At 42.6% G+C, this 71,142-nt stretch overlaps 3 protein-coding genes across 3 annotated transcripts; 1 reads left to right on the top strand and 2 right to left on the bottom strand.

The window, feature by feature from the left end:
- Nucleotides 1-20,413: 20,413 nt before the first annotated feature.
- Nucleotides 20,414-25,132, bottom strand: LOC144219700 (regakine-1-like). The gene is made up of 3 exons (XM_077749792.1): nt 25,007-25,132; nt 21,193-21,310; nt 20,414-20,780 (listed from the first exon to the last, which is right to left on the bottom strand). The coding sequence occupies exons 1-3, from the start codon at nt 25,077-25,079 to the stop codon at nt 20,666-20,668; spliced, it is 306 nt and encodes a 101-aa protein (XP_077605918.1). The 5' UTR covers nt 25,080-25,132; the 3' UTR covers nt 20,414-20,665.
- A 24,106-nt stretch (nt 25,133-49,238) lies between these two features.
- LOC144219642 (C-C motif chemokine 3-like) lies at nt 49,239-50,607 on the top strand. The gene is made up of 3 exons (XM_077749692.1): nt 49,239-49,400; nt 50,000-50,114; nt 50,517-50,607. The coding sequence occupies exons 1-3, from the start codon at nt 49,325-49,327 to the stop codon at nt 50,605-50,607; spliced, it is 282 nt and encodes a 93-aa protein (XP_077605818.1). The 5' UTR covers nt 49,239-49,324.
- Nucleotides 50,608-65,275: 14,668 nt separating this feature from the next.
- On the bottom strand, nt 65,276-67,072 carry LOC144219609 (C-C motif chemokine 3). The gene is made up of 3 exons (XM_077749643.1): nt 66,900-67,072; nt 66,150-66,264; nt 65,276-65,751 (listed from the first exon to the last, which is right to left on the bottom strand). Exons 1-3 carry the CDS (start codon nt 66,973-66,975, stop codon nt 65,661-65,663), a joined length of 282 nt encoding a protein of 93 aa, XP_077605769.1. The 5' UTR covers nt 66,976-67,072; the 3' UTR covers nt 65,276-65,660.
- Nucleotides 67,073-71,142: the final 4,070 nt, after the last annotated feature.

Raw genomic sequence — 71,142 nt, 5'->3', positions numbered from 1 at the left:
ACACTTTGGTGAGCTCACCAAATAGACTCACTGATAGGCTGTGAAGAATGGGTTCGGGGTGAACAAACCAGTGACAAAGCCATTGCTGTCACAGTCCTCCAGTTGAAAATGATGAGGGCTGGGCTCAGTTGCATCCATGGGAAAAGACAGCACAGGGCACTGGGTCTCTTAAAGATGGGGGAGACTGGCTGGGACCCCCAGCTCATGGCCAAAGTCGGGTGGGGGGTGGAGACCAGATGCTTCGTATGCAATGAGGTCTGGAGGAGGAGCTGTTCCACATTCCCAGAGAGGCAAGATCTATGTCTCCCTTCCTTCAGAGCTCATCACACAGATACCCGATGGGAACAGCCACCCTCAGCTGCGGCTTTGTACTCCACAAATCAAAGTGCCTTTTCTCCCTCCTGTGACTCTGCTGTCCCTTGTCCCTGGTGGGCCAGGTGGCAACGGGCTGTCTGTAGGATTACAAGTCTCAGGTTTCTATTAGTGTCACTGACTGTCTTCCTGCCTTCCCAAGCCTATTTCCTGTTTGGCCCTGCAACATCAGACCTTTAGCTGTGCCCAAGAGCTCACTGCCCCATTCTCCCCTGTCCTCCCTTCTATCTTTCCTGGAAAGCTTGGGTGACCCCAGATCCCAGAAACCACCAGCTGTTCCCCACCTCATGTCTGATTCTTCATTTTGGTTTTGGCTATTCAAAACCTGTTAAAGCCTAGGTTAGTCATTCACACTTTAGTGTGAAAAGAGACCCTGAGAGCTGATTTTAGGATGGCACCTGAGGAGAATACAATTGAGGACACTGAGCAACTGGGTCTGTGGGGATGCCCAAAGAGGCATAAAGGGGGCAGCTGAGGGACAAGGAGACAGATTCTACTGGTTTCCAGATTTTCCCCTTTACCGTTTGCCAACTTCCCTCTTCTTTCCAAAAGATATGTGAAAAAAATATGGTAAATACCACTCATATGGACATGATATCACCTTGATACAGATTCATGAAGAAGTTTCATTGTAATTTTTTAACCCCTGAACTCATTTTAAAAGTATCAAAGGTGGAAAGGGGTGGAAGAAGATTTCAGAGAGGCTGTGTGGTACTGCAGTAAATTCTATTTCTCACAGGGCATGTTGCAGATTTTTTTTTCTTTACAACTAACGTTGGAAAGAGGGGCTTCAGCCAGATGAAGCAGCAGTTTGGGGGGTACAGTGTACAGTTGTCTGATTCAGGTCTAGAAAATCTGAAGGGAGAGAGATAATCTGGCCAGCTGCTTTGAGGGTGGTATAAAGGGAGAGTTGTTGCATTGGATGGTTTGCTCAGGGCAAAGAGTGTGTGTTTCCCACAGACCAGACATTAACCTTGAGCCAGAGGAAGGGCCAGTGTGGGGTCATCTGAGGTCCTGTACAAGGGCACCACCTGGAAGGAACAACAGCCCTCTGCAGAGAGAAGGAGATAACACTGTATTTTTCAGGTCTGACAGGTCCCAGCCATAGGCGGGTGGGTGGTGGGAATTGTAAGAGAAAGGGTCAGCTTCAAATTTCTGCCAAGCCCAGAAATCCAGTGGTTTTTATATATTCACAAGGTTGTGAATCCATCACCACCATCTAATTCCTGGACATTTTACTTATTTATTTATTTTTAATATTTTATTTATTTCTGAGAGAGAGACAGAGACAGCATGTGCAGGGGAGGGTAAGAGAGAGAGGGAGACACAGAATCTGAAACAGGCTCCAGGTTCTGAGCTAGCTGTCAGCACAAAGCCTGACAGGGGGCTCGAACCCACAAACTGTGAGATCATGACCTGAGCCGAAGTCGGACGCTTAACCCACTGAGCCACCCAGGTGCCCCTAATTCCTGGACATTTTAATCGCCCCTGTTGCGAATAAAAACTTGTCTTCTACCAACTTAGGTCTGGTTATCAGGAGCCTGCGAATCAATTGACAAAAGACAGATTAACAGGGGAAAAAGCTTATTACACCCATGTGAGTGCTATATCTAGAGAGAAGCTCCTTCACACAGCTGGGGGTAAACATTTATGTGTCAGCTGAAGGGGGAGGAGGAGGCTAGACCTTCTAGGGATGGAGGGTTCTGATGAGGCTCATTTAAGCACGTTTTTAATTTTTTTATTAAAATTTTTTTTCTTAAAGAGTTTATTGTCAAGTTGGTTTCCATATAACACCCAGTGCTCATCCCCACAAGTGCCTTCCTCCATGCCCATCAGCCTTCAGCATTCAAGAATCTCTCATGGTTTGCCTCCCTCCCTCTCCCCAACTATCTTTCCCTTTCTTCTCTCTCATGTTCCTCCGTTAAGTTCCTCCTAATCCACCTGTACTGCAAACATATGGTATCTGTCCTTCTCTGCCTGACTTATTTCACTCAGCATAACACCCTCAAGTTCCATCCATGTTGCTACACATGGCCAGATTTTATTCTTTCTCATTGCCATGTAGTATTCTGTTGTAAAAATATACCACATCTTCTTGATCCATTCATCAGTTGATGGGCACTTAGGCTCTTTCCATGTTTTGGCTATTGTTGAGAGTGCTGCTATGATCATTGGGGCACATGTGCTCCTATGCATCAGCACTCCTGTATCCCTTGGGTAAATTCCTAGCAACGCTATTGCTGGGTTATAGAAGAGTCCTATTGTTAATTTTTTGAGGAACCTCCACACTGTTTTCCAGAGGGGCTGCACCAGCTTACATTCCCACCAACAGTGTAGGAGGGTGCCCATTTCTCCACATCCTCTCCAGCATCTAGAGTCTCCTGATTTGTTCATTTTAGCCACTCTGACAGGCGTGAGGTGGTATCTCCGTGTGGTTTTGATTTGTATTTCCCTGATGATAAGGGACACTGAGCATTGTTTCATGTGTCTGTTGGCCATCAGGATGTCCTTTTTGGAGAAGTGTCTCTTCATGTCTTCTGCCCATTTCTTCACTGGATTATTAGTTTTTCGGGTGTGGAGTTTGGTCTACATCCTGAGGCTATGGAATTCACTTTCTTCTCAAGTGCGCATGGCACGCTCTCCAAGATAGATCACATACTGGGACATAAAGCAGCTCTCAATAAATATAAAAGAATTGAGATCATACCATGCACACTTTCAGATCACAATGCTATGAAACTTGAAATCAATCACAGGAAGAAGTCTGGAAAACCTCCAAAAACATGGAGGTTAAAGAACACCCTACTAAAGAACTAATTGGCCAATCAGGCAATTAGAGAAGAAATTTAAAAATATATGGAACCAAATGAAAATGAAAATACAAAAATCCAAACTCTATGGGATGCAGCAAAGGCAGTTCTAAGAGGAAAGTACATTGCACTCCAGGCCTATTTCAAGAAATTAGAAAAAGTGCAAGTACAAAATTATTTTAAAAAATTAAAGTTTATTTATTCTTGAGAGAGCAAGCGAGTGGGGGAGGGGTGGAGACAGAGAGAGAGAGAGAGAGAGAGTCCCAAGCAGGTTCTGAGCTGTCAGTGCAGAGCCCAATATGGGGCTTGAACTCACATGGGGAGATCATGACCTGACCCAAAACCAAGAGTTGGATGCATAATGGACTGAGCCACCCAGGTGCCCTCTGAAGCATTTGTTTGTTTGTTTTTTATGGCCCTGGAGGTGAGATTGGTGGCAGCTGACTGATAAAGCTCCACTTAATCAGTAAGGGACGTTCAGGTAAGATTTCTTCCTGCATCTGTTGTAGCTCATATGTTTTCACTTTGAAATAATCTTTATTCCATTTCTGGTGGGTTCCTTTGCTCCCCAAATAAACCCTGTACCCATTAGCACTCAGCTTCATTTCCCCCTCCTTGCAGTTCTTGGCAACCACTCATCTACTCTGTCTCCATAGATTTACCTGTTCTGGGCATCTGATATAAATGGGGCCACACAAAGCCTCACCTTTTTTCTATCTTCCAGCAGGGGAAGTACAAGAGCTGGGTGGGGAAGGTCCTCCAGCCTGGACTATAGACTTTCCATCTGCAAGGTGCTCAAGGGTGTCATTGAGGTGAGACTGATGTGGAACCTTCTTTCACATGGGATTGTAAATTTTATTCATTTATTATATTGACATTGTGTTTTATGACTTAAGAGACTGCAGAATGGTTGGTATTTGAGAGCAACTAGGAAAATCATGGGGACTGCCGTGAGTTCTATCCAGGAGGTGAGGACAGACTAGTCCTTGGAATTCAACACCAAGCAGGAGACTGCTTTGTAGTTTGCTCCCCAAAGTTGTCCCCATTCAAGGCATCTGTGACACATGCACAGGGGCTCTGATCTATGTATATCATGGGACATCTATCTCTTCCTGAGAGAGAGACTGATGCCAAATGCTTCCCAGTGGTTTGCAGGTTCCTCCTCGTGGGCTGCTCCTGGGAAGCCCCTTCAAGGTCCCTGAGACCCTTCTTTGGGGTCACTTGGGTCTCAGCACCACCTAAACACCCACAAGCAGACCTGTCCACGTCCCACCAACATTCCCTTAATGCCCTTCCCTTACCCCATATTTGCAACAGCATTCCTGTCTTTGGATCCCTGGAGGCTCAAAGAGGAACAGGAGTCCCAGACTCACCAGACCCATCCCTGACTGGGAATTCGTTTACCCTGACATTTTGGTAATCATGTCTTTCCAGTTAAAGGTAATAAACTTCAAGATATGTGGTCGGATTATCACGTCTGCTTTTTTTGCAAAGCTGTAGAGTAAAAGCCAAACCTCAGGGTCTAGAGAGGATGAGATTGAATCTTAGGATCTGGGCCTTTTCCCTTGGCAAGGCAGGATTCACAGGGGGAGGAGGATTCTGTTATAGAATAGACCCCGCTGCCTCCCAATCTGGAAAGAAAGTAGTGACTGTTTGGATACACAGAGGGCAATACTGCACAGTCCCTGTGCCTGGTTTAACTTTAGCTGGGGTTGGGATTTACTAAATTTCCTTGAATACCACATTGGCAGTGAGGGACAGATGACAAGGGAATAGCATCCCTCCAGAATGTTGATTCAAAAGCTCAAAACTAACATTACTAACTCGTTTTGCTACAGGTGTCATTGAACCTCTCTGAATGAGCTTCCACACCTGTAAAAATTGGAGCTTGATGATTTCTCTCTGATCTGGTAGTTGTATCTTGTTGAAATGAATGTATTGGCCCAAGATGGGGTCGTTCCTGCCCACTGTGCCATGTCTGCAAATCAACTAGCCTGTTCCTGTAAATGTCCTGCTAATGCAGAATTCCCAGTAAGTCAGTCCCATGCTGAGCCAACTGCGGTAAGATGACATACACTGAGCCTTTCCCTGTACTTCCTCCAGAGCCTCTCTCCCTGACCATCGGGAGAACAGCCAGAGAACAAGCCTTTCCCTTGCCTTATTCACAGGAGCCTTTCTCTGCTGATGGTGCTTCTTAGCCCTGTCTCAGCCCTTTTGAACCTCACATAAGGAGCAGAGGAGCTGTCAGATGTAAAAGAACAATTCTGTGACTCCAACCACTGATTCTGGAGACCATAACACAGTTTAAGTTATAGTAGTGATGAGATAAATAATTTTTTCAGGGCACAAAGAATCTCCCTTATTTCAACTTTTTATTTTATGTGTTTATTTTTAAAGTTTATTTTGAAAGAGACAGAGACAGTGTGAGTGGAGGAAGGGAGAGAGAGAGAGAGGAGAGAGAGAATCTCCAATGTGAGCTCAAACCCAGAAACTGTGAGATCATGACCTGAGCCAAAGTGAAACCAAGAGCTGGATGCTCAACTGACTGAATCACCCAGGGACCTCTATTTTATTTTTTTAAAAATGCTTATTTATTTATTTATTTATTTATTTAGAGAGGGAGAGTGAGGGAAGTCAAAGGGAGAGGGAGAGAGAATTTCAAGCAGGTTCTGAGCTGTCAGCACAGAGCCCGACATGGGGCTCTGTCTCACCAACTAAGAGATCATGACCTGAGCCAAAATCAAGAGTTGTGCACCTAATCAACTGAAGCACTAAGTGCCCCTTAACTTTTTTATTAAAATTTTTTATAATGTTTATTTATTTTTTATTTTTTTTATTGATTCTGTATTTATTTATGGGCACAGTGTCTGGCCCAAAAATAGAAGCAGTAAATATTTGTGAAAGAAAAAGCATAAATGATAACAATATTCTTTCTACCAAACTGAGGTTTTTTGAGCCATAAATTTTTAATAAGTAGATAAAATAGTTTTGAGACAGAGACAGAGTGTGAGTGGGGGAGGGGCAGAGAGAGAAAGAGACCTAGAATCTGAAACAGGCTCCAGGCTCTGAGTTGTCAGCACAGAACTCTATATGGGGCTTGAACCCATGAACTGTGAGATCATGATCTGAGTCAAAGTTGGATGCTTAACCAACTGAGCCACTCAGGGGCCCCAGGAAGTTTAATTTTTCATTTTAAAATTAATTTAGACTCACATAGAAATGACAAAAACTCTATAGAGAGTTCCTGTGCAACCTTCCCCCAGTTTCGTTCAGTGACGTCTTACCAAGCTTCAGTACAACCACCAGAACTAGGAGATTGATGGTAGAATGGTATTATTAACTAAAGAGGTTTTATGAACATGTCACCACTTCTTTTTTTTTAAAGTAATGTTATAAATTTAATTTCCCTCAAAGTACTTCTAAGGATTCCAATTGTATAGGGATATACTTAACTTGTCTAAGGTATCTTTATTTTTATCAAATACACAGAGTAAATATGATACAGATATCCCACTCAAACAGTATTTTGAGAAAAACTCTAAATTTGTACAAATAAAAAGAGAGTTTTTAATTTCTCTCAAATATTTGTATTTTTAAAATGCTGATTTCAAAAAAAATAAATCATACTCCTTTGTTTCAATACCATGGGGGAGAAGAAGGGAGTAAATAGTGGGGGAGAGGGAGAGAGGCAAACCATGGGAGATTCTTGAATCCTGAGAACAAACTGAGGACTGACGGGTGTGGGGGGGGAGGGGGGAGATGGGGATGGAGGAGGGCACTTATGAACATGTCACCACTTCTTACATGCACTCGTGTTTTTTTCTTGGTGTGTACATCTATAAATTTTGTCACATGGATAGATTCATACAAGCACCACCACATTAGGGATACAGCCCCATCATGCCCTCACCCACCCCTAACCCCTGGGTGATCTGTTCTCCATCACTGGAATTTGTCCCCTCGAGATAAATAAATGGATTCATAGGTATGTAACCTCTGATACTGGCTTCCCCACCCACCCCCTTAGCTTAAAACCCTTGAGCTCCATCCAAGTTATTGTGAGTATCAATAGTTAGCTTCTTGTTTTGGCTGAGTAGTATTCCATGGTGTAGATGTAACGCAGTCCTAGCATTCATCCAGTAAAGGACATTTGGGTTGTTTCCAGTTTGGGGCTAATACAAGTGAGAGCTGCTATGAATATTTGTGTATGATTTCTTTCGTTTTTAAGACTAATTTTAGCTACACCAAAAGTATTTCTCCCCTATATGAATAACTTAGCCTAAAGTTTCCCACTGAAAAACAGTGCCAAAAAAATCAGAAAAACCAACCTTCCCTCCTCTGCTAATAGCATTTAATATATTAAATGTAATATTAACTATATTAAGCCCAAGGTCCTCAAGAAATTTTATAAACTCTTGCTTTTCTGTTATGAATCAGACATTAAACTCTCATGAGGCAAAATTTAAGTTAAGTCTGAAACTGATAATCTATTTTTTTCCTCTCAGAATTGTGATTCATAGTTGATGTTGACAATGAGGTGCTGGGGTAGCATTCATAATTGATTGATTGATGAATTGATTGGTTAATTGATTAAATTTACAAATAGTTATTGCATATTTATTAAAGCCCAGGACAAGATAGTTAGAATATAGAGGTGAGCATGAAGGAAATATGTTCTTGTGATAGGTAGATAGTAAAGTAAACAACTTTAGTAAAGAAACCCAAATAAATCTCAAATTATAAATGTGGTAAGTGATCTGAAGGAAAGCCCAGGATAATCTTTAAGGGAATAACTGGAAATCCTAAATTAGATTTGGGCATCAGGGAGGGTCTCTACCTAGGAAGTACCATTTAAGCTAAGATCTGCAGAGTAAGATTGAGCTAAGGACCAAGGTTCCTCCAAGAGGAATCTTGAAAAAACTTGTGAAAGTTTTGAAATGAACTGCCCCTACCCCCAAAAGGATTACTAGATGTCCTCTCTGGGGTACTCTTCTGGATCATCTGATTCTATAAGGAATTGTGCCTTTCGTTGCCTTTCAATTATTTTTTGACCCTTTAAGTTAGAAAACTAATAGTGATGCAAATAATGATTACCTATAGAGATATAAATGAATTTTTCTGGTGGAATTTAATTGATTATTGCCCTATGGATATTAACCAAATTTACATCTCCTTATAAATTTATTTCAGCTTTTCTGATAACTAGTAACTGTGTGTGTGTTAGAATTCTCCATCTCGTTAATTTCTGTGTATGGTGTAAGGAAGGGCCCAACTTTATTCTTTCACATATGGGTACCCAGTTGTTCCAGCACCATTTGCTGAAAAGATTAGTCTCTCCCCATTGAATTGCTTGGGCATCAGGGTCAAAAATCAATTGACGATAAATGTAAGGGTTTGTTTCTCGACATTCAATTCCATTTTTATTCATTTATATTTTTATCCAGTACCACACTTTCCTGATTACTGTAGCTTTGCTGTAAATTTTGAAATCAAGAATTATGAATGCTCCAACTCTTTTGTTTTCAAGATTTGTTTTCTTAGTATTCTTGGTCTCTTGTATTTCCACATGAATTTTATGATCAGTTTGTCAATTTCTTCAAAAAAGCTCGCTAGGATTTTGATAGAAATTACATTGATCTGTAGATCATTTTAGGAAGTATTGTTATCTTAACAATATTAAATGTTCTAGTCTATGAATGGGGGATGTTTTTCCATTTATTTAGCTCTTTAATTTCTTTCAATGATATTTTGTAGTTTTCAATGTACAAGTGTTGCATTTCTTTTGTTGAATTTATTCCTAGGTATTTTATTCTTTTTGAAGCTATTATAAATGTAATTAATTTTATTAATTTCCTTTTTGGTTGTTCATTGCTAGTGTATAGAAATACAATTGATTTTTGCATATTGATCTTGTAGCCTGCAACTTGGCTGAATTCATCTATTAGTTCTAGTAATTTTGTGTGTGTATGGAATTCTTTGCATTTTGTGTGTAAAAGATCTTTTCTGAATCCTCTGAACTGGAATAGTTGTAATATTTTACTCTTTCCTTCATTAATTAATGAGTGTCTAAGTTTGTTTGGGCTGCTAAAATGAAATATCACAGATTGAGTAGCTTATGCACAATAAAAATTTATTGTTTGCAGTTCTGGAGCCTGGAAATCTGGGGCCAGGGCATCATCATGATTGAATGAGCATCTTTTCTGGGTTCCAGACTTCTATCCTCACGTGGTGGAAAGGGCTGGGGATTTTAAGGAATTTACAATTGTATTGTGTAAGGTAGGCAACTGAAGTGTTTCAAGTAGGGGAGTGATATGTTCTATAATGAGCTATAAAAAAAAATCACTCTGCATAGAAAGGACTGGAAAGGATGCAGTCAAGAGGTGATGCCATATGCCAGGTGAGAGGTGGTGCAGAAAGAACAAATGGGTTAATTTGATATATAATGTGTTTGGGAAAAACAGGTAACTTGGGATTGATTACATGTTGATAAAAGATAGAGAAGTTGACACCCAGGTTCCATCATGAGTGTCAGGGTGGATGGAGAAGACTTTGATAGAAATAATGTAGACAGCCACAGCACTTGAGCTACAAAAAATATTATCATGGCATTGCAGTTTTCACCTTCTTCCTATTACTAAAGACAGACACAAAACTTGCCCTCCATCTCATATCTCTTCTAAGAACCTCTTCTTTACTTAGCTAAACACACCTCCCTGCACAGAAGAGAAGTAAAAAACTTATTTTTGTGTTCTAGGAGGTTTATATACATCATCTCATTCAACTCACAAAGCAAACATGGAGATATTATTATTGTAGATATGGAATCTGAAGGTCAATGAGGACAAGTAGCTTGTTGGGATCACATGAAGTGATCACATATGAAACCATGGCCAAGTTCACATATGAAATAAAAATGTTTGACTCCAAGGCTCATACTGGGAATGTTCTTTCTAAAATTATTAACTTTGTAACCTGTTTTCCCTTTCTTAGTCTTGTCTTTCACACCTGTAAAATGTGCCAAATAACCCCTATCTTACAAGATGTCTTGATGAATAAAGCAATATTTGTAAAGGACTAATATAAAATTCCTCTGTGTTTGGATTTCCAAAAAGCAAGAACAGACTACTGGCAAAGCTGCCTCTTTCTTTGCCTTTTGTCATTGGCATTTCCATTGCTCATGCTTGTTTGCCCTTTCCTGTCTCCCTACATTCCCTTTCTATCTTCATGCTGCAGCTGACAGTACAAGGTCCCTTCCAACAGCGACACCTTCTCCCACTCATAACCTGGGTCTATCTGACCTTAGGGGCCCTGGAGGTTGTGCAAAGGGCTTTCTAATCAGGGCATCTCTAAGGTGCTGGGTTTTTTTTGTGTGTGTGTGTGTGGGGAGCTCATCAGATGTAATAAAACAGCTGCTGTTTCTACCATTGCTGTTGTAGATAACTACACAGCTTCTTCTTTTGATTTCTTTTCAGTTTATCTTAACTTGTTGCACAAAAATAAGTGGTGGTGGTCAGATTTGGACCTGGGGTCATAGTTGCTGGCACCTCTATTAGAAAGGCATAAATTAAGGATTGTAAGAGGTCGAGAGTAACTCTCAGGTCTTGTACCATTAGTTGGAGGGGTAAGCTGCCTCCTTTCACCTCAGTGGGGAAGATGGGGCAGGAGTCTAACACAGAGCCATGCACACAGAGAGACTCAGGGCCTGAAGCATTCGTCAAGTACTCATTACTGAAGAATTAAAAACACTCAATCCTCATTCCACACATTGCCTTCATTTCCCCACCCCCACCCCTGCTTGTTATAATCACTCCCTTTGCTTGAGGGAGAAACAAGAGTGCTCTTTTTGTGGGTTAGGTATTTTATAAACATCATTACAACCTTTTGAGTTAGTTACAATCACATTTTATGGAAGCTTAGGAGATGAACTTGCTCCTGTTCCAAGGAAGAAAAAAAAGTTAGAGGCATAGTTAAACTGACAACCCAGGATGTGTGGGTCCTCAGCTTGTTATTTGAATTTCTCCATTGATATTACTAGCTGGGTCATATTGGGTGAGTCACCTAACCTCTCTGAACCTCAGTTTCCATGCTTATAAATAGGATAATAATTTACATTTTGGAGAACTGTTGAGGTGATCAAAGTAAAGTAGCTTGCACAATGCCTTAATATAGCACTCATTCATGGAAGACTATTACTTTCTTAATACTGTCACCTCATGCCTTTTCCTACGAGCCCCACTACATGGTTTCCGGCAGGTAGAGAACATTTCAGTGTCATGATGGCCTGTTTTTTTGCCTTCCCCCAGCGCTTCTTGTGCTCTTTCCTTTTCTCCTTGGCACCATCTCAGGGCACCATCCTTTATTCCATCTTTATTGTCCAGTTCCATGCAACAGCACCAAACGTCCTGGCCAAGTCACCTTTCCCTTACTAGCCTGCCCCTGTGCAGCCCTGGACCCCTTTGCTGGGAGGGATGTGAAGATTTGTACCCAAGGAGCTTGTTTCTTATAAGTTATTAGAGGCAGGCAGACAGGTGCTCTCCTGCCATGATTGCTTTGGAGACGTCAAAGAAGCTAAGGTCAGGGCACTGACAATAAAAGTACATATTAAATTTTATCCCTTTCATCCTCCTTCCCTCCCTCCCTCTTTGTCTCCCTTGCCTCCTCCTTAACTGTCAGAAGTTAATCCTATCCCTCAATTCATGACCTTTCACTGTCATCAGTTGAGGTCAGGTCATCATTATTGAATTTTATTTTATTTTATTTTTAATGTTTTTTTTTTTTCTAGGAGAGAGAGAGAGAGACAGTGTGAGCAGGGGAGGGTCAGAGAGAGAGGGAGTCACAGACTGAAACAGGCTCCAGGCTCTGAGCTGGCAGTCAGCACAGAGCCCGACGCGAGGCGCGAACCCACGAACCGCGAGATCATGACCTAAGCGAAAGTCGGACGCTTAACCGACTAAGCCACCCAGGCGCCCCTCATTATTGAATTTTATTGTTTTCCTCCTTTATCATACAAATGTGTGCCCACTCTCCTTGCCCCAGGGGCACTTGCTCTGATGTATTCAATGTGTACCCCTCTTTAGGTGTGTATTCTTGAACACTAAATAATGCTTTGTGGGATTTTAATGTACATAGATGATGAAGTGTGATAAATCTCAATCTGTCCTCTTTTAAACAACTCAACAGTGGCTGGATAGAAATCCAATGCATTGAATTTTACTGCTTCTCACTTTCCATTGGATGTGTACACTTTTCTGTTTTGCATTATTTCCAGTTTCTTTTTTTTTATTTTTAATGTTTTATTTATTTCTGAGAGAGAGAGATAGTGTGAGCAGGGGAGGGTCAGAGAGAGAGGGAGGTACAGAATCTGAAACAGCCTCCAGGCTCTGAGCTAGCTGTCAGCACAGAATCTGATGCAGGGCTTGAACCCACAAACCATGAGATCATGACCTGAGCCGAAGTCGGACACTCAACCAACTGAGCCACCCAGGTGCCCCTCCAGTTTCTTTTCTTTTAAGTTTATATTTGTTTATTTTGAGTGAGAGAGAGAGCAGGGGAGGGGCAGAGGTGGGGGGAAGGGAGAGAGAGAGAATCCCAAGCAGTATCTCTGATGCAGGGCTCAATCTCACAAACATGAAATCATGACCTGAGCTGAAATCAAGAGTCCAATGCTTAACTGACTGAGCCACCCAGGTACCTCTGCTTAGTATAATTCCTAGGGATAAACTCTGGTCTGTGACCTAGATGACCTTAATATTACTCTCAACTTTACCAAATCTTAGGTTTCTTTCTGCCTGTAATCCCCTGGCCTCTCCTTCTTACAGCATTTACTTTAGAAAATTTGAAATCATAAAGTCATTCTCTCCCTCTTTGAAATATATAAAAATCTTTTCCCATACTCTTGCCAGTATTACTATCCTGGTAGGACCAAGTCTCAAGGACCTAGAAGTCATTGCTTTGAAATGTAATCATAAGGAAGACAGCACACCTATATCCCAGTCTCTGTGGGACAGTGGAAGCTTAACTTTAATAGGTGCAATTAGCAAACAATGATGGCCTAATCACAGAGAAGCACCTTTACAAACACAGGAATAACTCAATCTGCTAGGCGCATCCCACAGATTTACTTCCCATTAAGTTCCTTCATTACTTTTCTCAGCTCACCCCAGTGCTTCAGAATCCTTTTGCCCTTTGTTTCAATTAGACTTGAGTTCATTCTCTCTTTCTTATTGTAACAGTCTTGAATAAAGTCCTGATTGCTTGTTTAACTTTGTCTAGGGCAAGTTTTTACTTTGCACACTGTAAGTCCCAGTGGTGGGAATGGGTAGTGCATAGCTACTCACTGACCCATCTCCACGACTCCCACCCTCCTCTGGCTCCTGCTCTCCCCACCTGCTGCCCAGAGCCCAGAACCTCCAGCCTGCTTCCTCCTGTGTGTGTCCAGGGTTCTGGCCTCCTCTGCTATGTTTGATCTGTTCATGGCACTCTGTTCATTTTCCATCTTCCAGAAATTAGATGAAAACTCTAGACTATTTATCTTTCTTCCTGCCATGCTCTTTGGTTTCTTTAAAATTATTATTTCAGTGGAGTTTGGACAGGAAAAATTCTAAATTGAGGAGTACTGTCTGCCACCTTGAGCTGAACATGCCATTGATTTCCAACCTGGCTCCAACTGTTCTTTCTCTTTGTAAAGAGATCTTTGAACCCAAATTCCGGCCAAGCTAACAAGAGCCTATCAAAAATATCAGAAAAAGCAAACAATTACCCACCCCTACCAGTAATGAAATGAACTAATAGCAAAAGAAAATAATAATGGAAAATTCCATTTGCACTTCTTTTCTAAAAAAAAAAAAAAAAAAAAAATGCTGATGTATGAACTTCCATAAGGCAAAAAGGAGTCCAAAACCCTCAGTGCAATCCCAACTCCACATTTGGTGGTGAGGTACTAGAGCCACCTGCAGGTCTTTTACCCATTTACTCATTTCCTTATTGTTGAGTAAAAGGGTGGGAAGACACATTGTGCAGTGATACATCATCTAGGCACAAAGCTAGGTTATAGAGGAAAAACTTATAGCAGCGCCTCAAACCCTCTTGTCCCATGGAGATCCATTATTGGACCAATTACACCACTGGATGCACCAAGGGGAGTGCCCGTGGAGAGATATTCTGCTCCTGAGTTTCTTCACCAATTTATAGGGAAGTTAGGAGGGGGCAGTGAGAACCAGCTGGTTAGCCATAATCAGAGCTGTCTGGACTGATCTTGTTGGGGAGAAAAACATCTGGAGCCTAAATGCTGGCTGTCCTAGGACACTTGCATACCAACATAGGTTGGTATCCTAGAAAGTAAATATTTTAAGTTGTGGGCCATGCAAAGTCTCTGCCACATCTGTCCATCTCTGTACTTATACAACAAAAGCAGCCACAGACAATATGTAAATAGATGGGCATGGCTGTGTTCCAATAAAACTGTATCTGCAAAAATAGGCAGTAGGCTGGTGGCTCCTGACTCCTTAGCTAGTATCTTGGTAAAATCCAGCTCATTTTCTAGAGTAAGAGTGGGGGTGGAGATATGTTGCCTAGGTCATCATCAAAGGGTTTGCCACTCCTAGTTCACCCATCCAGTACTCCTTTGTCTCATGGAACTGATGGTCTTGTGAGGGAGAAAAACATGTATAATAAATATGTAATTAAAAAGTATGATAAGAGCTATGAAGGATTAGTTAGGAGATTTTATGAAACAGTATAAGGCCAAACTTACAGTAGGGGCTAATGCAAGTCTACCCTAAGGAAGAATCATTTAACAGTCCTAAAGGATGGGTGAGGGCTGGCCAACTAAGGATTTGTGGAATGGAAGAGGGAATAACATATGCAAAAACTGTGAGGCAACACTGAGGATAGTGCATTTAAAGTAACAAAAGAAATTCGGTGTGGCTGGAGCACCAAAACAGGTAGAAAGTGGCTCAGAGTGAGCCTCAGGAGACAGGTAGGGGCCCCATTATGGGGATATATGGCAGGACATGCTGTAAGGGTTTTGTATTTTATTCCAATTATAATGGGAAGCTCTTGGAGGATTTTCAGGTGGTTTCAGTGGAGAATGGAGGGGGTGGGGGAAGAATGGAAGTGGAGAGCTCAGTTGAAGCATATTGTGGTCATCAAGGCAAGAGATAAAGATGACTTCTGTTACTATGAATTTGTTCAGGTCTGCGAGTGAAGTTTGCATAGGAAGCTATTTGCAGTTATTTTGATTTTTTAAATGAGTATCATTTCAGTAGAACAACAGATTATAAAACTTGTTTCCCATAAACCTCTTACCTTTACTCATTCTGCTTATATAGTTAGCAGAATTTAAGAGATCCTTGATTAGTACTTAATCAAATGGAATAGATTGCCCTCAAACAATAAGTCCCCTTTACCAACATTGTTGATTAATTTTTGTAAACAATTTAAGATACTTTTATTAATTTAACATATTGAATTTTAGGAAGTACTTTACATGCCTAATCTAACTTTCTGAACCTTCCAAAGCACTTTATTCCTGTAAGTAACACATTAAACTTAGAAATACAGAAAAATCAAGGTGTGTTAAACATTCTAATATTCTCCACTAACTCAGCCAAATTCTTTCACCTCCCACCTCAAAATCACAAGTACAAAATAAATGAGTTAATTACACATTTTATATTGGAATCACAAGGATAATCTGTAATGGACCCCAATATGCCATATTAAAGGTATATTATAAACACTTTAACTTCCAAATAATATGGATGATTCCAACTATTATAAATGTATTTCTAATCTTTGCAGTATTGAGTATTAATATTTTGTGCTTGATTTTCAGCTTTCTATCTATATTTAATGATAACCATTCTGTGGCTTGTCCACTAGGGTAAGATTACTGGGCCAGTTATTTATGGTCTTTACCAGATCACCAACCCAACAATGGGGGTTGCTTATGGCCAAAAAGGACTTGAGACCTGGGCTTGCACACTTCAGGGATGATTCCACTCCACCATGACTGGGCACATGGAGCTCTATTTTCATAGCAAGATGACAATGGGAGACTTGGAGTTCACTTCCTTTAAAACGGGTTGGTGGCTTCTAGGTGTTTTTTTTAATTTTTAAAAAATTTTTAATTTAAAAAAAAATTTATTTCGAGAGAGAGAGAGACAGCGTGAGCAGGGGAGGGTCAGAAAGAGAGAGAGAGAGAGAGAGAGAGAGACAGAATCTGAAGCAGGCTCCAGGCTCTGAGCTAGCTGTCAGCACAGACCCCGATGCGGGACTTGAACCCACGAACCGTGAGATCATGACCTGAGCCGAAGTCAGATGCTCAACCAATTGAGCCACCCAGGTGCCCCATTCTACGTTCTAATTATACCCTTGAATGATTCTTCCGTGTTATGGTGTAGACAGAAACGAGCACCTTTACTTACAGCTTAGCAAATGTTCTTCATAGCTAGGCTAGGGTTTTGTTTTTGGTTTTGTTTTTGTTTTTAGTTCATTAAGACATTTACTTCTGTCCTCTCTGACACTAAAGATGTTTTATTTTTTTTATTTATTTATTTATTTATTTTTTAATGTTTTATTTATTTCTGAGAGAGAGAGAGAGACAGCGTGAGCAGGGGAGGGTCAGAGAGAGAGGGAGCCACAGACTGAAACAGGCTCCAGGCTCCGAGCTGGCAGTCAGCACAGAGCCCGACGCGGGGCTCGAACCCACGAACCGCGAGACCATGACCTAAGCGAAAGTCGGACGCTTAACCGACTAAGCCACCCAGGCGCCCCACTAAAGATGTTTTAAATTATTTTGTTTGTTTATTATTTTGAGAGAGAGAGTGAGAGCATGTGTGAGGGGTAGAGGGAGAAGGAGGGAGAGAATCCCAAGCAGGCTCCATGCTGTCAGCACAGTGCCCAATGTGGGGCTTGATCTCACAAACCATTAGAACATGACCTGAGCTGAAATCAAGAGTTGGATACTGCACTAACTGAGCTGCCCAGGCACTCCTGGCACTAAAGACTGTTTTAATGATTGCCCATCAGTCCTTTAGATACTTTTGTAATTCTTTTCTCTGATCTGTGCAGATGGAATTTTGTACCCCCTGCTAAGGCAATGGCTGGCTTTCTTCAGCAATTTCTTTCTGTATAATTGAATTCTGAATTTTCATGATCTTCCTGACTGGGCACCACTGTCAGATGCCTGATTGGATTTTGTATACTTGCCAAACCCTCATCTGCTTCTGAGGCACATCATGAGGTCATGCCGATGAGGGCTTTGATTGGGGTGGTGATGAGCAAGCCAAAGTAGATGGATTTGAGAGGAAATTTTGCAGAGCAAAGAGATTTGTTCACCAATTGGAATGGAGGGTGGTGATGATGAAGGTGATGGATTTTAAGTTTGACTTTCTGTTTTCAGCTTTACTAGCTTGGAGAATGGAGATTCTATTTCCTTAAGAGGGAGACATGAAAAAGGAACACATTGCATGGCAGTCACAGTTCCACATTTGCAGGACACTTAGTATCCATCTCAGCTCCCTGCAGAGCCAAGCATCCAGATAACTAAAAAGCCACATCTGAATGGCAGTGAGAGTGAACTGCCTTTGTGCTTTCTTTTCTGGAACCTCTTCTGTGAAGGTCATTAGTTATTATCCCCCAGCTGGAAAGAAGTGCTCTTCAAGAGGGAGTTGTTCCAAAAATTCTCTTGACAGCCCTCCCCTCTTTAGGCTTGTTTCTGAGCCTGAGTGATTCCATCCATCCATCCATCCAATTGTTCAACAGTGCCTACTCTGTAACAGGCCCTCTGTAGGCAATGAGGGTAGAACAAAATCTCTGCCCTCATGAAGCTCCCATTCCAATTATAAGGAGACAGATAAACATAAATAAGTAAATATAGAGTACAATTCAAGTTGGTAAGTTCCATGGAGGTAAAGACAACAAGCAGGGAAGCCACAAAACCCTGGCACTGGATCCTGCCTGTTATGTTTGGGGAACCACAAGGAAGACATTGAAGTGGAATGGAAGAAGTGAGGGAGAAAGTAAGAGATGAGGTCGGGTGGTGTGGGGGCTGGTGGGCAAATCATGCAGGATCTTAGAAACATTGTAAGGACTTTCATTTTGACTCTGAGATAGAAAACCATTGGGAGGGGGTGGAGTTTGAGCAGGAGAACGGAGTGACCTGACATGTTTGTGAAAAATATCATTGGATGTTCCGTTGAGATTACAAGCGTGGAGACTCTTCAGAGGCTACTCTAGTCGTCTTGATGAAAGACAGTAGGTGGTGGAATAGCAGTGGAGGTGGCAGTGAGTGCTCAGGTTTTGGATGTATGAAGTACAAGATACGTGAGGTGGGAAAGAAAGAATCACAGACTACTACAGGATTTTGTTCAGGGCCATTGGAAGGATGGAGCTGCCATTTACTGTGATGGAAAGACAAAGGAGGAGCAGATCTGGGTACATTCCGGAGTTCACTTTGGACCAGATAATTTTGAGAAGATATTAGACAGCTAAGTGGAGACATCGGGGCTGGAGAAATATAATTTTGGAACTTGGAAGCATATAGGGGAATACAGAAGCTATGAGTCTGGCTGAGATCACCTAGAGAGGGGGATGGATCAAGAAGAGTTAAGAGGACTTTGCCCTAAGTGGACTTTATAGTCAAACAGGAGTAATGAGCTCAATACCACAGGGAAGTGGGAATAGTTCAATGGTGTTGTGTATGTATAGCACTTGACACAATTCTTGGAACATAGTAGGTGCTTCCCTAAGCTCCTTTCTTTCCTCCTATAGGCAGACAGGTTCACTTCACCAGGGGCCAGATGGCTGTGGTTACTTGGAGGAATATTAGTCCCATTTCTTTGTGTCTCCACTGCTCAATCTCCATCTACATCCTATTTGATTGGTGTGGTCCTCTAGCATCAGAGTATCACTATCCCTTTACCTGTGCACCCTTTCCTATCCTTCCCAGTGAACCCCAGCCCTCCCCACTTCTTCACTGATTCTTGTCCCTTTGGCTTTGGGATTTAAGCTCCCTCAAAGCTTTGATAACATTTTCCTGTGAGTGGGTGTGCAGAGAATTGGTTTCCAGATGGGAACTGAGTGAGAGGAAGCCCAGGTGCATTAAGGTTCTAAGGGTTAGAATTTGAAGAGCAAGAAGCTGTAGGGTGAGGAAATGGGCCTTGATAAGGGAATGTGAAGACACCTAAGGTAGACTGTTCATTTCCTACCTGAAAGTAGAGGGGCGCCCCACACCCCACCATGAAACTCACAGATATACAGAGATCTCTGATCTGTGGTATTGAACAGTATCCTTCTTCCACAGGAGCTTAGCATTAAGACAGAAAGCCATGGTATGTCTTCTCCAAGACCTGAGTTTGGGATGCATGGGCTGGACTACAGCAGCATCTCTGAGTCCCTTCTCTGATCTGTCTGGTGTAGCATGGCCAGCCTGGCATTAGCTCTGGCATCCCCAAGAGCAGAGCTGAGTACTTCCCACCTACCTCCCTTTCCCTCCTTGTACTGCACAGAGCTCTGCCACATCAGGCAACAGGGATAAGGGCCAAGGGAGCAACTGAAGAGATTGCAGGACCTCAGGTTTTGGGGTGAGTGGCTTTGGGTATGGAGGAGAACAGAGTGTTATTTAAACTAGGTCTGCAGGGATGGTCAGAGAAGTAAATACTTAAATGGCAGAGGTGTGGAGAAGAGCTCTGAAGAAAGACTGAGCTGCAGCCCCTCCTCCTTGGACAGTGGGAATCATGAGGTGTGTTAGGTGTACCCCTCAACTATCTACATTCAAACAAACTGTATTTTCATGCTCTTCCTATTACATAAGGCCCTGAACTAGAGCTCCCTTGTTTTTGGCACTCCTGATTCTAACTCTGCCCCCATCATCCTGCTGTTTAAACTAGTTAGTTCTGGGGGCGCCTGGGTGGCTCAGTTGGTTAAGTGGCCAACTTCAGCTAAGGGCTTGATCTCGCAGTTAATGAGTTTGAGCCCCATGTCAGGCTCTGTGCTGACAGCTCAGAGCCTGGAGACTGCTTCAGATTCTGTGTCTCCCTGTCTCTCTCTGTCCCTCCCCCGCTTGCTCTCTCTCTCTCTCTCTCTCTCGTATATAAACATTAAAAAAAAATTTAATTAGTCCCGAAGACTCTAGAACAGCACCTGATACATAGTAAATACTGTAGAAGTGTTTGAAAAGTAAAAGAAATAACCAGTTGTCTGTGACAGAACCAGTTCAAACCACCAGGTTTCTTTTCTGTTGTATGCTTTTATTTCAACAGCTGGCTGCCTGCAAAGGGAAGACAGATGCTCTCTTGGGACCACAGTGTCATCAGGTCCCAGAGGGCGATGTCAAAGAGAAGCTTCAGGAAACGGTGGGATTCATCAGAGAATGGGAGCATGGAAGAGCAAGAAAGAGCTTCAGTTTGGGCCAGGACAACTCCCAGGGATCATCTGGTTGAGAAAGTTGGGGAGGAAAGAAGAGGGCTCTGTGCCTCTTCTTAAACTCCCTGGGCCATGCTGGCCCCCTTGCTGTTGTCTAGGTATCTGATGTACTCCTGCACCCAGGCATCGTTGGGATTGGTGCAGACCTGTCGCCCCTTTCGGGTATGGAGGCTGTGTAATAAGATGGCAAAAGAGGAGAAACTGAGTCAGCAACCTGAGAGGAGCTCATTTTCTGCCCAGTGTCAGCTTCCCTGCCCCTTTCTCTGCTGGATGCGGCCCCTCACAGAGAAAGAGACACCCACACTCTCTGTGCTCCCTAGGAAGTCAGTGAAGATACCACCCGTAGCCCAGCTTTCTTTCTTTCCTATTCTTTCTCAACCCCTCTCTAGGCCCCAGAACCAGCTTCCACTACCTCCCTGGGTTGCCCACCTCAGGCTGGGAAGTTCTCAGGCTGCTGTTCAGCAGCTGCTTCCTGTGCTCCCCACCACTTCCTAGAGAGTCCTGTTCCTCTGATTCCCTCTCTCAGGCCCTGCTGGTTCTCAACATTTGCACCCTCTTCCACCTTCAGGGCTGCTGAACTTACACGATCCCTGGGCTGGGGCACTGGTCGTAGGTTCTATAATAGTCTTTCACAAAATGGAGTGGGACTTTCCATGAGATGTAGGAGAAACAGCAGGCAGTGGGTTTTAGTTGAACTGATTCTGCAAAGTAGAGGGCCATGTGATGCTGGAAGATTCTCCACAAGGCAGCTTAGACCTGTATCTCTATTGCCCAGAGCATCAGAGGAGGAGACCAGACCAGAGCACCTAGGGGCAGGGGGCGGGAGATGCCCTCTCCTTTGCAGCTCTTCCTCCTCCCCCTGTTATCCTCCTATAGGGCCATCTGGCTCACTCAATATGTAGGGCATGTGACTCTTGATCTCAGGGTCTTGAGTTTGAGTCCCATGTTGGGCATAGAAATGACTAAAACCAAAATTATCTTCCTCTAAAACCTCTCTTCCCTCCCTACTGCTGATCCCTTCTGACATCTCTCAGATCCTCCCAGGGCTGGGATATGACTCTGGTCAAAGCATTTCTAATTTCTTTCTTTTTAAATGTTTGTTTATTTTTGAGAGAGAGGGAGGGAGGGGGGCAGAGAGAGAGAGAGAGTAAGTGGGGGAGGGGACCAGAGGATCCAAAGGGGGCTCTGTGCTGACAGCAGAGAGCCTAGTAGGAGGCTCAAACTCAGCTGTGAGATCATGACCTGAGCCAAAGTTGGACACTTAACCAGCTAAGCCACCCAGGTGCCAAAGTGTTTCCAATTTCTGGCAGTCTTCAGGATTTGGGAATAAGAAATCAGAATTCTTGGGAATTCTTAAATCATAAATTGCTCAGTTTTTTTCTTTTTATTTATTTATTTATTTTTATTTTTTAACAATAATGTTAATGATTTACTTTTTTTTAGTTTTTTTCTTTTTAAAAAATTCAGTTATAATTGGCACTTTCTTTTCTTTTTTAAAAAAATATTTTATTTATTTATTTATTTCTGAGAGAGAGAGCGAGAGGGAGAGAGAGAGATAGACAGCATGAGCAGGAGAGGGTCAGGGAGGGAAGGGGATACAGAATCGGAAGCAGGCTCCAGGCTCTGAGCTAGCTGTCAGCACAGAGCCCGACGCGGGGCTCGAACCCATGAACCGTGTGATCATGACCTGAACCGAAGTCGGACGCTTAACCTACGGAGCCACCCAGGCGCCCCAATTGGCGCTTTATTTTCATGTTTTTAAATAATAATACATGACCACACTAAACAATGAATAGGTCTTCTGTGATAGGGTTGTACTGAAAGTTTCAGAGCTTTTCTGTAAAAAAAAAAGTAAGCTAATAAGTCGTGTCTCTAAATGTATGATAAGATTATATATTCAATAACATGTCAAATGTTCTCTAGCAGATACAGTCAATAATAGAAAATATGAAAAAAAGAAATATTAACACACAATAAATGGCAAGAAAATTTATTTAAAATTTGAAAAAACACTACAGCTATTTAATATTTAAAATATTTAAGAGAGGGTGCTTGTGGGTTCAGTTGGTTGGGCATCTGACTTTGGGTCAAGTCATGATCTCATGGCTCCTGTGTTCGAGTCCCACATGGGGCTCTGTGCTGATGGCGGAGCCTGAAGCCTGATTCAGATTCTGTCTCCCTCTCTCTCTGCCCCTCCCCTCCTCCTTTCTTGGAAATAAACATTAAAACAAATTTTTAAAACTATTTAAAAGGTATCATTCAAAAATGAAATTTTGAAACACAGAAAGCATTAATTGTCCTATTTGTAGTCTTTATCTTTGTTTTGTAACAAATATTGCAATGTAGAAACGTTTTTTTCCATTTTGCATTGCTGTTGGCCAAATTGTTCAAAGTATGTCCAAATGCATCTTCAAGCTGGGTGTTCAAGGTTATAATCTTGCATACAAGTTCATTTCCTTTTAAACAATGGACATTTCTTATCTGTACTGACTTTGTTTTTTCCATTCAAATTAATATTGCTTTAACTAATTTAGAGTTTACATATGAATTAGCAAACATTTCTGGTTTCATGTCCCAGTATTCCACAACATTTACGTATTTTCTTTTTGTATTTCTTTTTTTTATGTTTTTTTTTTTTAATTTATTTCTAGGAGAGAGAGAGAGAGACAGCGTGAGCAGGGGAGGGTCAGAGAGAGAGGGAGTCACAGACTGAAAATGGCTCCAGGTTCCGAGCTGGCAGTCAGCACAGAGCCCGACGTGGGGCTCGAACCCACGAACCGCGAGATCATGACCTAAGCGAAAGTCGGACGCTTAACCGACTAAGCCACCCAGGGGCCCCTCTTTTTGTATTTCTTCTGTGAAAGCATTTGTAAAGAACTAGAGCCTACAGCAATTATTCAAAAGCCAGACAATATCAACATTATTGTTCAAATAACGAAATATTCACATCCTGTAGCAAGAATCACAGATAAAATTGCCCATTGAAAGAGTTATTTTGCTTTCAAAACTTATTTCTTGAAACAGCAGTTATATGATTTGCCCTAAGCATATTGGGTATATAAACGCATTAGCATTTACATAGCAGCAGCCATGAACACATACTTGTGACATGACTATGACTTCAGCCTGTCGAGTCCTGACAGCTTCTCCCCTACATGCTCCTGTCCAGGTTCCCCAAAATGCTGATCTTAACTTTGAATTCTCTGTGTCGCATTTCCTATTCTTGCTCTAGATGTCAGTCAATTCTGTTAAATCAGTTAACACCTCTATGTTGATTGTTAAGCTTTAATTCTTGCAGGAGAATTATAATACTTTCCCCTATTTTCCCATTTTCTTTTTTTTTAATTTTTTTTTTATGTTTTTCCCTCTGTGCCCAGCCCCGTGCAGAGAGGCAACCAGGCCTGTTTGGATAGAAAGGTCAGTGGGCTGGTAACAGGACACCTGGAGGCTAGCCCTGCCTTTATTATTATTTTTTAAACATTTATTTATTTCTAAGAGACAGAATATGAATGAGGGAGGAGCAGAGAGAGGGAGACACAAAATCGGAAGAAGGCTCCAGGCTCTGAGCTGTCAGCACAGGGCCTAACACAAGGCTCGAACCCATGAACCATGAAATCATAACCTGAGTCAAAGTTTTATGGTTAACCAATTGAACCACCCAGGGGCCTCTAGCCTGCCTTTTTCAGTCACCTGCTGACTTAGAGTATCCCACAGATATTTATTAAGAGCTTATTCCATGCCAGGGGTAGCTCTATGCCAAGAACACAACTAGACAAATCTTAAAGGGAGAGGGGGAAGGCTGATACAGGGGCCTCAGGCTCAAATGCCCCCACAAGCCAGGCTGACAGCAGGTCAGACCTGGGAGCTCACTCCCTGTCTAAAGGGACAACACCCACTACCTCAGTTTCAGTGTAAAGTGTAAACTTGGGCTCATGTCTTGTAGGTCTTCCATATTTGCAAAAGAAATGGGAAATACAAACTTTTAAGTGCTTCCAATTTTTAAATGTTGGCAACTGATGAGCGTGATGTAAAACCCCATCTAAGCTATGAAGACAGGTGGATCCTATTCAGCTTCATTTGTCCCAGCCTATGTTGATGCATGAGCTCCCATGTATCTCCAGCAGGGGCTGAAACAGATAGAGTGCTGGATCAGCTTCTGTTTGCTGGGTTCCCAAGGGTCAGGGAGGCTGAATCAGAGGCAGGTTTTCCTCTCCCTGAGGAGGCAGAAGTCTCTGCCCCAACCAGGAATGGGGAGTGACCCTTGGTAAAGATGCTGTCTGTTTTGCAGGAACCCGCAGGCAGACTATTCTGGACCACCCCCATCTCCTCCCTACAGCTTCCTGCCCTCCAACTACTGTGCTGTCTTTGTTCAGAGGAATGAATATAATAGGCCTCACCTTCATTGGCCTCAGAGTGGAGGGTGGCAACGATGAGGAGGAGAAAAGCCAGCATAGCCAGGCTGCCCCTCATCCTTCTGGTGGCTCACCAGCTGCAGAAGCAAGATGGGACCGAGGACTCCTGGGTTCTCTGGCTCTTTGAAATCTGGGCTTCTACTCTCCTTTATAAGAGGTTGCTGGTCAGGAAGTCACGAGATAGAAAAATCCAAGATTACATGGGAGTTTTGCTTCTTTGGAATTATGACTGGTGGTGACATATCTAAAATATGAGAACTGAGTCAGCTTATTCAAAGAGAAGTAGAAGGCAGAGAATGACTTCAAGTTTCACATTTGGCTTACATCTTGAGGGTGAGGGTAGGGGAAGCCCAGAGACAGAGGGCTTTGGGGTGGAAACTGCCCCCCTTGCCTGCTCCTCTCCAGGGAGCCTGGTGACGCCTCCTTGGTGAGCTTGTCTGCACCATGAGTTCGGAGACCAAGGTGACTCAGTCTCAGGATATTCCAGAGCCCACCAGGATAAGGATGTGGGGCCCCTGTGCCGTGTGTACCCTCAGCACCAGGCCTGGACTCAGGCCCAATTGGGGCTGGGAGTGGGAGTCTGGGTCTGGAGGGGCTCCTGGAGTGGCTGGGCCTCACTATAACCCAGCCACCTAGAACTGGAACCCCTCACCTGGAGGCTCTGCCCACTGCCCAGCACAGGGAGACTGCAAAAACTGGAAGTCTGTACCTATTAAACGATAACTTCACTTTCATCCTCCCCACTGGCATTTGCCCCACTGGCAAATGCTATTCTATTTTCTGTCTCTATGATTTTGACTGCTCTAGGTACCACATATGTATGTGGAATCATATAGTATTTAGTTTTTGGTGACTGGCTTATTTCACTTAGCATAACAGGACCTTCCATTTTGTAGCACATGCTATAATTTCCTTTGTAAGGCTGAATAATATTCCATTGTGGGGATGTACCACATTTTGCTTATCCCTTCATCTGTTGATGGATACTTGGGCTGCTTCTATGTTTTAGCTATGTAAATAATGCTGCTGTGAAGAAGGGTGTACATGTATCTTTTTGAGACCCTGTTTTCAATTCTTTGGGGTATATACCCAGGAATGGAATTGCTGGATCATACAGTAAATCTGTTTTTAGTTTTTTGAGGAGCTTCCATACTGTTTTCCATAACCTTTCTACCATTTTATATTCTCACTAATAGCACACAAGACTTACCAATTTCTCTACATCTTTGCCAACATTTGTTATTTTCTGTTTGTGTGTGTGTGTTTTATTGGTAGCAATACCAATGGATGCAGGGTGGTATCTCATGGTGGTTTTGCTTTAAGCATCTGTGTTTTTATTAGTTTTATTTAAGGGAGTTCCAGGTAAGTTTTTTTGCAAAGAAATTGTTCCCCTCCTAAAAGGAAAAGTTAAACCCCTTCTCTAATGGAAAGAATTTCCATTAGCTTTTAAAGCTTCACATGGTTGTTGAAAGGAATATGTAACATCAATAATCTAAGTGAGTGAAAACTCCCTTATGTGTCCATGTTGAGACCTTTCTTAGATGTTAACTAAGCTTGTGTGCCAGACACTTTATAGGCCCTTGTGATACAAGGCAAACAAGAAAGGCAAGGCCTCTGCTCTTCAGGTCCTTAATTAAATGCTGGTGTGTGGGGAGACCCGTGGGAGGGAAGTCAGAAAGAAAGTAGTAGGAGATGGACTTACAAGTGAGGAAGAGAATAAAGTAGGGTGAAATAATACAGGGAGCCTGAGCCCTGAGTGGTGGTTGCTTGGTAAGCCAGGCTGGGAGCCTATTCAGAGGAGGTGTCATTCCAGTTGGGACCTGCTTGTTGAGAAGAAGCCAGACTTGCACAGATCAGGAGCCAGTGTGTCCTAGGGAAAGGGAACAGCAAGGACAAAGCCCCCAGGTGGGATGGGCTTGGTGCATCCTGGGGGGCAAGTGGACGAGCAGGTGACAGGAGTGAGAAAGTAAGGGTGAGTGACTGGAGAAAAGGTCCATTGTCCAGGTCCTTTGGGTCCTGTCTCTCAGCAGTTTACATCCCACTTCACTACTGTCCCATCCACGTGGGCACTGCAGGCAGTGACAGAGCAAGCCACCATGGCTCATTTCTCAAGAGCCTTCAGTGGCTATATCCTGGAGGGCGAGTGGGTGGGTTCAGCATGAACACATAAAGACTTCAGTCTCCCTCCTTTAGGTGGATTCAGAGGATCTCAGCTGCCTGCTTTCTCCCAACATATCAAGAGCGTTAGTGGGGAGCTCTGATCTCCCCACTTCTTGTAAGTTCAGAGAGGTGGAGGTATCTAGATGGATGTATCTGGTGTCTGTCACTCCTCCATGGGCTACTGTGTATGCATAAGAGAGGGCAGGTGGCAGACAGTGGCCTTTGTCCCCTTGGTTAGCAGAACATCAGATGGGAGGGTTGGGGGGAACACATATGGACAGGAGGATGGCAGAAGCTGATTTGTACCATTGCTTGGGTCACCATTTCAACTGAGTTACTGGTGACACTGACTCATGTGCCTTCTTCTATGCTTTGGTAAGCAATGTGCACCCTTCTCCTGGACCTTCAGTCCTGCTTGGCTAACTCTGCTTCCTCTATTCAAAGGAGAAGGGCTGGACTGGGGGAGGGGAATTTGGGGGACGATTAAGGCTCTAAGGTGTACTTTTTTTGGGTAAAGTTGTCTTTGTTTTGCATGCTGGAACATACAAAAGGCCCACAATACACGGTACCTTAGTTTCCTGAATTACTTTTTTCTCAGCTGATCCAGGGGCACTTTTGGTGAATGCTAAAGATCAGAGCCTTTGTCCACAGCTCTTTTCAGCCACTCTTCCTCAGATGTTCATTAATTGCTACCAGAGAAGGAAGTGGGGTCCATTTAGCTGGACTTGACCTAGCTGAACCCATGCTGACTTGCAGTGAGCACTTCCTTTTTAAAATGCCAATAAAGGGTTTCTTCCCAAGAACTGAATAGGTATAGAATCTCACCCAGAACAGAAGTGGATGACCACTCTCAAGTTCATCCATCTTTCCACCTCCATTTTGGGAAAGTCTCTTGCTATTTGCTTGTCATCAATATTCAACAAGCTCTCTGCCTCCCAAGGATCCACAAAGGTGATCAATCTCTATTGTATCCTCTTTCAGCTACTAGAAAGGACTTCATGCAAGCCAAGGAATGAAATGTCATATAATCTATCCACCCATCTTGGGCTTTGATTTCTTCTTATCTATGGGAATTATTCCCTTTCTAGAGGAGGAGCATATAAAAACCAGAGTTTTTTAAGAGTGCTGCTTTATCTCTTCCACCTGTTCATTTAACACTCTCTGTTTATTCATTAATTCATTCATTGACTCATTCATGTTTTCTGTAAATAATTATTGAATGCATACTATGAGCTGAACATTGTCTAGGAATCAGAGATTTTTTAAATTATTTTCTTGAACTTTATTTATTTATTTTGAGGGACAGAGTGAGAGCGAGAGGGGCAAAGAGAGAGAAGGAGAGAAAGAATTCCAAGAAAGCTCCACACTGTCAGTGCAGAACTAGAAACGGGGCTCAATCCCGTAAACCATGAGATCATGACCTGAGCTGAAATCAAGAGTTGAACGTTTAGCAGGCTGAGCCACCAAGGTGCCCTTAGATTTATAGGGTCTTCCATATAGAATCTTCTCCAAATGAAAGTAAGCAATGGGCTTTTGGCATTTTTCTCTTAATACAGAGCTTTCAACATGATTCATTGTTAAAAATGCCACAGTATGGAGAAATTTAGAAAATAGTTAAGCAAAACTAAGTAAGCAGAAATCCCCTGTGATCCCACAGTCACATATTAGATGTTTCTTTGTCTTTTCCTCTGCATGCTCTCTCCCTAACTGACATCACACCAAACAAACCAATTTCATAGCCGTGCTTTGACATATTGTGAACAATTTCATTTCATTATAAAATTCTATGTGTAGCTTAAACTAATTTCTAACAAAAATAGTGTATGATTTTTATAGAATTTTGAAGAAAATAAAAGAAAAAATACTTTTAGTTTACCACTATAAGATTTTAATGTGTAGCTTTCTGATCATTTTTCTATACATCATCATATATATTATATACATATACAATGAAAAAATTGGGTCATGCTTAAAATGTTCTTTCCTGTAATCTGGTTTTTATAATTTTATAATTATTTTTACTTAATATTGAGTAGCACAAAATATGGCTTGAGAAAAGAGACACAATACAGCATCACTGCACCTGGCACCCTGTGGGCCCCTCTGCATTTCTATCCCCTCCTTTCCTTTCTCTGAGTGATCTCTCTCCCAAACATTGTTTATACTGCACTTTGGCTTTTCTTATGGTTTCACCATACATATTTGAATATTAAACGATGTATTTTTGTCTGTTTTTGCAGTTCATATAAGTAGAATCATTATATGCATTTGTACACAGCCTTTTCTCTCTCTCCACCTTATGCTCCTGAGATTCACCCATGCTGTGTGTATGTGTATGTGTATGTGTATTCACACTGTGTGCTGCTGTCATACATTTACTTTCACTCCTAGGGACAATTCAGTGTATGTGGATACACAGCATGTTTTTCATTTGCTTCCTTTTATGTTTGCCAATGTCTTTATGGCTGCCATGTTTCCTGGCGTGTGTGTGCGAGGGTATTTATGGAAGGAATGGGGAACTGGGAGCGCTGGGTATTTGGCTATGCACATCTTTATTGTACTCAACAGCAACAGTATTTTTCTTTTTTTAAAATTTTTAATGTTTATTTTTGAAAGAGACAGAGAGAGTGTAGGTGGGGGAGGGGCAGAGAGAGAGGGAGACACAGAGTCTGAAGCAGGCTCCGAGCTCTGAGTTGTCAGCACAGAGCCTGACGTGAGGCTTGAACTCATAAACTGTGAGATCATGTCCTGAGCTGAAGTCAGACGCTCAACCAACTGAGCCACCCAGGCACCCCAGCAACAGTACTTTTCAAGACAATAGGACCAGTCCACACTCGTAGCAGCAGTGTGTACCTGTCAGTCACTCCATAGCCTCCCCAATATGGATGCTTCTCAAATTTCACATCTAATGAAATTTTGAGGGAAGGACACAGGAGGAAGTGAGGAAGGAAGGAAGGAAGGAAGGAAGGAAGGAAGGAAGGAAGGAAGGAAATCTATATTCTTTCTGAACTCAGAACCTAGAACTGGGTACTCAGAGCCAATGCATATTGCTGGTTTGATGAATTTCTTACATTGTCTGCCTAGACTCTGCTCATTACAGCCACTGAAATCCTCTGTGTGACTGAAAGAGGAAAGGTGAGGGGCAGTAAGATGGAGCCAGGTGACCTCCCAAAACATTTAATAAATAACAGAGTTGGAAATTGAAAAGGAATTACAACCATAACATAGCACAGGTAAATGTGTTGCCTTGGAATTTTCTGTGTCATTTAACTGGGCATTGACTGAGATTTACCCTGTTACAAAGTTGTTGTTTCATTCAAAAAAGACCATGCCACATACCCCTTCCCATAATATCCCCTGATGATGGCAGGACTACTCCTATTCCTCTCCCCTGCCTTCTAACCTATTGAGGAAGGATATCAGAGAGAGAAGAAAAGAGAGAATCATTGCCCAGGGCAGTGACTATTATACTATCACTGTTCCCCTAAAGGCAGATGAGAGAACTCCTAGGGGAATATTTGTAGAGATTGGGGGTTCCATCTAGGAAACAGGGAGTTGTCTCACTATTCATTTAGGGTCTACATAGAAAACGTATTTGTTGCTGTGCCCTGAGTGTATATGAGTAAGGGAAGGGAGACAGATGGCAAACAGGGAGACTGCTGCACTCTAACTTTTGGCTTGAGAAGCATTAACAAAGTGAAGATGCAGTATCAGGTAGAGGCACTTGAATCATTTTGCTTTTGCACACTTAAGAGGGTGATATCCTGGTTAGCTGGAAACAGAGTTCCCATATCACAGAACAGGGGATGTTAGGTTAAGTCTGCTCCAGGTGCGACACCTTGAGAGATAAGGGTCTGAAAGTTAGGAACATGGGACATGAACATTCCATCATAGCTAACTTGATAGCTGTGGAAAAGTTAACCTAACCTCCTTGAACTTGTGTTTCCTCATCTATGATTTGGCTCAAGAACAGATTAAACATCACATTAGTATTTTGAAGACAATATGAGCCAATGTGTGGAAGTTCCTAATTCATTTTTTTTAAACAATTGAGCCACTCAGGAGCCCCACAGATTTATTTTTCAAAACTGAATTTCACTGGGATCTTGACTGACATTTTTATGATTCTAGTAAGAATAGTATTTTAAAAAAATGTTTAGCCATAGATATTTCCTTTTCTTTGTTTTTTTTTTTACAAATAGTTTATTGTCAAGTTGATTTCCATATAACACCCAGTGCTCATCCCCACAAGTGCCCTCCTCCATGCCCATCTCCCCCCACCCCCCTCACACCCATCAGTCCTCAGCTGTTCTCAGAATTCAAGAGTCTCTCATGGTTTGCCTCTCTCCCTCTCTCCCACTATTTCCCCCCTTCTTCTCCCCATGGAACTCCGGTAAGTTCCTCCTAACCTCCTGTACGTGCACACATATGGTATTTGTCCTTCTCTGCTTGACTTATTTCACTCAGCGTAACACCCTCAAGGTCCACCCATGTTGCTACACATGGCCAGATTTCATTCTTTCTCATTGCCATATAGTATTCCATCATACAGATAAACCACATCTTCTTGATCCATTCGTCCGTTGATGGACACTTAGGCTCTTTCCATGTTTTGGCGATTGTTGAGAGTGCTATTATGAACATTGGGGAACATGTGCTCCTATGTATCAGCATTCTNAGAAGCTTTTAATCTTGATGAGATCCCAATAGTTTATTTTTGCTCTTTATTATCTTGCTTTGGGGGAAGTGTCAAGTAAGAAATTGTTGCGGTGGAGGTCAAGGAGGTTGTTTCCTGCTTTCTCCTCTAGGGTTTTGATGGTTTCCTGTCTCACGTTCAGGTCCTTTATCCATTTTGAGTTTATTTTTGTGTATGATGTGAGAAAATGATCAAGTTTCATTCTTCTGCATGTTGCTGTCCAGTTCTCCCAGCACCATCTGTTAAAGAGGCTGTCTTTTTTCCACTGGATATTCTTTCCTGCTTTGTCAAAGTTCCTAATTCATATTAAATTCAATAAAGGCAAGTTATCGTTCTTAAGGAAGCTTGGTTTCTTTAAAAATGCAAAGATGCACATAAAAGAATGTCTTTCTCTTTTGTTCATGTCAAGCACTGATTTTATTTTAGAGAATACAGATTATGGTTTAATATATATGTTTTAGCTCTAGCTTTTTCTGGTTGATATCTTCATTGTAAGGCCAGGTGTCATTACAGTGGCATGTTTTATTATTTTTCTGTCTTTTCTCACTTCTTTAATTTTCTTTTTTTTTTTTTTTTTATTCATTTCTAGGAGATAGAGAGACAGCATGAGCAGGGGAGGGCCAGAGAGAGAGGGAGTCACAGACTGAAACAGGCTCCAGGCTCTGAGCTGGCAGTCAGCACAGAGCCCGACGCGGGGCTCGAACCCATGAACCGTGAGATCATGACCTAAGCAAAAGTCGGACGCTTAACCGACTAAGCCACCCAGGCGCCCCTACTTCTTTAATTTTCTTAAACTTCCCCTTTCATCCCTCCAAATCAGTATTATTGCTGTTCAAGAAAACAAGCAGCACAACAGCTAGAAGTCCAAGACTTACTTTTAAACAAATGAAAGCATCTTTGTTATTCACAAGGCTATAACATAGTGCAAAGACCAAATACTTAATGAAAAATGAATATTTAAAAATTCTTCTTGTTGATGGATTTGCTCAAATATCTGGAGGGAAGATTTAGTAAAATCATTCAACATCACCTTGAATCACCGTGCACTACATGACTTCTCAGAGAAAACATTCAATAGAAAGCATAGTTCAAAATAAAAATAAAGATAAAATAATTTAAATAAACAAAAATTTAAGTAGGTAAGGCTCCAGAGTTTGGTTCGTGGGTGGTGGAGTTTAGACTCATAGAAGAGGAGTGCTAAGTGCCATTCTTCTGGCTTAGGTCCCTGCTTCTCAATCTACTGATTGACTTGGCTCTTTATTTCTAGACCCCTCAGATTCAGTTTCAGGTTCACGATGGACCCAGGCATCACTAGGGTTGGCACAGACCAGGTGATCTCTTTCAGTTTTGGAGCTAAATGGATAGAGAAGGCAGAGGATTAAGGAGAATATAGCCAACAGGGACATTTCTCGGCCCATGGTGGCCCTTCCATCTGTCTTTTTGATTTGATATCTCAGGGTCTGTCACTTTCTCAGAAATTAGCTCTCATACTTCAAAACCTCCAATTTCCTTGAATATCTCAAGATTATCTCCCCCTATACTTTCTCTCCTACTATTACTTCCTTCCCCCTCTTCCCCTGCACTTGGTCGGCTTCTCCTGATTCCTTGTTGGCCCTGGACTGGCTCAGAAAACACCTGAAGGTCTCTTCTGTACTTGTGATGGGCCAGAGATCTGGAGACTCCCACATTGGTACCCAGTCTACCTCCCTCTACCAATGTGGCTGCTCTCTTCCCCAGGGCTTCCCCAGTTTGTCACCAGGAGTGAGCAGAAGGAATGCCCTTACATGTCACTGGGCTTAGAGCACTGGCTGTCTGTCTCCTGAGAGTCAGCTACAAAATTTTGAGAGCTCCCCTGATGCATGTAGGAGAAGCAACAGGAAGCTAGTGAGTGAACACCAACTGTTGAAGAAGGCACAGCAAGAGACAGAGTCAGTTATTTATTTATTTGTTTGTTTTTATTTCAAATCTTTTTTAAAAATTTAATTTATTTTTTTAAATATTTTTATTTATTTCTAAGAGAGAGAAAGAGAGACAGAGACAGCATGATCAGGGGAGGGTCAGAGAGAGAGGGAGATACAGACTCCAAAATAGGCTCCAGGCTCTGAGCTGGCAGTCAGCACAGAGCCTGACGCGGGGCTCGAACCCACGAACCGCGAGATCATGACCTAAGCTAAAGTCGGACGCTTAAACGACTAAGCCACCCAGGCGCCCCTAAAAAGTTAATTTATTTTTGAAAGAGAGAGAGAGAGCATGAGTGGGAGAGGGGTGGGGGTGGGGGCCAGAGGAACTGAAGCAGGCTCTGTGCTGACAGCAGAAAGCCCAAGGTGGGATCATGACCTGAGCCGAAGTTGGATGCTTAACCAACTCAGCCACCCAGGAGCCCTTATTTATTTATTTTTGAGAGAGACAGAGAGACAGAGAGAGAGAGAGAATCCCAAGTAGGCTCCTTACTGCCAGTGCAGAGCCTGATGGGGGGCTTGAAACCACAAACCATAAGATCATGACCTGAGCCAAAATCAAGAGTCAGATGCTTAACCAACTGAACCACCCAGGCACCCCAAGACTGAGTCATTTAAAAGTGAAAGAATATCAACTTCTTATTTCTGACCCCAACCCTCCAAAAAGCCAGAAGGAACCAGGGGCACCTGGGTGGCTCAGTTGGTTAAACATCCAGCTTCAGCTCAGGTCATGATCTCACAGTTGGTGAGTAAAGCCCTCGTATCAGGCTCTGTGCTGACAGCTCAGAGCCTGCTTTGGATTCTCTATCTCCCTGTCTCTCTGTCCCCCACCCTCAAAACTAAATAAATAAACATTTTTTTTAAAAAAAGGAACTAGGGGTGCCTGGGTGGCTTAGTCGGTTAAGCGTCCGACTTTCGCTTAGGTCGCGATCTCACGGTTCGTGGGTTTGAGCCCTGCGTCGGGCTCTGTGCTGACTGCCAGCTCAGAGCCTGGAGCCTGTTTCAGTCTGTGACTCCCTCTCTCTCTGACCCTCCCCTGCTCACGCTGTCTCTCTCTCTGTCTCCTAGAAATAAACATTTAAAAAAAAAAAAGAAGGAACTAGAAATATCTAGCATTTCTTAAAGTTGGGGAACTCAAATGAACACTGGCATGTGCTTTTTTCCTAGAAATTTCTCTCTCTCTCTCTCTGTCTTTCCATGTTGGTTTCTATTCTTACAGAAACTTAAAATGTCTTATCTGTCTTTCTGATTTTTTAGGAAGGGAAATTCATCTAGCCCAGGATGTCCCAATAGAACAAAGATCAAACTGGGATATCTCTCATGTTACCAAAACAAGTGGGCTTTTGAGAAGACCTGACATGACTCTAAACTTCCCTTACACCAATGGGAAATAAATAGAACAGGAGTATGCCTCTTGCCAACAGTAATTTAGTGAATTTGGCTTCAATTATTTTATATATAAAGTAGAAATTAACCTCCTCTGCCCCCTCACCCAAACTACTTGGTAGAATATGATATTCTGTACCCTTTTGAAAGAGAGAACAGGGTGAAACCCATGTTGAATGCTCTATTATCACTTGAGTGATCTTTGTCATCAGAACATTTTTTATATAGTCTCACCTGCGACCAGAGAGGTTGACATCTGAAAAAGGCAGAATGGATAGTAGACTGACATGGTATTGAGAAGGTCTAGGAATAAAGGGTTATGGTGAGTTTCAAATGATGATGCTGGGAAGGCAGGAAATTATGAGATCAAACATTGGCACAGATAAGGCAAGATTTGGGTACTTGCAGCTGGCACCAGTTTCAAGCCATTACCCCTTTTTCTTTATAGAAAGCCCCATGGCATTGTAAGATGGGGCCTGGGGGTGTAGGGAGGGGAAGATTTTAATGATAGTGTTGGTATCATGCTGTGAGTTGCACAAACCAGGGATTATCAAAAGGGTGTTCCCTTTGGTTAATGCATGGGTTCAGAGTATCTACAAAAATAGCTCAATTTCTTCATCAGTTGGAGCACTTCTCAGAAAATTGTTTGCTAATTCATCAAGAATTGTTTTGACGAAATTGTTTCTCTAGTTGGTGGGTGGCCAAGAGCTGGTTTCACCACAGGTCTCCTTGCAAAGACAGATATATCTGTAAACTGTGGGCTGGCTGTTATTCTCTCATAGAGCATAAAGTGCTGATGATATTTTTCAACCACACAGATGTGATATAAATTATGATGCCACAGGCTGTCCAATCATTAATAACCCCTCATGGATGGAAGGTCCATTTCTAGGATAGCTTCCTCCATCACCTGTCTGGCACCTGGGCTGGGCTGGTTGAAAGATAGGGTCAGCATGGACCACCAACAGAAGCTGTCTGTATGTGCCCCTTCCTGGATGGCAATCTTTGGGCTCAAAGATGACTGTGTCTGGTGAACAAGGTGGAAGGTGCATGACCCTCTATGACCTGGCCACAGAAGAAGTCACATACTGCATCTCCTCCACTGTAATGGAAGCAGTCACAAGCCTGTCCAGATTCATTGAGAGGGGACCTAGATCCCACCTCTCATGAGAAGCATGTCAGAGAAATTGTGGCCATATTTTAAAACCACTATGATATCAGGGCATGTGGGTGGCTCAGTGGGTGGAATGTCTGACTCTTGATTTTGGCTCAGGTCATGATCTCATGGTTTGTGAGTTCAAGCCCCATGTCGGGCTCTGTACTGACAGTATGGAGTCTGCTTCGGATTCTCTCTCTCCCTCTCTCTCTTCCTCTCCCCTGCTCACTTCTATCTTTCCTTCTCTAAATAAACTTTTTAAAACATTTATTTATTTATTTTGAGAGAGACAGAGAGAGTGCCCAAGCAGGGAAGGGCAGAGAGAGAGGGTGAGAGAGAGAGAATCCCAAGCAGGATCTGCACTGTCAGCACAGAACCTGACATGGGGCTCAAACCCACGAGCTGTGAGATCATGACCTCAGCCTAAACCAAGAGTCAGGCGCTTAACCGACTGAGCCACACAGGTGCCCCTCTCTAATAAATAAATAAATAAATAGTAAAAATTTTTTAACTCTCCACAATATCATTTTATCTGTAAATATTTGTATTAGTTCCTTATTGCTGCTGTAACAAATTACCACAATCTTGGTAATTTAAAACAATTTAAAGCAACTCAAATTTATTCTTGTACAGTTCTGGAGGTCATAAGTCTGAAATGGTTCTCATTGGGTTAAAACTAAGGTATTTGCAGAGCTGGATTCCTTTTTGGGGACTCTCAGGGAATATTTATTTTCTTGTCTTTTTTGGCTTCTAGAAGCTGTCCACATCCTTTAATGTAGCCAGCAATGGCTCAAGTCTTTCTCACATTGTGCCACTCTGACACTGACACTCCTGCCTCCTTTGTATAGGTCTCTGTGATCACGCTGGGACCACTCACATAACCCAGCATAGCCTCCCCATCTCAGAGTCATTTGCTAGCAATCTTGATTCCTACAGGCTGTGTAACATAACAAGTTCACAGCTTCCAGGGATTAAGACATGGACATCTTTGTGGGAGTGGGGGGAGGGTGGTATTATCTTACCTATCACTATTTTACTCAACAGTTTATATATTTAAAAATAAGGATCAGGGTACCTGGATGGCTCGGTCAGAAGAGATTGCAATTCTTAATCTTGGGGTCATTAGTTCAAGACTCACATGGAGTGTAGATGGCTTAAATAAATAAAATTTAAAAATATATAACGATAAAAAAAACACAGTCACAATACCATTACTTATTTACCATCCATATATCCTCTTCATTGAAATGTTTATTCATGCTTTTTCCCATTTTCTAATTGGATCATTTGTTTATTTATTGTTGAGGTTTGAGAGTTCTTTACATATTCCAAATACAAGTCTTTTGCCAGATCTGTCGTTTGCAGAAATTTTCTCTCATTCTGTAGCTTGTCTTTCACCTTGTTAACAGGATCTTTGGAAGAGCTACTATAAAGTTTTTATGAAGTCCAATTTATCAAATTTTCCTTTTGTGGGTCACACTTTTGGTGTCAAACCTAAAAACCCTTTGCCTAGTCTTAGGTCTTGAAGACTATCTCTTACATTTTTTTCTAAAAGCCTTATAGTTTTATGTTTTACATCTATTTTGAGTTAATTTTTGTGTAAGGTGCTAAGCTGAAGTCAAGGTCTTTTTTGTTTGTTTGTTTGTTTATGGATCTTCAGTTGCTCCAGCACCATTTCTTAAAAGACTGTCCTTCTTCCATTATTTCTTCCATAAATATTTGACAGAACTTGTTTATGGAGTGAGGTAGGTGTGAAGTTTTTCCCCTAAAGAATTTAATTACTGATTTAATTCCATAATAAAAATAGGACTATTCATATTTTCCATATCTTCTTGTTACATAGCCTTCTTGTATCAATTATATTTTTGACAAGGGAGAAAAGGGACTATATTTCAAAGGAACAGCAAAATTTAGCAAGCATGTGCCAGTCTGAGCTGGGGAAGTGCCTTGAGTTTGGATTTTCAGGATGCTTGATTAAAGATGCTGGAACACCAGACTGGATAAGGAGGAGCTTATTGACTTGGGAGTACTCCTTAAATATAGGTTATAACTACCTGGCAAAGATCCCAGGGGTTGATAAAATTTGCTCTGTGGAAAGCACCAGAAACCTGGAGAAAGCAATGGATCATGCTGAGTGAAGTTAAAATACCTGACTTGCCATGACAGATGGAGGAGAAAGGGATGAAAATGTTCATGGAGTTGAGAATGCTGGAATGGATATATTGTATGAGCCTGGAAGACCCACCAGATTATGTTCCATGGGAAATCCCAGAGAACACACTATCCACCAAAGCCATTATGATTCACTGGTAAGAGGGGTACCAGCACCTCTAAAAAGCTCTGTGGTATCCCTCCTCTGCAGGCTAGGGCTGATGGTAGAAGTGGCTAGCATTAAACTTGGCCCATTGATAGCAACCAGGATGATGTCTTCCCTCTTTGAATCTTCAAAGTCATACCTTTGATCAGTTTTGTAAAAATTTTAGCCATTATCTCTTCAGATGCATCTGCTGTCTTCTCTCTCTCGTCTCATTTTGGGGTTCCAGTTAACCAGATGACAGACACCCTCCTCTAGCCTCTATGTCTTCATATTCTCTCTTTTGTGTTTTCTATTCTCCTGTTTCTCCTTGCTTCATTTTGATAGGTTTTGACTTTATTATCATCTCTTCTGTTGTGTTTAATCTGCTCTGAATTTTTATTTCAGTTATTGCATTTTTCAGTTCTGGAATTTACTTTTGACTTTTGCAAATATGCAGTCACACTCATTACAATTTTTAGTGCCTTGCCAAAAAGTTCAAGCTTTGTTTGTCAGGCATTGTGTTCACTAACATCTGGGATTGTGTTTTTAAACTTTCAGAATTTGAGATTTTTTAGACCACCCAGGTGCCCAGGTGACCAAAGCTGGCCCCCTATCTGTCAGAGGCTGGTTCACTTTTTTAAAAAGTGTTCATTTATTTTTGAGAGAGAGCGAGAGAGAGAGCAAACGTGAGCAGGGGAAGTGCTGGGGTGGGGGGGGGGAGCAGAAGATCCCAACCAGACTCTGCATTGACAGCAGAGAGCCCCATGTGGGCTTGAACCCACAAACTGTGAGATCATGACCTGAGCTGAAGTCAGATGCTTAACTAACTGAGCCATCCAGCAGCTCCAGGGGCTGATTCACTTCTAATTTACTCTTACTTCTAAGGCATCAGCCCAAACAGAGGATGGTTTCCTAAGGTCCCTTCATTGGCACAGCCTTGGACTGCTAGTTTTCCTCTAGCCCATCCAGGCTGTGAAAGGTTCAGATTACCTCCCCAGCAACCTCTTCTGAATTGCAAACATCTTTAGTCTAGAAGAGGTCTCTAATGCCAGGCTCACATTTATGGATTTCTGTCTTTTCTGGGATTCTAGACCAACAATTTGTTACTTCTTGCTTGCCTGGAATAGGCTCTTTTTATCAGGGAATTGTGCATTCCTGGCAAATATGTTTCAGATGGAACAACGGCACATTAAGAGACTATTTCCTAGTGGTTAATTAAGAATGTGAGACCTGCTCTGGTCTGCAGGCTTGACTCCAATGTTACTGGCTGTGTGACCTCAGGTGACTTTCATAAATGTACTGAGACTCTGTTTCCTAACATGTCAAAGGGAGACAATCAGTATATACAACACAATGATATTTTGAAGACTAGACAATGCATGTAAATTCCTTGGTACAGGATGTGATGTGGCTCATAATAAGTCCTTGAAAACTGTTAGTTTTTATTCTTAAGAAAGCAGAACTCAAGAAAATGCATAGATATGCATGATTGAGTGCTTTGCTTTGTTGTTCATACAAGTGGTGGTTTCTCTGATGCATATAAATTTGCATTTGTTAAGCCAGGCAGAGAAGGACAGATACCATATGTTTGCACATGTAGGTGGATTAGGAGGAACTTAATGGAGGACTTTGGGAGAGAAGAAGGGGAAAAATAGTTGGGGAAGAAGGATGGAGGCAAACCATGAGAGACTCTTGAATGTTGAGAACAAATTGAAGGCTGATGGGGGTGGGGGAGAGGGGAAGGAGGGTGATGGGCATAGAGGAGGGCACTTGTTGGGATGAGCACTGGGTGTTATATGGAAACCAACTTGACAATAAACTATTTAAGAGAAAAAACAAACAAACAAACAAACAAAACCCAGCTACATCCTGTATTTCCCTAGATCCTGTACCTCCTCTGCGGGCAAGCTTGCAGTTTTGAAGGCCTTAGCCTGCCAAGCCTCCTTTGCCCCAAAAAGCAATAAAGCCATTATTTCTCTTTATCCCCCCCCCAAAAAAAATTGCATTTGCTTTGAATATTTTTGCTTGTTCTTTCGCCTATGAGGAATGTGTCACCAGCCTGAAGCCTGGTATCATTAGAATGACATTCATCCTTTTTCTCTTGCCTTCTCTTCCTGTTCAAATGCCCCTAAACATTCCCTCTCATTCTTTCCAAACAATGAAACTGCTTTGTCAGGGAAACCAAACCAAAGCAAAGGATAGCCAAATGTCCAAGATTCACTTAAGAAAGCAATAATAGGGGTGCCTGGGTGGCTCAGTTGGTTGAGCGTCCGACTTCAGTTCAGGTCATGATCTCATGGTTTGTGGGTTCAGGCCCTGTGTCGGGCTCTGTGCTGACAGCTTGGAGCCTGGAGCCTGCTTTGGATTCTGTGTCTGCCTCTCTCTCTGCCCCTCCCCAACTTGTGCTCTGTCTGTCTCTGTCTCTTAAAAAAAATAAATGTAAAAAATTTAAAAAAAGAAAGCAACAGTAATCTTTATTATTGCGACATATGTAACGGAGTAAAGGGCTGATTAAAAACTCATTATGCATCTGTTGATGGATTTGGTCCAACGTCTACTCAGAGACAGAAGAACAGTTTTTCATTATCACCCTGCATATGACAACCACTGTATGACTGACTGGGAAGGGACTTTGGGATAAGCAATCAATTTTATCTGATTGCTCAGAGAAAAACACCAAATAATAAAACAGTTTATAATATTTAAATATCTTAACTAAATAAGAGTTTTCAGAGTGCAGTTAGAAGGGAAAGAGAATTTCTGGAGTTGTCGCAACAGTTCTCTGGTTCGGCTCCTTGCTGCTCCATCTACCCACACCTCTAATGGGTTTCTTCTGGACCACTTGGATTCTCCTCCAGATCCCTGATGTATTCCTGGACCCAGGCACTGCTGGGGTTGACACAGAAATACTGGCTCTGTTTGGTGACAAATATATGGGGAAGACAAGTATAATACAAAAAATGGTTAAGGACATTCTTGACCACCCGTGTGCCCTTCATCTTCATCCCTGTGGACAGCTTAGGGCTTAGCTCCACCCAAACCTCAGGGACTCCTGGTTCTTCCTTGAGTGATTTATGGAGACAACTCAGGTCACTTCCTTTCTTCTATTTCTTTCTTTTTTTTTTATTTTTTTTAAAATATTTTTATTTATTTGTGTGTGTGTGAGAGAGAGACAGCATGAGCAGGGGAGGGTCAGAGAGAGAGGGAGACACAGAATCTGAAACAGGCTCCAGGCTCTGAGCTAGCTGTCAGCACAGAGCCTGACATGGGGCTCGAACCCACGAACTGTGAGATCATGACCTGAGCCGAAGTCGGACACTTAACTGACTGAGCCACCCAGGCGCACCTCTTCTATTTCTTTCTTATTTCTCTTCCATCTACTTCTGGGCATGTCCTCCTTGGCTCCCTGCAGGCCCTATCCCATGTCAGAAAACATTCCCAGTAGCCTCTCTGTGTGTCCAGCATGCAGGGCCCGGCCCTCTTAGGACAGCTCCTTATCTACCAGCTGGAGGACCTCCTTCTCTGACTCCTGTGAACACTCCCAACCCCCAGGTCCTGGGTCTCCCCAGGGCTGGGCAGGAAGACTGATACTTCCATGACACCATGTTTGGTGCACTGGACACTAGTCTTAAAATAGGCAACCACAATGTTGTGGGAGATCTGCAGGGATATACAGGCAAAGCAGCAGTGGGATGTGGTGTAAACCTTATCTGTGAGGGAACAAGAACAGCAAAAGTTGCTCTGGAGCCCAGGCAAGTCTGAGAGGGTCTGGAGGAAGTGGAGAGAGATAGTATAGCTCAGAGTTGAGGCTTGGGAGGAAAGGAAACTGGAAATAATTTAGCTTTTTAATTAATCTGTTTGTTTCTCATTAAATCCCCTAGTCTTGTCTCTGGTTTTGTCTGTTTTGGTTTCTATCTTACTCTACAGGGAACCAGCCTATAGAGAGTTTACTCACTTCTCTTAACTTTCTTTGAGGTAAAAAATTTTTCAAATCCATTAAATTATATGGAAACTGAGTGAAAGTAGGAACAATTTTTTTTAATGTTTTATTTATTTCTAGGAGAGAGAGAGAGACAGCGTGAGCAGGGGAGGGTCAGAGAGAGAGGGAGTCACAGACTGAAACAGGCCCCAGGCTCTGAGCTGGCAGTCAGCACAGAGCCCGACGCGGGGCCCGAACCCACGAACTGCGAGATCATGACTTAGGCAAAAGTCGGACGCTTACCCGACTAAACCACCCAGGCGCCCCTAAGTAGGAACAATTTTTATACTTCTTGGGAATTGCTGAGGTGACTCTAAAAGTTACCATCACAATAGGATCTCAATAGACTGAGATTCTACCTCATGTTAACGACCCAATAAACTAGACCTCAGTGAAATCATCTGAGAAATAGGATAACCTCTGCTAACTTCCATTCTGCAGCCCACATCAATCCTTTTGAACCCCCCTGAAAAAAAAGAAACAACCATGTCATTTTGAAAGCCCACTTGACACCCTCCTACACTGTTGGTGGGAATGTAAACTGGTGCAGCCCCTCTGGAAAACAGTGTGGAGATTCCTCAGGAAACTAACAGTAGAACTCCCCTATGACCCAGCAATAGCACTGCTAGGAATTTACCCAAGGGATACAGAAATGCTGATGCATAGGAGCACATGTATCCCAATGTTCATAGCAGCACNGGACACTTGTGGGGATGAGCACTGGGTGTTATGTGGAAACTAATTTGACAAACTATTTGTAAAAAAAAAAAGAAAGAAAGAAAGAAAGCCCACTTGAGGCTCTCAAATTTCACATAGTGGTTCTTAGGCCACAGTACTAGGAAGATGTGAATTGACTTCTGGCCAGTGTATGGGGAACAACTGTTGAAGGAAAGTAGACAACAGACTCACTTTGTACATAGGAGCAGGGGGCCATGGTGCAGAGGAGGACAAAGACGGCAGCCATGAGGCCCCTTATGATGCTGGAGAGGCAAAGCAGTATGGGCAAAGCTGAGATGGGGCTTGAGAGCACACTACTACTGGACTCCTTCTGGGATCTGATCTATGTCTCTTCCTTTTTATAGGCAGCCTTGGCCATGGGAGCATAGAAATTGGAGGTGCCTAAGGAAGATATTTTAAGTACAGTGTCGTCATGTGAGTGTATAACCCAGGGTTGCCTATAGTTATAGGAAGAGAGGTTTAAGGTGCACACAAGAATCGTTCAATTGCTAGTTTGATTAGGGTGCTCAAGAGGCAACTGCCTCTCCATATGGGGGACTAGCCTCCTTCCATAAAGCAGAATGTTCTGATGATGAGATTCTGGACAGAGTGATTCTGACTGTGTAAATGTGACAGGTGTAATGTCATTCAGTGTCAAGAAGTATAAACCAAGCCTAACTACACCCTAAGGAAAGAACAGAATTGGAAAGCCTGGAGGTACAAGAATGGTAAAAGTAAGGATTAGCTTTCCAGTAATTAGTCTATTTATCAAATACTCATCATAGACCTACAATGAAGTCCAGATTTGATACTGTATGAGGGTCAGCAGCCATACTCTTTCAACCAGAAGCAACTTCTCAGACTCTATTCTACAGAAATGAACTCATAAATGGGAGAAATTTTAGGGACAATGTTATGTGGTGCAGCTTATCTATAATCAAATCATTGACACCAAACTGCATATTCCATGGTGTTGGAATAATGAAGCTAATCCACTGATGGACCGTTAGCCAGCCATGTAAACAAATAGAATGACACGAAAACACTTGATTTTTACTACTAAATATTAAAAAGATAGATGCAAAATTTTATATATAAATTTGTTTTAAAAGTCTTAGGAAGAGGGGCGCCTGGGTGTCTCAGTTGATTAAGCATCCGATTTCAGCTTGGGTCATGATCTCATGGTTTGTGAATTCGAGGCCTGCTTTGGGCTCTCTGCTGTTAGAACAGACCCTCCTTTGAATCCTCTGTCCTCCATCCCCCTCTCTCTTTGCCTCTGCCCCACTTGCACTCTCTATTTCAGAAATAAACATTAAAAAAAAAAAGTCCTGGGAAGAAAAAAAAATCAGAAAGAAAGAAAATCCTCTGTCCATGCCTGTCTGCTCCTCAGCCCTCCTCTCCACAGGAGGATAGACAAGAGAAAATAATTTTGACATGACATAGGAGAGGAACACTGGCTGCTGGTGTCACCATAATTGTCAACAAATCTGGGACAGATCTGGAGAGAAAGAAGAAAAATTCCGGAAGCAGTGTTATGTCTACATCCAGTGTGAGGGAGCAGCAATCAAGAGTCTGAGAAAAGTGAGTCAACTTCTTCCACTTTCTGAGGGGCCCAGCAGGAAGTTGATGGAGAGATGTCATTGCTCAGCACTGCAGAGTGGGGCACAAAAGGAACCAAGGACGCTAAGCATTTCTTGTTTGCCTTGAATTTTTGTTTTGCATCTCTGTCTTATTTTCAGTCTCTAGCTCCCTCTTGAGGGAGTATAGCTATTGGAACCATGGGTCCTTGCTCCACCTCTTTTGGGGAAACTTCATGTGGTCGACATAAATATTTCCCAAAAGACTTCATGTTCTGAGTCACCTAAAGAGTGGAGCTTCTTGGGAGAACTGAGGGAAATCTGCTATTTGGCTCATCTTAGGAACCAGCTAGACCTGGCATCTGCATCTCATTAAAGACCTAGCTAAGCCTTAATTTTCCCAGCTACAAATGGGTCCTAACCTTCCTCTGCCTCTTGGATCCAGATACTAGGATAGATAAAACCCCTTGAGAAATAGCCTAGACCATTTTGAAACCTCTGTGAAGTTCTTTGATTTCTTTAGGGACTCTCCAGCTATAGGACTTAAGTGATACAGTTTAGACACCTATCCAGAGCATTGGGACACAACCATAAAAGCAAAAAAAGTAAGGGCTGAGAGTCTTGTGGTGCAGAGAAGACTGTGAGCTGAGGAGGTGGTCAACAAGAGCAAATGTGGAGACTTTAACAATGTTGGGCACAGAGGAATGTGGGCAAAGCCGAGATGGGACTGGACACTTGCTGCTGCCTTTATCCTTCTGGGGTCCAAGCCATGTCCTTGTACTTTCATAGGCAATTCTGGAGCATGGAGAGCTAGGGGCTGGAATGGCCAGAGAAGTTGTTGCATGGTGTCATGTTATGAGTCATATACGACATACATCACATATGAATCACATATGCTAGGGCACCTAGGGTCACATGAAGGCTCAGGGTACACAAGAATAGCTCAATCACTTGCCTGTTAAATTGACTGTGTGGAAAGGTTTAGGATGGTGAAAAGAGGTGAGATGTTGTGCGTGTTAGGGCCCTATGTGCATAAAAAGACCTACAGATTAATGATTCCTCCCACAGAGCAGATCTGATGCTCAGCCACAGTTCTTCTGACCACACAGGCTGACATCTGTGGTGATGCTTCAGCATCCTGGACACACAGTCACACTTAAACCACACCCTGGGTGAAAAGGACTGTGACATCATGTTGATCAGAGTGCTTCTAAGGAAATGATTAACCAATGAGGAAGAAACCAGGTGTTGTCACCAGGGGGCCAGGTTTAGCTGGTTCCTTCTACCAAGGGCAGATTTGTCTACAAACTGCACCTCTCCCTTTTCTCATCCAGAAAGTAGACATGTCTGATGTTCTTCAGTGGTGTTTTGACTGCACAGATGTAACGTATATAATGATGCCATGGAGTGTTAAGTAGCCTGATCTATATTTGATTCGGACCCAGATGGACAGAATGGAATCGGGGAAGCTGGGGCCACAGGCATGACAAGAGTGAAAAAGTCAGCCTTTTAATCACTGTTTCATTCACCAAGCATTCACAGGTCTCTACAATATGCCATCACTGGGTTTAACAATAGGGAATAAAAATGAACATTCATTAGATATAGGGTATCTATAGATAATAGATAAAGATATATCTATATCTTTTTGGCCCTGAGAGTCAACAGCTAGGGAAATATCCTATAGAAACAACTTCACTTACGGAGAAAGTTTTATGGATTCGATGTTTGGTATGGCTTATTTACAAAATAATTTAAAATTTAAAAACTGGAACCTGTCCGACTGTGCTCCAGTAGTGCATGATAATATTAGTGCACTGGGTTCATGGTGGAGTAAATTAGGCAGCAATTAAAAATACTGGAATGATTTGGAAAAGTCTTTTGATGTTAAATATAAATCATAAAAATACAAAGTTACGTTCATATCATGATTACAACATTGCCCCTCACCTCCCAGACACACGGTAAGAAAAAGTAAAGAAGCAAGTAAGCAAACAGAATTATCATAAACCTAGAGAAAATTGCACTTGAAAGAAATAAACCAAAATGTTAATAGTGGTTAGGTTTGGGCAATAACATATTTCCTATTTTCTGAGAAAGAAATCTTACTCAAATTATGCCTCAGAATTCACATGTGTCACAGTAAGACAGGAAGAATGTATAGGCAAACACCCACATCCTTACTGGTACTTGCCTTGCTGTCTACCTAGCTTTCAGAAATAAAATAAGTTTTAATCTTTTCCATATTTTATATATTTTTCAAATTATCTTTTGCTGGTGTGCCTGTCTGGCTCAGTTGGAAGAGAATGTGATTTTTGATCTCGGGGTAATGAGTTCAAGCCCCACATTGGATGTAGAGATTATTTAAAAATAAAATCTTTAAAATAAAATTAGCTTTTGCTACTTTGGGGGTGATCTACAGTTCACATTACAAATCAAGCACAAACACCCAATTTGAATTTAAAATACTAGTAATGTTGTTTTTTCTCTACTCCTATGAGACTTCCTTCTACAACTGTGGAGAATACTGTACAGACTTGATCTCTGAGCTGCAGCAGCCATTTTGTAACCATGACCGACCAGCTCCACCCCCCAAAGAAAAGCCAACAAAATGTTAGGGGAAATAAGAAAAGAGTCCCTGATGATGTCATTGAGTTGCCAGACAAATCCTGGAAATGCCATCTTGACTTTACATTGAGGAAACAGGAAATGTTCTAGGATTTTTGAGGAACAAGGACTTCCTTTGAAAATTTCTTTACTTTCTTGGGGCACCTGGGTAGCTCAGTAGGTTAAGTGTCCGACTTTAGCTCAGGTCATGATCTCGTGGTTTGTGGGTTTGAGCCCCGCGTCAGGCTCTGTGCTGACAGCTCAGAATCTGGAGCCTGCTTGTGATTCTGTGTCTCCCTTTCTCTCTCTGCCCATCTACCCCCCTCAAAAATAAACATTAAAAAAAAGTCTTCACTTTCTCAGTTACAAGAGATGAATATGCCATTACTGATTTAATTATAGGTCCCTTTTATTTTTATTTTTTGTTTTTTTAAAAATATTGATTTCTATTGTAGGTCTTTTTAAAAATTCTTACAAAGAAGCTGTGACAAATACCATTATGCATACAATGTTCTTCATCTTTGTGTTTATATCTGTAGCATAGATCCCTGGCAGAGTACTTTGCTAGTCAAAAGTTAACAACCGTTTAAGGCTTTTGTGTGAGTCTCAGCCTTTTGATAGCCATGCTATGAGCTAGAAATACTTGGAGTAGGTACTGCTTGTGGTTAGTACCCAAGGCATTTCCCCAACTAGAGCCAATGTTGTGGCTGGGCCAGCCTTGTGGTTTTTATGTTTGTAAGACTTGCACCTCATCAACAACCATCAGGGAAAATTTTAAATACAAGGTGTATTACTCATGGAGGTACAGAGCATGTCTGAAGGCCATCCAGTGAGGTCACTGGTAGAGAGAAAAGAAGAGTGTAGACCTGGGATTCTGCCTCTTTTGGCGTTAAGGATGGGGTGCCTGGGGCTTTGTGGGTTCACTATTAGTAAATGTAAAACATAAGAGTGCAGAAAGGGAAAAGCAGAGTTGCTCAAGTGGCCAGTGATATAGATTACTCAGGCCTCTCTGAAGGGAGAAATTTATGGATGGGGCAGACTGGCTCTTTACCTAGTGGTGTCACAGGCAGTGAGTCTTTGAAATGGGTGCCTTAGCAATCAAGAGCTTACATTACAATCAGGAGAACACTTAGGTTACCATCAAAGGAGCTAATTGCCAGGCGCTTACTCTGCCTGGTATAATGCAGAAATTTGTACACGTTTGATGATCCAGCCAAAGTCTGAAAGGCCAGCCTCCATCTTGCCCCTTGGTAGCTGAGGCTTCCCAAATTCTGCTTGTCTCCACTGGGGGTGTATTTTAGCTTGGGGTGTGTTTTTCAAGACTCCATGGCATTGTCATCTGTGTTGCATCAATGCCATTTGAGCAGCTGGGGTGCATATCAGAAGACTCTGTGAGAGAAATGCTTGATCGATGGATCTGCTCTTGAGAAAAGGCATTAGCTGACCAGGTCACACCAGCATCTCACCTCCTCTCACTGTGGGAACCATTTCCTCCTCGAGTAGGCAATTGAACCATTGTTGCAAATAGCCTGAACCTTTGTGGCAACCCAGAGCTTTCCTGGTTTTATGCAACTTTCAGCATGACACCAACACCAACGATTTAAAATCTCCCCCCCCACCTTGGTTTCCTCAACTTTCTGTCTTCTAATGCCCCGAGGCTGCTTATAAAGAGAAGGCATGGTTTAGAGCCCAGAAGGAGGCAGTGGCTGCAAGTCCCCAGTGTCAGCTCCGCTTGGCCACTGCTCGATCTCACACTCTGCTTCCCAGCGACATGGAGGTCCCCAAGGCTGCCCTGGCTGTCCTGCTTCTCACCGCGGCACTCTGTTCCCAGACTTGGTCTTCCTTTTGTGAGTCTGTCCTCCCTTCTTCCTCTTACCTTGCCCTCCTGCTCTCTGGCCATGGCTTGGACCACAAGGCCTATGTCTTGTGGCCAAGCCCCTCCAAGTAGAGAACTTCAGAGATACCTCAGAGACTATTTCCTGAGAAGGATTTTCTTTCCCATGAGGTTTTAGCAATTCTGTTGTCCAGCTCTGGGAAAGATTGGGAGGAAGTCCCATTTTAAGGGTAGAAAAATGGACGACCAACGGGGATTTAGATAAAAGGTAGAATCTGTTCCAACTGGCTCCCACGGGTGTGGCCTTGGCTCTCCTCATGAATTCCAGATGCAAATGCCCAGGAAAATGCAGGAAAGGAGTAGTTTGTTCAGAAAACCCAATTCGTTGCAGAGAGAGAGCCCCCAAACCAAGGCAGACACCGAAAGAGACACAGAAATAAAAATGTCAAGGAAAAGAAGAAATGCCAGCTTCCTTCTGGATCTCCTTGTCCCCACATTGCCACCCCGCAGCAATACTGTCTTCTTCCAGTTCTTCCTGACTCCCAGGGAGTGGCTGGATTGTCCTTTCTTCTGAAGAGTGACTTTAGGGTCTTTCTGTTCTGTCTCTCTCAGTTGGTGCCGACACCCCCACCTCCTGCTGCTTCATCTATATCTCCCGGCAGATTCCTCGCAAATTTGTGGTCGACTATTATGAGACCAGCAGCCAGTGCTCCAAGCCCGGTGTCATGTAAGGCCCAATCTTCCTGCTTACCCTAAGGAAGGAGATGGGAGGTCTAGGGTGAGGCACCCCTCAGAGGACTCAGACTTCTGAGACCCATCAGAGCACAGTACGCCAGGGGAGGCTACTGCCATGTTTTCTCACCTGGTCTGGTGCCTGTAGGGAGTCCGGGAGGACCTGTCCCTGGGCAGAGGAAAGAGAGAGTCAAGGTGACAGTGGGAAGTTGGCTTTCTGAGTGGACCCCCACTGGAGACCAGAGAAGGTCATGAACCCCAAGATTGAGGGTACATTTTATGAGCATGTGGATAGGTCTTGAGAGAACTGAGGCAGAGGAGGATGGAGGAGTCACAGTGGATCCAGTATTCCCCTGCTAGATTCCTCAGTATGTAATCCTTCCACTGCTCTCCACAGCTTCCAAACCAAAAGAGGCCGGGAGATCTGTGCTGACCCCCGGGAGGCCTGGGTCCAGGAATACATCACCAACCTGGAGCTGAATGCCTGAGTGACCTAGACGCCACAAGGAAGGTGTTACATCTATATGCAGACTGGGGGCGGGGGGACAGTCACCCTGAGCCAAGGCAATGACCTTGGAACTCTACAGGACACCTCTTCTATAGGTCACACCCCACCCCCAGTCACATGCTACAGCCCCTTTTAACTTTAATTTTAGTTTTCATATCTTATTTAACTTTTGTAATTTATTTCCATTGTTGGATTGTGTGATGTAACAAATATTTCCACTGACATCTCACGACATCCTCACCTCTTTGTGCCCCTCCCTTTTCAATTCTCCTCACACTCAATATGTGGATCAATCAGTGGGATTGGCACTGTCTTGTAGCTGTTGTATTATATATATCAAACAACAAATGCTTACAGAATGGTTTTGCCCAGCATGGCGCTTCAAAATATTGAAGGTCCTTATATAAAAGGTAAACCAGCATTTTCCTTGTGATGACTCCATTGATTGTGGTTTCCCAACTAATCAGAGCCACAGGTTGAGACGAATATTGCAGGTAGGGGGAGAGTCAAGACTTCTGACAAGGGGCAGAAACCACATGAAAGGGACAGAGTGCCAGCACCATGGTGCCAGACACTTCCTAGAGATACTTTCCTGGAAAGTTGAAACTGACTCATTGTTTTATCACCAAATCATAACTGATGTGATCTAGGAAATCTTTCTACTTAAATGAATACCAAAATGACACATACTGCAGTGCATATTGGTGTACACGAGTTCATTTTCATAAGCTTTCTTCAGAATGATGGCTGACATCTGTTGAGGGCTTAGCAAGTGCTGGATGTTTGGGTGCCTATGTCAGTGACACTCTGGCAAACCTGCCTGCAAAGACCACCTACCTGCCAGCTGGCTGAGAGCCCTGGTCAGCTTCTCTGTTGTTCCATGCTATGCTTTCTGGGAGAATGTTTTCCATGGCCATATCTGAGGGGAGGGTTGGTGTCTACAGTGGCCAGAGTTATAAATAAAAATACAGAATGAATAATTTTTTAGTGTTAAGTATGTCCTATGCAATCAATATTTGGGATATACTTATAAAAATCATCCATTGTGTGTCTAATATTAAATTTTAACTGGGGATCTTGTGTTTTATCTGGGAACCCCATTTAGGGTGAATGCTTTTATAGAGGTTGTCTATTTCCTGGTGGAGATGGGTACCTAAGAGTTGGATTAAGTTCAAAGCAGTGCTTTTCAACCTTGAATTCATGTTAGAATCACTTGGGAAAGCTTTTGAAAACTCCAGTGTTATGAATTTAATTCGTTTACTTAGGTGGGGGCTGGGAGTCAGTGATTTTAAAACTCCCCAGGCAATGTTAAAGTACAGCTGGTTTGAAAACCACTGTTGAGATGTAGTCATCAGCTGTTTGGGCCAGCCTTTGGGGTTTCAGAGGCCATGTGGCTCCTTTCTAATCTTCTGATCTGGTTTTGGTCACGTCCAGTGGATGGTTATTTGGAGGCAGAAAATCTGTCAGTCAAGGTCACTGCTAGAAGTGAGTTCAGAACGCCTCTCTTGCAGCACAGTGCTGGCACAGCGGTCTTCCCTTTCAGGCCACAGCCTCCCCACTGTGTCACTGACTTCTACCTCCATATTGCCCACTGCTGCTGAAACAGTGGCATCATGGGTATGACCAACACCCTGCCTCTGGCTACATCCCAGCTCTTTCTTCATGAAGAATGTGATTGTTAATTTTGTCCACAAGATAAATATTTAAAAGGAGGGTGTCTGCAGAGAGGTGGATCTGGCTGTTTCTGGGCTCTACTTTTTTGTCCATCTTAACCTCCCATCTTCCCATTTCTGATTATACTAACATCACCTTGCAGTGGAGAACTCTGCTTTTCCAGTCTGCAAGCTCCAGGTCACTGGTATGCAATCAGCTTGGTGTACAGCAGCAAGCCAAAAAAGGGCTTTTCTTAAGGATACTATTTTTCCCCCTCTCTGCCAGCAGACACAACAATTTCAAAGTGAGTTAATCTCTTTCTTAATGGACCATACTGATTTATGTAAGAGTTAGTCTCCAACATCCTGAATTCACCTTGCTAGGCAGATGGACATACTAAGGATACATAATAGGTTACTTTATGGGTGTGCTACTTGTAGCATCATACCAGTTAGGGTTATTTTGAGTTATAGTACCGGAAAAGCTGACTCAATCTGACATAAGGAATATAAGGAACCTGTTAGCTCACATAACTGAAGCTTCAAGAAGTAGATTGATTTCAGGCAAAAATTGATCAAAGCTTTGGATACTTTGTCCCTAAGTATGATGATTAACCATGTTTCTTTCTGCATTTCTGATTTCCCTTCAGTTTGAGAGCTCCCCCCCTGTCTTAGGACATCCCACTGTAAAGTGAGTCACTTTGTTTGTAGGCACTTCCAGGTTTTACAAGCTACCCCCTGGAAACCCCTTCATTGGGCTTTGAGAGGAAGAGAGGTGATGATCTTACCTCCACAAAGGTAGGTGGCCACTAGGCTGGCCATTCTCTTTCCTTTCTTTCTCTCTCTCTGTCCCCTGAGAGTTAGAAAATGATATTGTTCATCAGGAAACTATGCAGACAGAGGACCCCTGAAAGAGAGAACAGAAACAGAAAGAGAGAAAGAGATAAGGGGAGAGGGAAGAGGGAAAAGAAAGGAGTGTTGGGGACAGCTGTGTTCCCATCACATGGACTGAGTTTCTCACTGGATTCCTAGAAATAAGATAGCTAGATTGAAGAGTATGTACATTTAAGCATTGAATAGGAACTGTGGCATTGTTCTCTGAGAACCCTATCAAAAATTCCACTTTTTGATACTAAAAAACTGAATCATTTAAAACAAAATGAAGTATGTATGCCTTATCAAAAAATTAATATATGCTTACATTTCTCATAAGTATGTTGAATTTCTCCTTCTTGAATTTTACAGCAGAGACCATGGATGAGTCTACCTTTCTTATACTTAAAAACATGATCTAGAATAGAAGTCAGCAAACTTTGCTATAAAGGGTCAGGTAGTAAATGTTTATGGTTTTGCAGGCATATAGTCTCTATCACAAGCATCAACCCGCCACAGTAGTGGGAAAGCAGCCACAGACACTATGTAATAGAATAAAACTTGATTTACAGAGACAGGCATCGTGATGGATTTGTTCTGAGGACTAGAGCTTGCTAACCCTGATCTAGATAATCTAAATAATTTGGCATTCATGATAGAAATCTTGTTGTGTATATTGGTTGATTATTTTTTCCCATCTTTATTTTTTTTAATTTTTTAATGTTTTATTTATTTCTAGGAAAGAGAGAGAGAGACAGCGTGAGCAGGGGAGGGTCAGAGAGAGAGGGAGTCACAGACTGAAACAGGCTCCAGGCTCTGAGCTGGCAGTCAGCACAGAGCCCGACGCGGGGCTCAAACCCACGAACCGCGAGATCATGACCTAAGCGAAAGTCGGACGCTTAACCGACTAAGCCACTCAGGAGCCCCGATTTTTTTCCATCTTTAGTGTTAGCCACTGCTTTTGTAGAGCATGGATTCCAGGAAACTAATATCCAGGTAACATGTCTATTACTATATCCAGAAAAGAGTGGTAAATCTTTGTTGATGAATTCACTGGTTTTTGGCCCTCTGCCTGCATGTAAAATCACTTGAAGACTTGGTAAAAGTCTGGATCTCTAGATCCAAACCCAAGAAATTCTATTGTGAGCATTTTTTAAACTTAAAATTTTTTAAAGTGTTTACTTTTGAGAGAGAGAGAGGGAGAGGGAGAGGTGAGTGGGAAAGGGGCAGACAGAGAGGGAGACATAGAATCTGAAGCAGGCTCAAGGCTCTGAGCTGTCAGCACAGAGCCTGACATGGGGTTCAAACCCACAAACCATGAGATGATGACCTGAATCGAAGGGGGACGCTTAACCGACTGATCCATCCAGGTGCCCCCTATTGTGAACATTGTAAACAACCATCCCTGGTGGTTCTGGGATGCTCTGAGAAGTGCTGGCACAGGTTTGCAGCATCTTAGTTATATTATTTATTAGCTATATAACCACGGGCAAGTTGTTTTAACTCTTTGAACCAACATTTCCTCTTCTGTCAAATGGAAACCTTGGTGAAATTATTAGGATGTATAGGACAGTGCATAATTCTTAAGAAATCTTGGTTCAAAGGGAGAGAGGCAAACCATGAGAGACTCTTGAATGCTGAGAACAAACTGAGGACTCATGAGTGTGGCGGGGTAAGGGGGAGATGAGCATGGAGGAGGGCACTTGTGGGGATGAGCACTGGGTGTTATATGGAAACCAACTTGACAATAAACTATTAAAAAGAAAAAAAAGAAATCTTGGTTCATGAGAAAAAATAAACTTAAATGCATGAATTTTTATGAAGAATGAATATACTTAGTGCATATACATTATGTGCTAGGTGCATAATATTTTATAGAATAATTATTGTTTTCTAACATAATGTTTTATTTTTAACTTTCAGGAATATGTAGATACAGGTATAATTGTCATTTCCTTCCTGCTGAGTCCTCCTCTTCAGATTTTTCTACTCTTTGCCCCCATAATTTTTCCAACCAGAGAGCTTGACTTTATCACAAAACAAAACCAATAGAATCACCCAAAAGACTAGTTTGCTTTTAAGAAATTTCATTATTTCACCCAGCTGAACACAGAAGTGGTAAATAACATTCTATAAATATTTTTTAGTTGATGGTTTTTAAACAGTTTCCCCCTTGAAAAAGCTAAACATAACCACTAACCTACACCCTGAGAATGTGTCAACCACTTTGTGATTGGAGGGGTGGGGGTGGAGGGTGAAATAGCATGGTAGGATCTCTCCCTGCAGGCGGTCAAGAATGTATGGAAACACATTACAAAAATCAGTCTAAATAAACTTAAATTGACATCAAGAAGAGGCCCAGAGTGTAATTGCTTGGCAATCAAACACTGAGCACAGTAGCTTCAGAAGTTGAAGGAACATTCCCTGGGCTCAGGTCCCTGCTACCTAATCTGCCCACAGATGTAACCAACTTCTTGTTGCTTCCAGGTCACTCAGGGGTTCAGTGCCACAGTCAATGATGTACTTGACACCAGGACTGAATGGAGCTGGCACAGACCTCCAGCCTCTTTGGCTGTGAAGCTGTGAAGGATAGAATTATATAAATTGAGGAATCAGCAGGAAGATTCCTGGTCCTTCATTGCTCCTGCTGGTCCCCTTCTGCATTGGGAAGTTCAGAGTCTGCCTACTTCCTTGGGACTATTTTCCCAACCTCAGATTCCTAAACCGTTTCCCAATGACTTCAGGGGTCTCCTCAGGAATTCTACCCCCATCATTTCCTTCTCTCTCTTCTCTGCCTATGGCAGCTCTTCCCTGGCTCCCAGGCCAGGTTAGAGAACAATCCTGTGGCCTCTCCTTGTGTCCTGCCACTGGATAGGACCCCAGAGCTCTGAGTTTCCTAGAATGGCTCTCACCCACCTGCTGATACCTTTGAAGGCTGTTTCCTATGTGAAGTCCTACTGGCTCCATTTCTGCCTCTCCCCAGAGATGGGCGAGAGGACCAGCCCTTATGTGGCTCTGGATGCTGGTCTCATAATAGCCACCTATCATTTTGCTAAGGATTTTCCAGGGGACATAGAAAAGGCAGCAGATGGACTGATGGGTATGGGGGGAGGGGAAGGGAGGTGATGGGCATGGAGGAGGGCACTTGTGGGGATGACCACTGGGTGTTATATGGAAACCAACTTGACAATAAACTATTTGTAAAAAAATAAAAAATAAAAAAATAAGTAAAAAAAGGCAGCAGATGCTTGAGGGCCTTTGCTACTCTGAGGAAAGGGGCAGCCTGAGCCCGAGTCATTTTTCATTGGAATAAGTGAGCCAGCTCCTTCTGCCCAATGGTAAAGTCAGAAGAAGGATGGAGATTATCATTGTTCAATAGTAAGAATCCTCTCTCTCTCTCTCTCCTGAGGTGTTATCTTGTTCTTTCATTTGGAACATGTTCTTCAGTTTCCTTACTTTGCTTGACTCTGTGTTTTTTTCCACATATTAGATGAAACAGCCACTTCTCTGAGTCTTGAGGAAATGGCCTTATGTAGGAGAGGAAACATCATTCAACCTTGGTCCAGCTCTTGGTATCTCTTGAACCTCTGTGACTGTCCAAGCAACCAGTTTTATTTTTGATAGCTCTTGGTTGCTGAGGGCATGACAAGACCTGTAAGTATCCCAAAGGAGAAAATCCCTGTAAGCCCGCAGGTGTTTTGTTTGCTTGTTTTTTGCAGACATAACTCCCTTGTAATTAATACCTGCTAGAAAAGGGGTTTAACATTACTTACAATTATGCCAACAATCACAGAGGCTGAACATCACAGGTATATGGGTGGATGTACTATCATCACAAAATGTATTTACTTCCCAAGTAGTTTTAAATTTTAGCTATGCAGGTCGGTTATTTCAGGCCAAAGTGCAAGGGCAAGGAAACCGGGTTTTCACAGAGAGAGGGTGTGTGTGTCTGTCGCTGTTTGTGCAGTGCCCTTGTGGTGGCAGCCTCCTCTCCCCGACTGGTAGTCTCTAATGTTACAGTCCCGTGAGACCCAGAAATGCACCACAAAAACTGGGACACCAGTGTGTTGCTGTGGAGTCAGAGAGAGGGAGAGGGCAAAAATGGTGCCTGTATCTGGGAGGATTCTGACAGGCCCTGCAGTCTGGGAGCTTCACTGGCTTTCCCAGTCTGCTCAGTACTTTGTGTCTGGTGGACTTGAGCCCCATTGTTTTTCAAAGCCAGATGCCTGGGGTTCATCACTCTGGTGCAGGTCTTAACAGTTGGGATGCTCAATGTGGAGTAGGGTCCCTTGGCTCCTCGGGGAGAAGCTCCTGACTGAGCATCACAGTGCAGGGATGCGAAGGGAATGAGGGGTGGGGGGGTTTATTGTGAGACCGTGTTTCAGTCTCTCCAACTCACCTCCATGTAGCTTTTCTCATTTGCCCATGTAAAGTTTTCTGGTCTTTTTCAGAGGAAATTGTCCCCCGTGTAGCTATAGACTCGGTGTTATCTGTGGGAGGAGATGAGTTCAGAATGTTCTCGTGGTGTCATCTTGGACTGATAGCCTCCTCTATCTCCTGTTTTTGCTCTAGTCTGAGGTTTGGTCTCTATCTCCCTCTGCAGCTAATGGAATAGTCAGCCACTTGTTCCAGTTCTACTGGGGAAACTTAACCTTACTGGAAGAGATTTTTTCCAACAAGAGACTGTCCCTGTAAATCACTTATAAGGAAGTAGTGGGATGAGTTTTTTACTGAATTGATCACTGGGAAGCAATTGAAGCTGGACTCTGACTCTTGTTTAAAACCAACTCAGTGTTCCTCTTCCCAAAAGAAGACAAGTCCCACCCCTCCACCCCCCCCCCCCAAAAAAAAAGACAAGTCCTCATCCTGCCCTCTGGGTACATAGACTAGGATGTAAAACTCCTTTGGAAAGAGCCGCTTGAACAGATAACCCAGGGCATTTTGAAAGCCCTTTGGGAAATTTTCTATTTAACTTGGGTACTGCTATCCATAAGACTTTGGCGATATGGTCTGACCCCAGAAGACAGTGGGACAACAACAGGAAATAGCAGCAAGAGGGTCATGAAAGGCAGGCTGGGAACAGAGGCCCATGGTGAGGAGGTCCATGGTGCCCAAGAGTGTGGTCAGAACGAGGCTCTCTGTTGCCAGTCTTTTTCTGCCCCCCACCTCCACCCCGGTAAGCTCTGGACCCTGGGGAGATGGAAACTGAGGGTGATGAGAGAGGAAATTTTTAAGCATGATGATGGCTTATTGACTTGTATATACAAGAGGGGTCTTGGGTAACCACAAGGCTCAGGGTATTTGCAAGAATTGTTTGAGTGCTCAATTGACTAAGGCTGTTTATGGGGAAGTGGTTTCCACAGCAAGAGGAGGTGAGATGTTGGTGTCATCCCAGGACCACACTTGACTGGGTCCTTCTCACTAGAGCTTTGTAGTCATAGTTTCCCCAGCAGAGCAGAAACTTCTGTGTTACTCCATAGCTCTTCTAACTGATAGATGTGACACGCAATGATGCCATGAGTCCTGACCAACACAACCAATTTAAATCACACCCAAGTGGACAGAGCTGTATGAGCAAAGCTTGGGCTTCAGGAGCAATGAATGTGTAGGCAGTCTTTCTGACACCACTCATTCCAGAGATATTCTACAAGGGACACCAAATACCCAAGGCAAATGGCATAAAGACATGTTGGATATGGGCACTAATATACATAAGAAACCTCAAAATGAACTTAGCCTTTGACCCTGATAATCCATGTCTAGGAATCTACTTCCTATGTAAATGAATTCAAATATGGAAAAATATTTGTACATTAGAACACTTGGCTTCCAGCATATTGATAAGAATTCAAATTTGGACCCAATTTAAATTACCTACAATATGGAAATAAGGGAAAAAATCATAGTATCTTCTCTTGATTTACTATTAGGGAGGCTTTACAAAGAATGCAATGTCATGGAAAATGCTTATGTTAAGTTAAAAAATACAAATTGTATTATTTTCATCAGGATCCACTCAGTGTTTCAGGATGTGGTCAACCTAATATGATATTTTTTGCAAATGCTATTCCCAGAAAGGAAAAGGAATAGAAGATGTAAGTATGAGGTGTCCCCTGTTGTCTATGCCTTTGTACATCCAATATTAAATGACTCTCTTCTCTTCCTCAGTATGGGAAAGCTCAGTAATGGTGGCTCATTTTTCTGAGAGTTCTCTCATTTTCTCCATCCCAGTCTTCCACTTATATGAAGCAGAGTGGGTGGTGCTTTTGGGGTGGTGTTCTACCCCACTTAGTATGTCCTGGAGTGGACATGCAGCATGAGTTTTTGGTGGTTGGTTTGGTACCATGAAGAGCTTAATGCTCTTTAGCCTCGCCTTTGAGGAATGGTCATTTATAAGGCAACAGGAAGTACACAAGTTAGCATCTTCTTAAAAATAAAGTAATTCATGGGGCACCTGAGAGGTTCAGTTGGCTAGGTGTCTGACTCTTGATTTCAGCTCAGGTCATGATCTCATTGTTCATGGGATCAAGCCATGTATCCAGCTCTGCACTGACTGCAATAGGGCCTGCTTGGGATTCTCTCTCTCCTTCTGCCCCTCCCCTGCTCTCTCTCTCTCAAAACTAAATAAATAAACTTAAAAAAAAATAAAATAATTCAGGAAGGTAGAAGATAACAGTTCCTAACCCAGAAAGCAAAGGAGATAAAGCACTCATTACATAAAAAGTGTTAGTGCTTTTCATATATCAGGGAAAAAAGCCCACTGAGGGGGAAAAAAAAGACAAACATTACAGCGAACACATGTTTTTTTTCTACAAGCATCTATTTTACATCCCCCCTAATACCCGAAACCCACTTTTCCCCTGGGAAGCCACTCTTCCCCATAATGCTCAGACTTTAAGATTACATGACATTCATCTAACTCACAGATCCAGGTATGTGCCATTATTATCTTAAGCAAATCAATGGAACACATCCCCAGGGCCACAGACATTCAAGTTAGAAATAGTGTTTCTGACGTGAGGGTCAATCAAATCCGAAACAATTTAGGGATTTTCTTCAATGGGGACCCAGCTTCTCTTCCCTGCAGACAATGAGCAAGGATGCATGTAACACTGAAAGCTATTGACGGCCCTCCTGGGACTCTAAGATGGACGAGAGATCAGGGAAGAAAATAGGACCTTGGGAGATCACAGGGCTACTGCAGGCAACCTTGCCTGGAACTAGTACCCTTCAGTCTTGGGGCCACAAGCCTCATTTATTCAAGTCTCTTTGAGTTAGATTTGTTTGTTTGTTTTCCTCCTTCAAACTACCAGCATCTTCAGAAATGCAGAGACCTGTGTTTGTGCAGAGGTAGAGGGTCTGTTAAAAGTAACAGCCCCCAACTGAAGTGTAGGATTGACTGAACTGAAGAAGGANCCGCGAGATCATGACCTAAGCGAAAGTCGGACGCTTAACCGACTAAGCCACCCAGGCGCCCCATGTGGAAGTGATTTTTAAACATTGTATGCATCGGAATTACCTGGAGCCTTGTGAAAACAGATTGCTAGGCTTCACTCCCTACAAGGAAGTGAGGGGAATGTTCAGAATTTGAATTTAAAAAATTGTTTTAAGTTTACTTTTGAGAGCAACAAGTAGGGGAGGGGCAGAGAGAAGGGGACAGAGCATCTGAAATGGGCTCCGTACTGACAGCAGTGAGCTCAATACAGGACTCAAACTCACAAATCGAAAGATCATGAACTGAGTCAAAGTCAGACGCTCAACTGACTGAGCCAACCAGGTGCCCCAGAATTTGCATTTTTAATATGTTCCCTGGTTGATAATTCATGCTATTGTCTGGGCACCACCTTTTGAGAATCACCCTTACATGGTTGAACAGAGCCCTATCATCTCTTGGTGCTAAGGCCCTGTGCCATATACTAAGTCTGCAACATGAAGGAATTTGATAGGAAAAAGTCAAAATATTGGATTGTAACAGCTACTTCTTGCATACATCAGTGAGCCCCTTTAAGAAAGAGTTTAGGCTACATTAAAATCCTTATCTGAAATCAGAAAAGGACAAAATTCAGCTTTGCTAAGAAAGGCTTTTCCAACCTGTTGACTGAGAGGCAGCAATCTGGAGTCTCTAAGTGCTAGAAATGCAGAGTTTTCAACTTAAAGCTAAAGTTGGTGCAAGCAGAGGCAGGGAGGTGAGAAACATAATAAGAAAAACCTGGGGCCTAACTGCACCCCTAACTCCCTCTCCCCACCTTCTCCTATGAAATATTTCTCCTCTTTAGTTAACAAGGACAGTCTGCTCTGTGTGAAGGTACAAGGAGGACGTGGTTTGGGGTGAGGGATCAGCTATCCGTCATTTCCCCACATTGCCCCACCTCTGCCAGGGTCAGAGTTGTAGGGTGACTACAGTACTGAGGTCTGCACTACAAAGCACACATTCCCACCACCAGTTAACATGCAAAAATATGACTGGACAAGCTCTCTGCTTCTGGTTATCTAACCCATGGAATTGATCAGAAGCAGAGATATCAGAAACCTACCATCGTTAGAAGGGTATTACATCATCAAAGAAACCTCAAGAACGGCCAGAAATGGCTGTTGATTGCTCAACACCTAAGGCAACCCCAGGCTCCTAGCTCACATGGACAGGGGTAGGCAGTCCTCAGAAAAGGGCTCCTCCCCAGTGCACATCTCAGATGAGGCCAGGAAGGTCAACCTAAGAGCCTGACCAAAGATCTCAGTCACATCTCAGTCTCTGAAATGCCCCATAAGTTGGTTAACAATGCAGTTACCATTCTTCCCCCAGAAGGGTCCTTGTCCTATTTACTCTGTTCACAAAACTTGTATTTAAGGCAATGTTGGACATGGTTAAACTTCTAATTTGGCTTTGGGTCTCTGGACCTTGAGAAATCATTCAGTGTAAATAAGATTTTGCTTGTTGCAAGATGCTGGACACCAATAGAGAAATGGTGATACCTTCACTGCTTCTTTGGGAACAAAGGCTATCATTCTGAATGTACCTTCACACTTGTTATGGGTGTGGGTGGTAATGGTGTTACAGGAACAGGGCCCCTCATAATGTAAGGGGAATGTAAGATGTTGCCTGAGAGCAGCTTTGTGTATGAGTGTATTTGGTATGAAAGTCTTGGGCAAAGGACTTGTTGGTTGCATTGCTCTCATTATATAAAAACCATTATGGTATCAAGACTGTTATGACTGGTCATCATGAGCTCTATCTTCTCTGTGGCAACTCAGAATCACCAGGAAGTTATTCCAATGAACAGAATATCACTCATGAAAGGATAGGGTCAAATGAGACAGGAGAGATAAGCAACGCACTGAAAGATAAAAGGAAAGGGCAGAAAATAAAAAGAAGTGTCCATTCCTAAAAACTAAATAATAATCTTTATTTCCTCTAAAAAACTGCAGTTAGCTACTTGACATGTAGCTTTCCAAATATTTGCCCTCATAAATATGTATGTGTATATGGCTTTATAATTTTTTAATGTTTTATTTATTTCTGAGAGGGAGAGAGAGATAGCCTGAGCAGGGGAGGGTCAGAGAGAAAGGGAGACACAGGATCTGAAACAGTCTCCACGTTCTGAGCTAGCTGTCAGCACAGAGCCAGACACAGGGCTCAAACCCATGAACCATGAGATCATGACCTGAGCTGAAATCAGATGCTTAATGGATTGAGCCACCCAGGCGCCCCTATATGGCTTTTAAAAATAAAACAAAAATGAGGTGTCTGAGTGGCTCAATTGGTTGAGTGTCTGACTCTTGATCTTGGCTCAGGTTATGATCCCAGGGTTGTGGGATTGAGCCCTGCATCTGGCTCTGGGCTGAGTGTGGAGCCTACTTAAGATTCTCTCTCTCTACCTCTGCCCGTCTCCCCAGATCCTCTTCTTCCTCCTCCTCCTCCTCCTCCTCCTCTCTCTCTTTCTCTCTTTCAAATAAAAAAATTAAATAAAATAAAACAAATGTAATATTATCAATACATACAGTTCTGTAGCATGCATGTAGAATATATATGCATATATTAGATGTAAACACACTTTTTACACATAGTATTATGCATACTTTCCAGGGATAGGAATGTGTGTTATTCTTTTTACTGACTGCAGAATTTTCCCTTGATGGGCATCTCAATTCTCTACTGTTTTAACTCTTTGTTGTTGGTTGTTTCCATTAGCTTGCTGTTTACAAACCATGCTGAAAAGAATTTCCTTGTGCCTACATATTTCTGTCCTTTACTAATGCTGCTACAAAATACTTTCCTAGAACTAGAATAGGGCAACTAGTATCTAGGTCAAATAGTATGTGCATTTTAATGTTTGCTTGATAGGAGCATTTAATTGTACTCTAAAGAGTTTGATCACTACAATTCTAAACCAATTTTGGAAACACAAATTAGATTATTTTAAACAAAATGAAATAACCGTGGCTCATGAAAATTAATACATATTTGGTTTTCACACAAGCTTTTTGAGTTTCTCTTCTGCAGGAAGAGCTCTAGCTCAGTGTGCATTTGTTATAGTTATAACTATAACTGGGGCAACCCTTCTATTAACTAACTCAGCTTTCATGTTAAACCTATAAGCAGGTTTGTAGCATAAGCCTACATCCTCCACATGTAAGCTGGTTGTCTTTTCCTTCTCTAACATTAGCCATTTACTTTGTAGAGCATGGATTTTACAGAAATAGTGTACAATATCCCTGTTACTCTCTGCAAATAATCCACTGCAATTGGAAGAGCAGTCAGACTGAAAGAGTCAGTAGGATGATGAGGATGATGATGATGGGGTTGGTAGAAATATAAAATCCCAGGTCCATACCTAAAGATTCTGATGTGAGTATCTTTAAAATTTTTATAATGTTTGTTTATTTTTGAGAGAGAGAGAGAATGAGAGAGAGTGATGGGAGAGGGGCAGAGAGAGAGGGAGACACAGAATCCAAAGCAGACTCCAGGCTCTGAGCTGTCAGCACAGACCCGAAATATGGGCTCAAACTCACAAACTGCAAGATCATGACCTGAGCCAATGTTGGACACTTAACTGACTGAGCCACCCAGGTGCCCCGTGATATGAGTGTGTTAAACAATCATTGCTTGTGACTTAAGTACAGATGGGTGGTGCTTTGGGACATAACTTTGCTAGTGTTTAAGAGTGAGTCTGTAGTTTTATCAAAGTTCTAGCTTTGGAACTCAGTTATTCCATTTACTTGCTGTTGATTTTGGCTAAGCTGCTTAACTTTTCTGAGCTCAGCTGGAGTTTACTCTTGTATCAAATGAGAATATTAATGGTACTTAAACTGTACTGCCATTGTGGGAATCAAATGGACACTGCATAAAAGCGCTCAACCTAGAATAGATCTCAAATATGTTAGTAATTGTTATTAAGAAAGTTTGATTTAGTGGTGCTTGGGTGGCTCAGTGATTAAGCGTCAAACTCTTGATTTTGGCTCAGGTCACAATCTCACAGTGACATTGGGCCCAGCATCAGGCTCTGGGTTAACAGCATGGAGCCTGCTTGGGATTCTCAGTCTCTCTCTCTTTCTGCGTCTCTCTCTCTCTTTCTCTCTCAAATAGATAAATTCTAAAAAAATTTTTTTAATTTTTTTTAATGTTTTTTATTTATTTCTAGGAGAGAGAGAGAGAGAGACAGCATGAGCAGGGGAGGGTCAGAGAGAGAGGGAGTCACAGACTGAAACAGGCTCCAGGCTCTGAGCTGGCAGTCAGCACAGAGCCCAACGAGGGGCTCGCACCCACGAACCGCGAGATCATGACCTAAGCGAAAGTCGGACGCTTAACTGACTAAGCCACCCAGGCACCCCTAAAAAATTTTTTTAAAAAGAAAGCTTGATTTATTATAAATACACACTATGAATACTTTTCTTAATAATGTCCATTGCCATAATGAATTTTCCTAGAGTATGTATATTATGAATTGATTTAGGAAACATTCTTAATTCCAACGATCTGGAGATGTGGCTCCAGTGTAAAGCAGAGTATCTCTGTGCTCTCTCCCCTTCCATCTTTTCCAATTTCCCTTCATTTCACATCTGCCCATGTTTTGCCTTTCAACCAGTGATTCCAACTTCCCAGATAAACAAAACCAAATTCAATGCCAGTTTCCTTTCCAAAGATCATCTTTATTATTTCTTGAGGCTAAACACAGCTCTGAACAATACACATATGTCAGTCTGGTGGCTTTGGTATCACTTCTGTCTAGAATAAACTATGACAGTCACCAATTGGGGGTGTTGAGAAGATGTCTTGGAATCTCTCAGAACAAATAGTCCCAAACAGAGTATGACATTGAAAATAAATAACAAAAATTAAATAATATAAATAAGTTGAAATTTAAGTTAAAAGAGTTCCAGAGTGTGACTGTTTGGCAACAAACAGCCCACAAGAGAGGTAGCTGTGGAGGTTACAGGGGTATTTCCAAGGCTTGGACCTCTGCTCCCTGGTCAGCCAACCGAGGTCATTGGGTTCTCAAAGCTTCCAGGCCACTCAGGCACTCAGCTCCAAGTCGGTCACATATTCCTGGACCCAGGCTTCACTGGGGTGGGCACAGACCTGCCGGCCTCTTCTGGTTTGGAAGCTGTGGAGGGGGGTGGAAGGGTTATATACTGAGGCATCCAGCAGGAGAATCACCCACTATCTGTCCTGGGAAGCTCAGGGCATGCCCACTTTCTCAGGGAGCCTCTAGCTATCTCAATCTAGAGAGCTGCTATCACTGACTCAGCCCCACCCCCACCCCCAGGGGATCCTGCCGTCCACCTCCTTTTTCCCTTCCTTCCTTCTGGGCTGGGTCAACCCTTCCTGATTTTGCAAGGCTCTGGCCGAGTCAGGTCACACTTCAGAGACCTGAGTCCTACATACTTATTGGCCACAGAGAGCTGAACCATTCCTGGATGGTACCTCTGGTTGGTCTATGCCCTTGGGTGCTTCCCCACCTTCCCTGTCTCCCCAGATGTGGGCAGGAGGACTGGCACTTACATAACACCGGGCTTGGAGCATTGGCTGCTGGTCTCAAAATAGTCGGCAATGAACTTGCGTGGAATCTGCTTGGAGACATAGGAGAAGCAGCAGGCAGTTGGGGTGTCAGCACCAACTGGAGGAAGAGAGAAAACAAGCTTGAATCACGGTTCAGAAGGAAAAGTGAGATCTGAGATTGGATACCTTGAGATCAGAGGAAAACGGCTTTGCTCAGGGTATGGGCTGGCGGACAGAGTTACTGGAAGATGCTGGGCATCTTTGCCTAGGAATACACCTGCCTCTGTCCTGGTTTCTGTCTGTATCCTTCTTTCTCCTTGATTCTTTGTTGTGGGCTCTTTCTCGATGTGATCCAAACATCCAAGCACACTGCCCTCTTATCTCATCTCCCTCTGGAAATTTTGCCTTGTTCAAGAAGTCATGCCCCAGCTAAAGAGAAACTTTGGACATGTCTTGTACAATATCCAAGGGACAGAGCTCTGGGAGTCCTAGGGTGAATGAAGGGAAGAATGACACCCCCTCCCCAGGAGGTCACCAGATTTGGATCTTGCCTCTTGCAAACTCATTTGTCTAGGTCCCTGTTTTGTTGTCTGTAAAATGAACTTATCCCACAGCTAAGTTCCCTTTATAAAGATGAAAATAAAAGCCTTGAAGAGAAAGGCATGGTTTGGTAGCCCTTTGAGAAGTTCTCTATTTTCTCTTGGGGACTCTTATAGTCAAAAGGCAGAGACAGCTGCAGCAACACAGACTCACATGGTGCAGAGAAGACCTGGCTGCAGAGGGCCATGGTGCAGAGGAGGATGGCGAGGGTAGCCCCGGAAACCTTCATGGTGCTGAGTAGAGGGTGGGGTGTGGCTCGTTTGTCTGCAGAGATGAACCTGGGTGCTCGATGCTGCCTGTGTCCTTCTGAAGGGTGAAGCCATCTCCTCCGTTCTTTATAGGCAGCCCTGATGAAAGGGGAAATGGAATCCGGGGGTGGAGAGGGAAATTTTTAAGCACAGTGGTGTTGTCACACTGAATGTTGCACAAGTCAGGGTCCCGGGAGACCACAGGGGTTCAGGATATACAAGAATAGCTTCTCTGAGCTATAAGTTTCAGCCTGCAACTCATGACTTGTTCTGGTTTCTTGTGAGGAAATGGTTCCCCCCCCCCCAACACCCATGAGCAGGAGGAGAGGGCTGTGTGTTGACCCAAGGCTATTCTTAGCAGGTTCCTTCCCATAACTATATGAACTCTCCAGCACGGTTCCCACATAACTGAGACTTCTGTGCTTCTTCAGCTGCTCTAACTGCACAGTGCTGCAGAGGACGGCACATGCCTCCCTTGGACGCAGGGAACTGAACTGAGGAATTCTCGCTAGGGGACTAGGAAGCATGGGGTCATTCTCCATCACCTGCACAGTCATCAAACAGTCACTGAGTGACTAGAGGCACTGGGTTAACACTAGAAGAGGCTCAGAAAGCTGTATTAGATGTGGGTGTTAATATTTCAGGACCCTAAAACTATTTAGACTCTGTAACCTAGAAAATGTATTTCTAGGAAAGAGCTCTAAAGAAACAAACCCAAACACGGAGGCATTTTGAAACATAAAAATATCTGGCTCAGCATCACTTATGATTCTAAAAGAAGAAAATCTAAATTTTCCTCTATTAGGGAATGATAAAGCAAACATCAGATTGTTTCTTATTAAGCCCTTAAGCTGAATGAAGTGAAATAGCATAAATATAACATTGGAAAAATTGTACAAGATGAAGAATTATACAAATATATGTATATATGTGACACACATGTGACAAATATTTCAACTATATACATATATATACACATATGTATATATATATACATATATGTATATGTATATATATGTGTGTGTGTGTGTTATATATGTAAACACTAGGCATGGAAAAAATAAAAAAGCATTGGGAGTAAATGCTCCAATGTATCAACAGTAGTTATATTTGTATCTATGATCTTTTTGTTTTCCCCCTTTTTCAGAATTTTTTTTCGCAAAAATGTAAAACTTTATTGGTAGATGACATCATCATGAATGTAGAACATTTTTTAAAATAGTTTATTGTCAAGTTGGTTTCCATATAACACCCAGTGCTCATCCCCACAAGTGCCCTCCTCCATGCCCATCACCCCCCTTCCCCTCTCCCCCATACCCATCAGTCCTCAGTAAAAAAGAGAGAGAGTGTATTACCATCCTGGTCAGCCTACCAATTTATGAAAACATTTAAAAACATTTACAATATCACCATTTGGAAAGTAACTTGTTATCGATTGTCTAATTTGAAAGAAAATTTTGATATACTAAAATTTCTGTCCAAAGGCTTTTTTTTTTTTTTTTAGTTTTTATTGATTTTTGAAGCAGAGAGAGACAGAGCATGAGCTGGGGAGGGGCAGAGAGAGAGGAAGACACAGAATCTGAAACAGGCTCCAGGTTCTGTGCTGCCTGCATAGAACCCGATGCAGTGCTCGAACCCACAAATTGTGAGATCATGACCTGAGCTGAAGTCGGACGCTTAACCGACTGAGCCACCCAGGCGCCCCTCCAATGGCCTTTGTTAAAATAAAGTCTTGATTTCCATTTATCTGAACCATTTTAAGGAATCTGGGTGATATTTACATAAATAATGCCAAATTCAAACAGCTTTCTTATTCTTTTCTTTAAAATTTTTTTATTGTTTTAGTTATTTTTGAGAGAGACAGACAGACAGACTGTGAGTAGGGGAGGGACAGAGAGAGGAGACATGGAATCTGAAGCAGATTTCAAGCTCTGAGCTGTTAGCACAGAGTCCGTTGCGGAGCTTGAACTCAAGAACCGTGAGATCATGACCTGAACTGAAGTCAGATGATTAACCGACTGAGCCACCCAGGTGCCCTTTTCTTATTCTTTTCAATTCAGAATGTTAGTGATGTGAAAGGGTCGACTTTCTCAGCCAGATCTCTATATTTTTCTTTTCTTTTATTATTTTATTATTAAGTAATTAACACATGTAATTCACATTTTATAATGAGAAATATTTAGTTCTTTTTTTAGGTTAAAATATATATATATTTTTTTAGAGAGCACCAGGAGGAGGGAGTTATGAAGGCTTCACAGAAGAGATGGAATTTTGCTTGGTCTTGAAAAGTACACAGGATTTGAACATATATAAATGTGGTGGCAATAGATGCCCAGCTGGTGCAGTCACAGGTGTGGACTTGCTGGTTCAGAGGGAGGAGTGAGTAGTTCAGTGTAGCTGCTGTTTGGTGGAGCAAATGACAATGAAGCTAAACTGGGGTCAAACCAGGGGTGCTTTAAAGTCCCCCAAAAGGGACTGGAACATTGGGAGGAAAAAGGATATAAGCAAAGCAAGATCACACCATAGGAATTCTGTCCTTCTGTGTCTGTAAAGTTCCTACTCTTAAAACATGTGGTCTGTATTTTTATCCTATCCCTACAATTGCTAATGCTGGTCCCGAGAAAGGCAAAGGCAAGATCAAGGAAAATGGCAGGTTTCCCTGGGGCTTTAGCATGTAAATGTCTTCCTTTGTTACTGTCAATTCCAAAAAAAGGAGTCTATCACTTGTTTCACTGGAAACTCTAGATCACAAACAGTGCCTCCTCCTCACCCTATCCCCTCTGCCCCAACCCTCAGTTGATACCCTGAATTACACTCCTTCATTCACTTCTTGGGGAACCCCCGTCAAACTTGTGATTCAGTTTCTGAGAGTTGGATTCTATGAGTTGGGAGGGCCAGAAAAAGGAAATGGAAACTGCTAAATCAACCAGTTTCCTGATAATGGGCCTTACTATCCATCTCTATAATTATAGCACTCACCCCATTGTGTTACAGTTATTTATGTAATTTTCTCTGCAAACATTTAGACCATGTCCTGTTAATTTTAAATCAAATTCATATCACATTCTGTTGGTTAATTTAAACCAAATGCTAGCCCATGATGATTATAACATGATGAATTGTCTATTTCTTATATTTTTGTCCTTTTTAATAAAGGTGCTTTACTAAGTATAAAATATTCTCTTAGTGTTTATATATTTGTAAGTCTTTCTATATCACCCCCCAATCAGAAAATAGCCCTTCATCGGATGTGCTTTTACTGGATTGGAAAATAATATACTTGTATGCAAAGTATGTGCTTAATATGTGTATGTCAAACAAATAATATAAGGGGGTCTTTGAATGGTTGAATTGCTTGAAAGGGTCTTAGAAATTTCTTAGGTGGTAAATTGATGTTCCCAGGTGAAATGACTTTCCCAGGATCACACAGATGGAATTGGTCAGTTTTACATTTCACTGTCTATTATTTAGTAAGGTATCTCCAATGATAACCACAATGCTCGACGCATAGTGGAGCTTAATAAGTACTTGGTGAATGAATGAATAAATTACTATTTGAATGACAGTGTGTGCCATGCCCAAAGCCCCACTATGGAGTTGAAATACTAACAGGAAGGAAAGAATCAGAAAGGTCATGGCGTTGAGGTCTTGATCTTTGGTGGAACACCCAAAATCTCTCAGATGGTGATGACAGAAAGTAGCTAGCAGTCAGCATGATGGATCCTTCAGTTTGGAGGGGCTTAATATCTGTCCTAACTTTTTGACTCATTCTAGCCTCTTGGAGGCCCCACCCCAGTTTCGCAGAGCATTCCAGCCATAGGTACAGGGAATCCTGGCTGAACAATTCATGTTCTGCAACATCACTGCCTTGTCCTGCTCTGCTCACTTCCTCACTGCTTCCCATGCCCTGGCCCTGCTGGATTGGTTTTCTTTCCAGTTTCTGGCTCTGTGGCTCCGCCTCTGAGCATCAGTCTCAGCTTGCTCCCTTTGGCAGCAGAGCTCCATGGATGGGCTCACTGGTAAGGACAAATTGTTTGACCCAGGCTTGGCCTGCCTTTTTCAGGTGTGGCCCCACCTTTCATGTAGGCAGAAGCTATATCCTGGGGGCCCCCTTCTAGCATCCTAGAGAGACAATGTCTCATTGACGC

Source organism: Crocuta crocuta, unplaced genomic scaffold, assembly GCF_008692635.1.
Source record: "Crocuta crocuta isolate KB4526 unplaced genomic scaffold, BGI_CrCroc_1.0 scaffold149, whole genome shotgun sequence".
Taxonomy (NCBI): domain Eukaryota; kingdom Metazoa; phylum Chordata; class Mammalia; order Carnivora; family Hyaenidae; genus Crocuta; species Crocuta crocuta.
This window is presented reverse-complemented; position numbering and strand designations above follow the sequence as displayed.

Bases quoted from the DNA above. Each gene is read 5' to 3' on its own strand.
- LOC144219700 (XM_077749792.1), bottom strand. From the start codon at position 25,079: ATGAGGGGCAGCCTGGCTATGCTGGCTTTTCTCCTCCTCATCGTTGCC. The intron at 21,311-25,006 runs GTGAGGCCTATT...TCTACTTTGCAG, and splicing joins CCACTCTGAGGCCAATGAAG to AATCAGTTCAACTAAAACCC. The intron at 20,781-21,192 runs GTAAGTTCAGCA...CTTATTACACAG, and splicing joins TGCCCCAGCCCAGGGATCGT to CCTCCATACCCGAAAGGGGC.
- LOC144219642 (XM_077749692.1), top strand. From the start codon at position 49,325: ATGGAGGTCCCCAAGGCTGCCCTGGCTGTCCTGCTTCTCACCGCGGCA. The intron at 49,401-49,999 runs GTGAGTCTGTCC...TGTCTCTCTCAG, and splicing joins CCAGACTTGGTCTTCCTTTT to TTGGTGCCGACACCCCCACC. The intron at 50,115-50,516 runs GTAAGGCCCAAT...TGCTCTCCACAG, and splicing joins TGCTCCAAGCCCGGTGTCAT to CTTCCAAACCAAAAGAGGCC.
- LOC144219609 (XM_077749643.1), bottom strand. From the start codon at position 66,975: ATGAAGGTTTCCGGGGCTACCCTCGCCATCCTCCTCTGCACCATGGCC. The intron at 66,265-66,899 runs GTGAGTCTGTGT...CTCTTCCTCCAG, and splicing joins CCAGGTCTTCTCTGCACCAT to TTGGTGCTGACACCCCAACT. The intron at 65,752-66,149 runs GTAAGTGCCAGT...CCCCCTCCACAG, and splicing joins TGCTCCAAGCCCGGTGTTAT to CTTCCAAACCAGAAGAGGCC.